Genomic DNA, 72,089 nt, shown 5'->3' on the forward strand with positions numbered 1-72,089 from the left:
CAGTTCGGTTATTGATTTTTCATTTTTTTGCACAACCCTGGCTGTCATAAATAGACGAACTTTGGCCCAAAGCCTCAAATGGTTAAATACGTGAAATTTTAAACCCATATAGATCATTTGAAAGGGATTATTCTTGTAAATTCGAGCCCGCAAAAATTATCAGGTTCATTATTCTTTTTATATATTCTATTTTTTTTGTCTTAATTTAAGGGATTTGGTAATTTGTGACATTATATTTTTTTTACAGAATTTCAACGAATTTATATTTAGTGATATATTTTTATTGTAAATCTTTCGACGAATAAAGTATTTGTATCGGTTTAAAATATCCCGGAATTTAGGACGAATATTTCGACGATATGTTGACATAGTATTTAATTGAAAAATTTCGGTAGTAATATTGAAAGTTCGGGATAATTCTGTAGGAATATTCTTCGGAAAAGTTCGTGATAATTCCGTAGGACTATCCGTCAAGAGTAATATATTATTTAAAATTTTATTTTTCTAATTATTTCTCATATTAAATTGCATATTTTTCTTAATTATCCACTATAAAAACAAACATTTTAATAATAAAAATTTTAAAAAATAACTGACTGTATTTTAAAAGTATTAAAAAAAATCATTCACACTTAGAAACTAGTAATAAACACATATAGCAAAAACAGGTTCTTTTGCTAACTTCATTTTTGTTAGCACCTTCTTCTTCAAGCTTAGGATCTTAGAAGAAAAAATATTGTCATCCAAATGCAGAACTTGTTTGGTTATTGTAACGAAAAAAATCAACTATTCTTGATAAAAGTTTTCGTTACTCGATAGTCGCGCTATATAACTCACATTTTTTTGAGTGAGACGATAAATTAAAATATAGGCTTAATTAGAGTGCATTTAAAAAAACATCGATTTAGACTAGTTTTGATTTTTTTAGAGTCGTCACCTAATTACTACTCAAAAAATTAGAACAAGAAATATTTCGTGTGTTTAAACGCATTTTAGAATTTTCTGGTTTTTATTTGGTGCTTAGTTACACGTGAGAAAAAACTCCCTTGTTATGTCTAATGTGACAATCCCTATTTTAAAATTTTAACCATTAAAAAAAATATTATTCTACACATTATTTATTTATCTAATTATATGACATGCATCTAAAAGTAAATCTAAAACTAAACATGTGTCTAATTTTGTATCATTATGTTCTTAAAAATTGCGTCTAGATTATTATAGTGTGAAAAATTAATTAATAATTAAAATCTAAAGAATACATTTAGAATATGATAGAATTTTAATAATACCTAAATATGATAAAATTTCGAAAATTCTTGTAAATCCAAGCATACATATATAAAAAATGTATTCAAATAATTAACCATATAGGCCTTGTTTGTATTTGGGTTTTCAAAATAACCCAACCAAATCAATTGTCACTTCACTCCCCCTCTCATCTTTCAAATCAATCAAGTCATTAACCAAAATACTAAAATATTATCTATTTTAAATTATAATTATTTATTTTATTTATATATATAAATACCCTTTAAGTCTTTTTACCAAAAAATATCATCATTTTCTCAAAATTATCACCAATCATTACCAATAATCATTTTTCTCTCTTTCTAAATTATTTAAATAACCTGAACCGAACAAGCCCATAGATAAGATAAACGTTACCTCATCCACATTTATTATTATATGATTACTCTATAGATTATTATATTAAAAAATCATCGTTACTCTGTATTTTCATCATTACTATCATCATTTTTTCTTTTCAATTGTCGTGATCACTTCTCATGCTACTTTTTACTTTGTTAAGATTACTTTCCCTCTCTGTATTATTATCATAGTGAAATTACTATACGAATTCTCTGTGACAGAACAAGTAGGAGAAGAGAGGAGAGAGGAAAAATTCCCCTCTCTGTATTATTATCATAGTAAAAGTTACTATACGAATTCTATGTGACAAATTCTATGTGACAGATAAGTAGGAGAAGAGAGGAGAGAGGAAAAAAATATAAGAGGATAAAACTTAGAGACCTCAAACCCTAAACTCGAAAATATAAGAGGGAAAAATTATCTTTTCCGACCAACTTTTCTTAATGGTATTTTCAGATCCAGTTATTTAAACAAAACAATATTATTCAGTTAGTTTTTGCATAAATGGTATTTTGTTGAGTTTGTTTTATCTTTCAGAAACCCAACAACTTGAACAATGCAGTAGATGAAGCATTAAAAATGAACAAATCGTCCCATAAAAGGTACCCATTGTTTTTGCAAAAGTTTATTCTAGAAAATGTACATTTTAGATGAGTTTTTGTTAAAATTTCGGGAAAACTTCTCAAAACATCCCGAAATATTCATTTCAGGGACAAATGAGTACCCAAAATGTCTGTTTTACTTGGATGTGGTTTATTGTCAAGTGAAGATTCACATTCTTTCACTTGGTTGGAATGTATAGATAATCGACCTCCAAATGCCACAATTAATGACCAATGTCGATCCATGACGATTACAATTGAGAAGATATTTCCTAATACTCATCATCGTTTTGTTTATGACATATAATAAAGAAACTTCCTACAAAACTTGGAAGCCATACTGAATACCATCTCATAAAGAAGAGGCTAAAAAACCTAGTATACAACTCCATAAATATTCAACAATGCGAAGATGATTTGATTAGACTAATAGAAAATTATCAGCTGAAAGATAATGTCGGGTTGAATTCTTTATTTTTGGAAAGATCTAAATGGATACCTGTTTATGTGAAATGACAGTTTTGGGCAGGGTTGTTCACATCTCAACGGAGTGAAAGTATGAATGCCTTATTTGATGACTATGTGCAATCCAAAACATCCCTTAAACAATTTGTCGAGCAATATGATAGAGCGATGTTGAGAAATATCGAGAGAGAAAAGAAATTGGATTTTCAATCGTTTAATTCTTTGATACCAACTGTCAGTATATTTGCCTTTGAAAGGCATTACCAAACATTCTACACTCCATATATATTTAGGTTATTTTAAGAACAAGTTAAAGAGTTGATGTTGTGCAACATCTCAGTAATTGAAGAGGAAGGGATAACTTGTATATTTATAGTTGAGGAAATCATTTTGGGGTTAATGGAGAACATGTAACAGATGTTTCTTACAAGGTGCATTATACCGAAATTGACTGCAATGTTAAATGTCAATGTCGATTATTTGAGTTCAGAGGTTCTTTGTGTAGGCATATCATGGCTATCTTGAAAAAAATGAGAGTGAATTGGGTACCAATGTGTTATATAATGGATCGGTGGTGTAAAGATATTAAGCGTGGGTATAAAACTATCACCAACATTTATGATTCAGATATGTCCATGGAAGAAAAAAACGTCATAATAGTCTAACTCGATTGATGCATGAGGTTCAACAAGCTGGAGTAAAATTTGAAGACAATTGTTCTTTTTGGATGAACAACATAAAATGCTTGATGGAACAGTTTATGTCACTTAATCATGAAATCACATAAGCATCTCAAGACAAAAGCACAAAAACATCTCCATCTCCATCCATTTTGATACACTCTCCTAACAAAGTTAGAAGTCGAGGACGACCACCAACAAAGAGGAAACAATCTTTAATTGAGAAAATCCCTAAGAAGTCATCTTCGAGATCAAGAAAGAAGGTATGTCCTAATTATTTGATAGTTGTCCTAATAATGTGAAAACAGGGTTATTTAAAATTGTATTGTTTTCAATGTTAGGGAAATATGGACACAATAGCAATAATGAATGATTCAACACAACAACAACAAGAGAATGATCTACTGTCTACTGAATTTTCCTTCACATCACTTTTGTCCTCTCTAATATATCCCGAAGATAATGCTTGTGGGGATAATATTGATCGAAGATAGTAATTATATGATCAATTTGATATTTACACAAAGTATTGTTGAATATTTAGTAAACCAAGTTCAATATATGTCTTTCTGTATTGTTTATGTCATCTTTAATATTTCGGGACTCCCAATATTCCCAAAACTAACATTTTGGGAGCCCCAATATCCCCGAAACTAATATTTTGGGAGCCACAATGTCCCCAAAACTGGCTTTTCGGGACTTTCAATGTCCCGAAATTAGCATTTAGGGATCCCTTAACCTGAACATATCGAGTTTGTTTAATCATAATCATTACCATTTTACAAAGTTATATTTTCTCATTACCATTACCTGAACATATTGGGTTTGTTTAATCCTATTCATTACAATTACCATTTTTCAACATTATATTTTATCATTATTATTACTTGAACATATCGATTTTATAAAGTATTTAGATAAACTTACCATTACCATTTGACATAGTTAATAAACTAAATAATGGTGGCATTAATCTAAAGAAACTATTGAACAATACATATCATACATTTCAGGATTTTCGTCTTTTATAACTTCTAAATATTTCTCATAAATATAGTCCAACTTCCTGTTCAAATTCAACCTAATCATCTGCGTACAATATTTTACTTTGAAAGCCTCGAGCAATCCTTTTGTCTAAAATAAAACAAGTTTGAGCATTAAACAAACATTCTAAATTTGGAGAAACTTACATTTTCTTTGGTAAAACCACAATTCCACTTTGAATTGCCCCTATAAGTTTAAATATGTCTCATACAGTATATGACGTAATATGTCGTGTTAGTATTGTCTTGCCAAGCTAATTTCAAAGCTTTGAACTTGAATTTAGCTATTTGAGAAGCGATTTTTAAGTCTAGACTTCTGTAGAACTCCAAGAAGGAAGCTATTTGTTTTAACAATGAAATTAATTTAACATAGATTTCAAAAAACACTTTAACATAGATAAAATTGAACTTCAACTTACCACACTACAACAAAACATACTTTCAGCGACCCTTATTTGCCAACCCATATTAAGCGTGGGTAAAAATTAAAAGAAAAAACTTTTGCCAACCTTTATATCTATACCACCACCTTTATTTTTTTTATATACCAACTTTGTAACTTTGTTAAAACCTTATAATTTAAATATTCTAAATTTTAATAATTTTTATGTTTTATTTTTAAACTTTATAAATATTTTATTTTAATTTTTTAATTTTTTTAAAATTAAATTTGACTTAAAATTTTGTTAACATTTAATTTAATTAATATTTTTTATATAACATAATTTTTAAACTTTTTATAGTATTATTAATATATGTCTTTTATTTAATTATTATTTAAATTTAATTAAAAGTAAAATATGAGAGAGTTCATTAGTTTCTGAAGTGTTAATATGACATTTATCCCACATCGGAGAAAAAGAAGAAGTTTTTGGTATATAAAATATGAGAGATTTCATTAGTTTCTGAAGTGTTTTTAAGGTTATAATATGCTGGAATATGGGTTCACCCTAAGGATTATGTTCATCAGGTACTTGAGAGATGAAGGGCAAATGTGATAATAGTAGAGATAAAAAAATAACATCTAAAATGAAAATAGAAAAAAACAAATTTAAAAAAAAATAGTTTAAAAATAAAATAGACTTTTAGCGACGTTTTTTAATTTTGCCAACGCTTAAATAAGCGTCGTTAAAACTTTCGCCTTTCGGCAACGCTTGTACCGACGCTTAAATAAGCGTGGTAAAAACTTGCGCCCACCCTGCTTCTGGCGACGCAAGAATAAGTGTCGGTAATGTTTTTGGCGACGCTTTTAAAGGTTGGCAGAAGTCTTTTTAAGCGTCGCCGAAAGTCATTTTTGTTGTAGTGCCAGTTTCCGAGTTGTGACATATTTATCATCCCACTTCAATTTTTTTTGCAATGGGAGGTTGTCGATTATTTTGATTAAACTATGTTTCATATTGATGTAAACTGTATAATAGTGACTTTGGTATATAATTGGGAAGAAGATCTGCAAAGTCATATTAAAATATGATATATATGAACCGTCTTTATTTAAGTATTCAGATGATATTAAAATATTGGACTTACAAGTTCAACATTTATCATTTCTTTCGGTGTTATATTAAATATTCTCATTTCTTCATTAACTTGTTCAATAAAAATTCTGGATTTCCATACATGACCTGCAAATCAAATTAACATCACAATAAGACATCATTTTACTATAATACAATAAGACATCATTTTAACAAATGAAACAAACATAAAAAATCTTATAGAAACCACTGTCGAAAATACAACTATGTTGAAACACTTCTTTTTGCTAATAGAATTCATGAAATGTGCTCATTCATCAATAATACCACTTTCAACATGGCATCTATTTTTCATTGTGAGAAATGCTCTACGTTGATTATGGTATGCTCTGTATTGTATATAACGATCTGCCTAATAAGAAATTAAGAAAACACATTGGTCCAAGAAACTAACATTTCCGGACTCCTAATATCCCAGAAGCTAACATTTTGGGAGCCCTAATGTCCCCAAAACTAACATTTCGGGAGCCACATTGTCTTTGAAATGAATATTTTGGGAACTGATTTGTCCCCAAAACAAACATTTCGGGGACTAATCAGGCCCCGAAACAAACCTAAAATGTTCCAAACACAAATTGCAGCTAAACACAATCATAATTGATATACAAAACATAATATATAAGAACCTTAATCCAATACTAACATGTTTTTGTTTACTTTAATACAATGACTAAAGACCATCAAATTGAAACAAATCCACACCTACTTAGGTAACAATCCAAAAGCAAAATCAACACATCTCAAATCAGTGCACTTATTCACATTGCACTTAATTATGCATTCTTATTTTCTAATTTTTATTTTGTACTCCTAATTACATTCATGTTCTACATTTTCAATTTATGAAATCAACTAACATAAAAATTATACTAAGAAATCAAGAACAATTACCCTTTCTCTGCGTCATCTCCATCGTCAAGAACAATCCCCATAAGGATATCATCACGGATATCTACTTTGACAAGGTCAAAGAATGATTGATTTTTTCCCTTGTTTTTAACCATATACGAAGATTGAAGGCATGCGGGAACTTTCAAAGTCCTCCGGGGATTCTTCTTAATTTCCCGATTTTCCACTTCGGCACTAATCACCATTTGTAAACGATCTTCAAATACCACCACTTAAGGTGCCTCAGGTGCCTTAGATTCTACTTCAGGTCTTTTTACAACACTAACAACCATTTGTAAACGATCTTCGGGTACCAACAATTCGAGTGCCTCGGTTACCATTTGTGAATGACATCTGTAAGACGTTTATCATTGTCCATAACATTGTATAAGATGTGTATTGAGTTGTCATACAATGGAGATGTGCCAACACTTAAATTTTCCTATACTTCTGTGCCTTTGGAAATGGTCTGTATTGATGTTGCAATCTGCATCAATGCATCATTAAAAATGTGCATCTATGTTATCTTATGAGGCACAACCTTTTTAGGTGCTACCTTCCGAGGTGTTGCCTTTTGAGGCACTATCTTCTCAACCAACCCCCATCTATCGCTGCCTTCTCAGTCACCCCCCATTCTCACTGTTCTCCTCATTGTCCTCGTTTTTCTCATCCTCCACCACATTTGTCATATGTGGAAGTGGAAGACGTCCAACATCGCTTCCACATCTGAATCCTCTATTTGCCAACTCCGTTTCAAACCTAACCTTAAACTTCATGTCATTCCAACATGATAATATAGGAAATCAGCGCTCATCAGTGACTTCTTCAGGGTTTCTGACCCTATACAAGTAGCACAACTGAAAACAAGTAGCATATATATGTTAAAAACATTTACATTTGCAACCACCAAAATAAAGGAGTGATGACAAAGATTACTTACAATAAGGAATGTTTGTGGTCCTTGAAAATGTCAATTTTTGTTTATCTTTCATTTTCCGCATGATTCAAATAATCCGTCAAGTACGAATTCCGCATGACATACCTGGATAGTTGACCCTGGTGATCACACTAGAGAAAGTTGCTGACAACATATAGTATGAAGTCGATCATGAAATTATCGTCAACTGCAATATTTTCTAAGATTTTTTCTGACATATTGGTCACTATAGGACCTCCACCTGCGGGTTTACCCCATCGAGTCCTAAAGGCCGTCAACTTCTTATCGGTCTCGTTTCCATCGTATTCAACAATCTCCAATTCCCCTCTAGGGATGCCTAATACGATTTGGACATCCACTTTTTCGATTTTTACTTCCTCGCCGCTCTCTAGGATGAATGCGCATTTAGTACAGTCAAACTTTCTAACGAGATAACGCGAGATATGGCCAGGACATTTAGAAATGGATAGTGACAGAATAAATCCAAAGCCGATGGCCTTAACAACAGTTTTTTGTTGCTTAGATAGTAGTTGAATAAGATTGAAAAGACCAAAATACGAGGTCCTAATTACAAAAATGTTATGGAGGGCTGATTTGCTTTTTTGTTATGAGCATTCATGTAAATTCTCTTCTTGGTCTTCCTTCTTTTTTCTTTTATTTTCTCTACAAAAACAAAACACAAGAAGCAAGTGAACAAAAAAAATAAATCACCAAAAAGAAATGTTCGTTTCGGGACCTGATTAGTCCCCAAAATGTTCGTTTCAGTACCTGACTAGTCTCCGAAATGTTCGTTTCAATGGCAATGGTCTATTCAATAGTATTGAATTAGTTCATCCAATTGACTAGTGCCAGAAAATGGATAGGATTCTTTTAAGATGCATAGAAGGTTGTTAACAGCTAAAATTGATATGGAAGAACTTATAACCAGGCTAAATCAAGAAATAATGGTGAATGATTATCTTGTGACTAAGGTAACTAAACCTTCGGTTTTACATAGATCTCATTTATAAATTATACCAAGATCCATTTATATCACCTTTTCATTGATTTCCTAAAAAAGCTTGTGTTCTTGATACTTTGTTGATACTGATTGATTGATCTATACAGGTTAATGATTTGGCCTCTTAGATAGCGCAATATTCTTGTTATTCCCCCGTCTCTTGCGGGCAGAAATTCTTTAAAATTATCAAATTCATAATTAGATATGTGAATCAATTCAAACAATAACTAATTGTAAACAAGTTACCTGTCGATGATGGGTTGGGAGTGGAACCGTGGTCCTCCTCGTCATTCTCCTCTTAAGGCTCCTCGTGACCCTCGTCGTCAGCCTCATCGTCATCCCCCATATCAGCAAATGTACTCTCAATAAACTTTTCAGCCTCATCAACATCAATATCCTCGTCTGCTGGGGGAGCAGTAGTCATCGGGATCACAACAATAGGTGGTTGATCTCTAGAAAACGATTCTCGGAGCCTTAAGTTTTTTGATTATGCAAGTAGGTTTTAGTATGGCTTAGACAGTTTGCTGGGTGTTTTCCTCATACTCTTCCAAGTTTCTTTACGACCTTCAGACATTCTTAATGCATAACATTAATAAATGAGGGAATAATTGAAATAAAGTAGTAATAAGAATGAATATAAAGTAAAAAACATAAATCTACCTAATTAATTAATCTGAACTATATGTTTGTAAACCGCAGTTTTATTTTTGTCACAATCTTCCAACCGGGTCGGGCTGACATATCAGGGGCATAGAATACTTGTTTTACTTGACTCGCCAATATATATGGGTCTTGAATTTGAGTTTTCAAAATTCGGTTTACATGTATACTTACGAAGCCATATTTATCCACTTTCACTCCTAGTTCCCCCGAGTGTGTATCAAACCACTTACACTTGAATAAAACAACTCGTTTGTGAGAAAAGTATTGTACTTCGATTATATCCGTTAAAACTCCGTAGTATGACATAGTTTCAAACCCGTTGTACCCTTCAACAACCACCCCACTATTTTGAGTGGTCAAACCTTCGTCTTGTTTTTCTGTACAAAATTTGTATCTGTTTACTTTACACAAAACATACATAGACGAGTACATACTTGGACCTTCTCCTAAGATTTGGAGGTCTCTTGATATATCGTTAAATTCTGCTAATTGAGCGACCTATATATACCCGAAATGTAGTCGTTAAAATAAATATAAAGAGTTAGGAGATATGGTTTATAATTTACTCACTCTATGCTTGAAATAGGCGGAAAACATTTCTCCACGGGACTCGTTGTTATTGCATTACTGCATATAATCTCTGCAAATAGATCGAATATTAAATATAATACTCTTTAATGCTAATTAATAACAACAACATAGAATCTTACATGTAAAAAGGTTCTACTTCGGGATAATTTTTCAAAATGTATGAATGAGCTGTCACTTGATCGATATAATCCAAGTTGTATATTTTTCCGTTAGATAGGTCTTCCAACGATGAAAATATTGAAATGCCCGAGATTTCAGTTTGTGCATTTTCTTGCTCTTCTTCCTCCATATACCTGACACATAAACTAATACTCTCATTTACAAGATAGCTCTCGCTTATAGAGGCTTCGAGGTGGTTATTATTCCGCAAATATCTTTTCATTGTACCAATGTAATGTTCAAACAGATACATCCATCGATACTGAACAGGTCCCCCAAGCAAAGCCTCAAATGACAAGTGAACCGGGAGATGCATCATGATGTAGAAGATTGACGGCGGAAAAATCATTTCAAATTTGCAAAGTGTCAATGTAAAATCCATGTACAATTGTTCGAGGTCCGCTTGAATCAACTCTTTGAAACATAACAACCGAAAGAACAGAGACAAATTTACTAACGCATCATACACATTATCTAGAAGTAATCCACGGGTTGCTAAAGGAATAAGATATTTCAACAAAATGTGACAATCATGACTCTTTAATCCCGAAATCTTTTTCTCTTCCAAATTTACACAACCACCGATATTTGATCAAAAACCATCAAGAAACTTGAGATCTTTCAAGAATTTACAAAGATGTTTTTTATTATCGGATGTCAAAGTGAAAGGGGCTTCTGGATAATGAACCACTCATTCATCATTTATAGGATGTAACCATGATTTTATGCATAAGAGTTGTAAGTCTTTATGGGCTTTAGGATCAACCTTAGTCTTCTCTTTCACATTCATTATTGTTCCCAACACGCTATCACAATTATTTTTCTCAATATGCATCACATCCAAATTATGTCTCAATAATAGTGATTTCCAATAAGGCAAACAGAATAAAATGCTAAGTTTGTTCCAATTGTCTCCCCGCGTTTCATGATATATCTTGGTTTTCTTGCTCAGATCCGTACTAAGAATTATGTCTTCTAGGTCTCGTGCTTGCTCGTAACTTTCTTGCCCCTTTAACAATTTAGAGGGCTCTCTATAATCTGTTCGACCATCAAACGACTCTTTATCCCTTCTGTATTTGTGCTTTGGTGGAAGGAAGCGTCTATGACCCATGTAACATTGTTTGGAACCATGAACCAATCGAAGAGATATTGTGTCGTTGTTACAACATGGATAAGCGAAATTCTCTTTCGTACTCCAGCCTGATAAATTCGCGTAGGCGGGAAAGTTGTTAATGGTCCACAACAACTCCGCTCGCATGTTAAAGTATTGCGATGTGTGTGCATCAAACGTTCTCACACAAGTTTGCCACAGTTCAGTCAACTCGTCGATCAATGGCTGGAGAAATATGTCAATTGCATCTCTCGGACTCTTTAGACCCGGAATTAACATAGATAAAATAAAATTGCTAGAATCCATGCAAGTAGTGGGTGACACATTATAAGTAACGAGAATAACCGGCCAAACACTGTATGACTTTTTCCCATTTGCAAATGGTTGAAACCCATCGCTTGATAAACTCAGTCTTACGTTTCGATATTCCGACGCAAAATCTTTATAATTTTCATCAAACGTTTTCCAAGTTAAGGAATCAGCGGAATGTCTCAACGTATCATTATCAACTCTTCCTTCCTTATGCCATCTCATCATTGAAGCCGTTTTTTAGGACATGTATAGTCTTTGCAGTCTTGGTATTAGAGGGAAATATCTCAACACCTTTTTTGTAATGAATTTCTCATTCTACTTCTCTCTAATTGCCCCACTTGTTTGGTCGACTTTCCATCTTGAAAGACCGCAAACTCTGCAAGAATCTTCATTTTGTCGTCCTTTCAAAATAGCATACAGTTGTTCTTACATGCGTCTATCTTGTCATATTTAAGCTCGATATCAGTAATGAATTTTTTACTTTCGTAGTAGGAGTTTGACAATTGAGCGTCAATCGGTAATATGTAGTCTTTAAGAAGACGCAACATATCGAACGAAGAATTTGTCCATTAACAGACATTCTTTATGTGAAGTAATTTAAGTAGTGCTGATGATTTCGTTATTCGAGCACCTTCATACAATGGTCGTTTGGAATCATCAAGCAATTTATAAATTCTATGCGCATCTTCAACTGGTTCATGGTTGTTTGGGACATCATTAACGTTGGAGAACATATCGTTTATAAAATCGTGCATATAACGTTCTTCATTGACCTTTTCATTAACTGTATTATTCATCTCCGTACTCGGATCGTTGAATTCCAGCACGACATCCTCCGACTGATCATCATCATCATCCAAATAATCGGCATCGTCGTCGACATTATCATTAACCACTTGAGTAGTACGTCTCTTTTCTCCATGACAATACCAGTACTCATAATGAACATTTATTTCATAAATGATGAGGTGAGTCTTCACATCTTCTATTTCCATAAACGGCGTGTTCAAGCATTTCACGCAAGGACATTTCACTGTTTGTCGGAATGTACTCCTAACAGCAAACTCGATGAATTTGTCAATACCTTCCTTGTAATCTGGATGATCTCGACGTAAGGTCATCTAGTTTTTATCGAGTACTTCCATATTTCTAATAAAATGAAAAACAACCCGCATTATTATTTATATAAATTAGGCTTCCATTTATCTTACATAATTCTAACCTAAATACATACATCTAACCAAAATATAACTTAAATCAACATCAATCAAAACAAATATTCATAAATCTAACCAAATATCCATTAATCTAACCAAAATATAACCTAAATCAAACTCAATATCAACCAATTTTTTACACTAATCAAACCTAATCAAACATCAATCAAACCATAAATCTAACCTAAAATCATACCTAATCAAACATAAATCTAACATAAATCTACATAAATCGGTATTTGCGAAAGTTTTCAATAAAACTCTTGGTCCTGACCTTAAACAGAATGTTTTTGGGAAGGGTCAAAACCGAAAGTTTTATTGAAAACTTTCACAAATACCCCTTCACAACACTTCAAATTTTTTCAGTTTTTTTTAAACAAGGGTCAAAACCGAAAGTTTATTTGAAAACTTTCGGTTTTGACCATTCCCAACACTTAGAATTTTTCAGCTTTTTTTAAAGAGGGGTCAAAACCGAAAGTTTATTTGAAAACTTTCAGTTTTGACCCTTCCCAACACTTAGATTTTTTTCAGTTTTTTTTAAACAAGGGTCAAAACTGAAAGTTTATTTGAAAACTTTCGGTTTTGACCCTTCCTAACACTTAGATTTTTTTCAGCTTTTTTTAAACAAGGGTCAAAACCGAAAGTTTATTTGAAAACTTTCGGTTTTGACCCTTCCCAAGACTTAGATTTTTTTCAGCATTTTTTAAATAAGGGTCAAAACTGAAAGTTTATTTGAAAACTTTCGGTTTTGACCCTTCCCAACACTTAGATTTTTTTCAGCTTTTTTTAAACAAGGGTCAAAACCGAAAGTTTATTTGAAAACTTTTGGTTTTGACCCTTCCCAACACTTAGAATTTTTTCCAATTTTTTCAGGGAGGGGTCAAAAGCGAAGGTTTTCCAATAAACCTTCGCAATTATCAATGGTCAAAAGCGAGAGTTGTTCAATAACCTTTCGCAATTACCCTATTTTTTTTTTGACAAAAGTAAAAATATACCATGTTCTATAATTTTCTCAAATAAAGGCAATCTAATAAATAAAGGAAAAGAATTCATAAACAGCATTAATAAACCAAAACCAAAGGATAATAGTAATTCTTAATTATGAAAGCAAAACACACCAAAATGTCATCATTTGTACGTAAAAGATAACACATAATTAATCAAACAATATAATCTACAAATTAGTAGATGTGGGGGGAGGAGGGGGTGGTTGATTCTTCCACTTCAACAATTCAATTTGCTGTTCGAGATTCTCCAATTTTTGCGTCATTTCAGCCTTGTCCGCTTTAATTTCAGTAAGCAATTGACCTTTTTTCGCATTCCTCAATCGGATTTGCTCCAATTCCAGCGTAATTTTTCTCACCTCTTCCTCACGTGCCGCAGTTTCTCTGGTGTACACCGAATAATTTGCCATGACTCACCCATCCTAAATGCATTTCATATATAAATATATATATATATATATATATTAATCAAACAAAATAACCGTACTAAATCTAATCTAAACAATAACAAATCTAAATCAAACTACCAAACAAATAATCTAAACTAGCCTAAATCTAGATAATATAAACTAAATGATAACCAATCTAAATCTAATAATTAACAAAAAAAACCAAATAAATCTAACTTGGAACGCGAGAAGACGAAGAAGACGAAGAAGAGAAGCGACGGAGGCGGCTGCAGCGCGGAAGAGAGAGAAAGGAGATAGACGAATGAAAAAGAGAAGGGTTAGGGTTTGTATTTATAAAGGTATTTACTGAAGTTTTCATATTACTTTCGGTTTTGACCCTCCTTAAAACCGAAGGTTTTCCAATAAACCTTCGGAAATAAGAATCACGGGATTTAATTTTTTTTTGTCTTTTTTGGGATGAGTCAAAACCGAAGGTTTATAGGATAAACATTCGCAATTAACAATTTTAGGAAAAGGTAAAACCGAAAATTCTTTAAATAACCTTCGCAATTAATCATTCTCCAACTTAGAATATTTTTTCATTTTCTTGGGATGAGTCAAAACCGAGGGTTTATTGGAAAACTTTCGTATTTAAAAATTTTAGGAAAGGTAAAACCAAAGTTTTTGGAATAACATTCGCAATTAACCAACTCCCAACACTTAGATTTTTTTTTTTGATTTTTTGGGAATGTCAAAACCGAAAGTTCATTGTAGAACTTTCGGTACTAATTAGTAAACCCGAAAGTTTTTCACCCCTCTCGGAATCTATTTTTAATAACGAAAGATTTGTTTCTCTTGGGATCAATTAGGAGAGTTTTATAAAACTTTCGGTAATATCTGTTGATAAAGGTCATTTTTTACCAGTGTTGGTTACATAGATAATCTATATAATATAGACATTATATTAGAATTATAAGGAAACTAATATAATAATATTGATATTATCATAATAGTATGATAATATTGTGATAATATCTTAGATATATATATTATTATATATTAGAACACTTATAATTTACTATATCTCAGATAAACTTCCACGAGTATTGAGAGTAATTTAGATCTCCAATTACGCATATCCTACTTAGAAGGAACAAAATGAAAATAACTTGCACCTGCTTTAGTCCCATTAACTAGTGACCAATATACCAGAATTATAGAAAACATACTTATTTAGTTAATTATAAATTGTAGTTATAAAAGAAGACCATAAACAATAACTTATAATAAAATATCTTACAAAATAGATAATGCATCTAAACTACATCAAAAATTTATTGAAATAAATTAAATAAAAGAAATTCTTGTTATATTGGTCTCTTTATTTTAACAATTTATTTTGATTATTAAACCTATTTTTTTATCCTCTAAAATTTGTCCTTAGTTGATAAATGTTCATATCATTTAGTTTAATTGTAGTTAAGTCTCAAAGATCTTTTATTATAAGTTATTATTTATGGTCATTTTTAGATAGTTATATGTAGGGGTGTAAACGAGTCGAGTCGAGCTCGAACTAGCCTTGACTCGACTTGTTTTTTATTGGCTCGACTCGAGCTCGAACTCGGCTCGAGCTCGAACTCGGCTCGAGCTCGAACTCGGCTCGAGCTCGAACTCGGCTCGAGCTCGATCATATAATCATAGGCTCGAGTTCGGCTAGAGTTCAGCTCGAAAGGCTCGAAAGAATCGAATTTAAATATATTTAAATATTAATTTCTTATATTAAAAAAATAACCGAACTAAATTTAGGGTTTTACCGAAGCGAGATTTAGGACTTCGAAACGAGATATAAGTTTGTTGAAGAAGTATCAATGGGAAGTCTCCTGAGTCTTCTTGCAAAATGGTTGTGAAAGTCGTGTATTGTAATTAAGATAAACTTGAAAACCTATTAGACTCCATTAGATTTATTTTGAAAAATAAAATACTTTAATTGAAATAAAAATAATTTTATATCTTATAATACATAATATATTGAGATTGCATATATTAAATAATATTACAATATAATTATATTTTTTTATTTAATTTTCAAAAATTATGTTTTCTGCAATTAAATTAATATTAAATCTATTTATTTCCTTATAAATATTATATAATATATATTTTAATTTATAAATATTATTCTAATATATCTTGATATACCAAAATATTGAAAATTTCATACCTTTTACGTACCAATAATTTTAGTATCGATATCATATATAATAAGTCCATAAATAGTCTTATGGGTGTTTCAAATTTTAATTAAAAAGTAAAATATAATAAAAATAAATTATATTATTAGGCTTGAAAAAGCTCGACGAGCCATCAAGCGAGTCTTACCTAAGCTCGAATTTGGCTCGAATCTTAAACGAGCTGGCTCGAACTCGACTCGAATTCGATTTTGACTGAACTCGAATCGAACTTTGACCGAACGGCTCACGAGCGTCTCGGCTCATACACCCCTAGCTACATGCATAACTTAATTCATATATTTGGGATGGGTTGGTATGGAGTATAAAAAGGTATAACACTATTGGTATACCAATAGTATTTTATTATAATATTTTGTTAGGATTTTACTATTAGTCTAAATTATACCTCTATATAATTTATACCTCATATTTGGTATAAAATTTACTACACTTTTCTTATATCACTTAATTTTTAATTTTTTATTATAATTTTTATTAATATTATATATAACTTATTATTATATAATATATTAAATATATTTTATTTAGTTTTAATATTATTATTATTATATTTAATTATTTTTAATATATATTTTTAAATAGTTCAATATTTTAATTAAAAATATTTATTTATTTTTATAATGATAATTTTATTAATTATTAATTAAATATTTACTTATAGTATAAATAATAATTTTATTTTATTACAATTATTAATAATATTTAAATTAAATAAACATAATTTATCGTTTATATTATAATTAATTTTTTATATGTTAATTAAATTTACATTAATTATTAAATAATAGTAAAATAATTTATAATAATAAACAATATTATTTATAATATAAATAAATATAAAATAATAATAATAATTAAAATTTTAAATTAATATTTATACAACTTATACTACATTTATACTATATACCAAACACGAAATTATAAATCATATACAACTTATATCATTTCTTATAATTCATACCAAACATCAATAACTTATCCAATTTATACTATCCTATATTATTTATACTTCGTTATAATTTATATACATCTATACAACTTATACCTTATATAATTTGTACCACGTAACAAACGCTATCTTGGTATACTATTTTGTATTGGTTATTTGATACCACAATTTCATATAATTATACAAAGGTATGCATTGAAATTTTGGATTTAATTAGCAACGATAAACTACATACATTTGGTTTGTAAAATTTATATCTAGAAGATAATAAATACTAAAAAAAAAAAGAACTATTAAGTATTGATTTCGTATTATTTAATAAAATTGTTTAGTTTCACTTGAGCATAGATTGACAATTTATTTCAAATCATAACTTATTGAATAGGAGAATCTATATATATATATTTACAAAAAAAAAAAAATCAAGTTTTTAAATAGAATGTCCAATACAAAACTATCAAAAACCTTATAAGGATTTGACGACACATTTAAGTTTGTGGGTTGTCACTTTCTATTAAGAGGTGGTGTTTTGATTAGCCCCTCATCCTTTTTTTAACCTGATATTTTGTTCTTTTATGATACAGTTTGCAATCCAAAACATCTAACAAAATTGATTTTGTATTAATAAGTAATATTAAAAAGATTAACGTGGTGGTTTATTATTGATGTCACTAATTTAATTATGACACATTTGATCTAGTTTATCTTTAATTAAAAAAAATAACAATATTGTTGATTTAAATTAAATTGATATAATTTTTAAAATATATATTTTTATAATTGAATTAACATCTAATTTTGAAAACAAATTAAGTGTAGAGAGACATAATAGATATATTGACAGTTGAACTTTAAATTTGTTTGGAAATTTTTTTTTTTTTTTACTAAAATTGGTTAATTCCTTTTATCTTGTTAGAAATTTCATAATAATTATGTAAATCTAATTTATGAAATTAAAATTAATTTTTAATTATTTTTAATTTTATTAGTCATTATTTATTTTCTTATCTTATAAGTATTATATATAAACGTATATTTAATTTATAAATATTATTTCGGTATTTTGGTATTAAAGATCAATATACCGAATTTGTAAAATCTCATACTTTAATCGTACAAATAATTAATAATTTCGGATCACTGGATGCTACCAAATGGAGCGGTTCCATATCTTACCTTATTTTTTTTTAAATCGATATTTTTGATATTTTTCGATACGGTATTTTCGATATACAAATAATATCGATAATTTTTTTAACCCTAATTATAACCTTTAAAAAATTATCATAAAAATTTGAATATAATAACATTATATTAATAACCTTTTTTTTACCAATTAAACCTAACATTTATATAAAATATCCAAAAACTTGTTTAAAGTTTGCAATTAAAATATTGGCCGAATTAGATTTTGTATTAATAAGTGTAATATTACTAAGCTCAACCCAAAGAAATAAAATGAGAAGGAAGTATAAATATCTAAAATACCTTTTTTATATATCAAAGTATAAAACCATTTACAAAAAAATAATTCCACGCATATGGTCTGCAAATCTGTTAGTCAATTAATCAGTTTTTTAACATATAATTCAGTTAGAATGAAACTTTTAGCTGAATATCTCATATAAGATAGATGAATAATTTATTATATTATCAAACTTATTAAATTCAATTAATATATATACAAAAATTTAATTTTTTTAATATTAATTAATTGAATAATGGGAATAATAAGGTTTTGATGCAGTAAAATTAGCTGTGAAAATTTAAATTAATGCCAATCGACCAATCATCGTACCAATTCAATTAAACTAAAAAAACTTTTATCTGTTAATATAATAAAAATCATTATAGTATAATAGGACATAATGTCTATTCAAATATTCAAATAACTATCAATTCAATCCGCGCTTATAAAAAGAATTATTTGAAATTCTAATTTATGTTTGTGTTTTGACCATTTTTTTATTAATTATTTTAAAATTAATTTACACATATACACAGTTTAATATTAAAAAAATATATATATCAAATAATTTGATACATCTAATCCCTAGGGTTTCCATAAAATCTAAGATGGGATATTAGTATTATGATGGAATTTAAATTTATCTAATAAATTTCTTACCTTCAAAGAAAGATATATTAGTTATGGAATGAATGAAATACTTTTAAAAGTATAAATCAAATTGGGGAGTGGAAAATTAAAACTTTAGACTTTTTCTTAAAATTTTACAATTTGTGATAAAATTAATAAAAATGAATTAATAATTTTAAACGTAATTAACTTATTATTTACGTGTATATTATAAATAAATAAATAAATAAAATATTAATATCACTAATTTAACTATCGATAATAAATTTGGAGTGTTTATTACTCATTCTTTAAAATTTGGTAATCAAAACTCTTTATTCACTAAAATTCCATAATGAGTGATATAAATATTATATTTATTTTTGAGTAGCAATAGTAGAGGGAATTTGAGAGAGAATTATATGTCACTACATCACTAGTTGAAAAATGATAAAAAAAATATTGTTATTTTTTTTGACTAATCAAATTGCGCCACATCGTTCTTTCTCAAATTTTCTCTCCCAATCATTTCTCTTTATTTTTTAATAATACATAAATAATGATTTAACATCGTTTGAAACAAAATATTGTTGATATAATTAAAAAAAAAAGACCTCTGAATTAAATATAAACATTTAAAACATTACACATAATGATATTTATTAATGAAATATGACTATTAAGTTTAAATGATAAAATAAAGATGATCTTGCCAAATGGATGGTTTCGATTTCCGACAATGGGCATCTTCTTTATTTAAACGCAAAGAATTCATACACTTTTCTCATCTCTCTTTGTCCACCTTTTATTCTCTGTTATTTTCTTGCTGCACTATTAATGGCGGTATTCGTTAAAGAATCGGTTTCTTCACGCGTCTCCCCCTATTATTCTAATCTCATTTCTCGAATGCCGTAAAGTTTTTCAACTTTTTCTCTTCCTGAATCTTCAAGAAACACCTTCTTCTTTCTCCATTTTCCCACTTTCATTCCTTTCATGGTTTGATCTTGTATGCACAAACTTAGAAAAAATCACTAAAACTAAGCTCCGATCAACTTCACTATCACTCACCTGAAGAAATTTGAAGACTTTATCAAATGGGTCAGACTGATCGGAAGGAGGACTCCATTAATGGCCAAGATGAAGTGAACAGACATAGGAACAGAGCATGGACAGATTCAAGCTTCGACTTTTCTAATGATGCAGCAAGGGTGTTGAAAGAGTTCGAAATGGGTATTTCCTCAGCTTCTCCGCCGTCGAGCAGTGGTGGGTTGTCTAAAATCGCGGAGAGTCCATCCTACGGTCAGCTTACTCCGAGGGAAGTTAGGGTTTCGTTTAATGAGACGATGGTAGATGAGACAATACGTCGCCGGTCTAATGCGAGTGGACAAGTGAATGAAGATGTGGTTATCTGCAGTGGGAACTCGTCGTTTCAACGGAAGTCGGGTATTTTGAAGACGAAAAACAAGTCGAGATTGCTTGATCCGCCGTCAGAACAGGATATGAGATCGCAGAAAACGATGAAATCGGGAATGTTGAGTAGAGGAAGTGAGATTGATGAAGATGATCCATTCTTGGATGATGATTTACCAGATGAGTATAAGAGGATGAGATTCAGTGTGCTGACTGTTCTTGAGTTGGTGAGTTTAATCTTAATCATAGCAGCTTTAACTTGCACTTTAGCTATTAAAACAATTAGAAAAAGAAGACTGTTTGAACTTCCTCTATGGAAATGGGAGGCTATGGTTTTGGTTTTGATAAGTGGTAGACTGGTTTCTGGATGGGGAATTCGATTAGCTGTCTTCTTCATTGAGCGAAACTTTATATGGAGAAAACGAGTTTTGTATTTCGTTTACGGAATTAGAAATGCTGTTCAGAACTGTATCTGGTTAGGGTTAGTTTTGATTGCTTGGCAATGCATTTTCGACAAAAGACTTGAGAGAATGACAGATGGGAAATCTCTCCATCATGTTACCAGAATTTTGATCTGTCTTTTGGTGGGCACTTTAATCTGGCTTCTAAAAGCTCTCCTTGTTAAGGTTCTAGCTTCAACTTTCCACGTCAACACCTTCTTCGATCGTATTCAGGAGTCTTTGTTCAACCAATATGTAATCGAGACCCTTTCCGGGCATCCATTGATAGAAATAGAGCAAGAACATGAAGAGGAAGAGAAGATCTTGTCCGAGGTTCAGAAACTTCAGGATGCTGGTGCTAGTATTCCTGCTGAGTTAAAGGCAAATATTTTTAGGAAAAGTGGGAGAGTGATTGGGAGTGGAAGGCATCAAAAGAGTCCTAGGTTTTCAAATGACATGTCGAAGAAGAATGAAGATGGTATTACAATAGACCATCTTCATAGGCTGAATCAGAAGAATGTATCGGCTTGGAATATGAAGAGGCTGATGAATATTGTTCGGAATGGTGTTGTGTCTACTCTTGATGAACAAATACAAGATTCGTCGGGTCTGGATGAATCTGCAGTGCAGATAACGAGTGAATGTCAAGCGAAAGCTGCTGCAAGGAAAATCTTTTACAATGTCGCTAAACCTAGTTCCAAGTAAGTATTATCTTTTGCAGCTGTTTATTCGTGGATTCCATCTTATGAAGTATTTAGGATTAACATTTGCAATTTAAATTGTTAAAGGCATAATATTCCTAGACAACATTAGGAACAAGATAAATATCACCTGTATATTAAAGAAACAAAATATTTTGTTGTTCCTCTTTTCTACACATTCATTTTCAAATAATGTCAACAAAGTTAGAGTGGAAAACAACTTTTGAGTGCATCTTCTCGTTAGTGCTTATTTGATGAAAAAGTAAATTATTTGTTGTTTCTCTTTTGTACACTTCGCCAACAAAATTTGAATGAAAAACAACTTTTGAGTGCATGGTCGAGTTTGGGCTTATTTGATGTTGGTTATTTGGTGATTTATTTGAAAAAAATTGTTTGATGAAAAAGTAAATTATTTGGGTCTATAATTTGTTAAATTATTATAATTACATTTTATATTTAAAATTTAATTATTATAAAAATAAAGTAAAAGTATTTTAGTTACCAAAATGTATTATTTTAATTCAATTTATGATTTGAGTATTTTAGACATGTGTTTGAACACAAGGGAATCTCTCCATATGTTTAAACATGTTTCTGATGTGTGTATCAAGATAGGTTTGGATCATTTAATATTTGAGCTGCCTTTATGATTTGGTCATCCTATTATCTAGTTTGTTGGTTTTTGACTTATACTGAGCTTTAGACATGTGCTTGATTATCAGACACATTTATTTGGAGGATCTTATGCGTTTCTTGGGGAAAGAAGAGGCCATGAAGACCTTGCGGCTCATCGAAGGATCGAATGAAAACAAGGGAATTGGCAAACGAGCTCTTAAGAATTGGGTGGTAATGTATTTTCCTTTTCTTTTGTTTCTAGATGTTGCTTTTGAGTGCCTTCCATTTCTATTCTCATATTTGAAGAAAATCTAATACAATAAAAGAAAAATCAATCATACTCAACAAGTCTAGTACACCGAGCATAATGAAGCTGATTTAGAAACACTTTTACGATTGCACAAATCCATTGCAAAATTCGTCTCAAATATGCAATGGATTAAGCAAAAGTTTCAGGTTGCAGCAAACTTCCATTGCAAATTGCCTTGAATCTTGCAACTCATATTTTGCAAAATTCTGTCACAATTTGCAAGTTTAGTTTTATTTGTTGTGGGGTTATTTGAAAATAATCTTGTTAGATGGAAGAGTGGATTATTTGGATCAAATTATCGAAATATCCTTACAATTTGATAAGTGTATTTTAATTTCTACATCAAGCAAGCCTTCAACATCTGTGAATATTTTATGTGCAAATATGATTTTTTCAGTAGAAATAGATTAGAATAACAGATGTAAAACATAACTGAAACTTCTTTTTGGTAGGTTAATGTGTTCAGAGAGCGTAGGGCACTTGCATTGTCCCTTAACGATACAAAAACAGCTGTTAACAAACTCCATCAGATGCTCAACATAGTAGTAGGACTCATTGTCCTGGTTATATGGCTTCTCATTCTCAGACTTGCTACGACACGTTTCTTCATCTTTTTAAGTTCCCAGTTACTTTTAGTTGCCTTTATGTTTGGAAACACCTGCAAAATGACTTTCGAAGCCATTATATTCTTGTTCGTTATGCACCCATTTGATGTCGGTGATCGTTGTGAGGTTGATGATGTACAGGTAAATAATATCTTGTCAATTTTATCTACTCAATTATAGCTCGAGTGGTAAATTCATTTATTTTGTTTCATTTCAGATGGTAGTCGAAGAAATGAATATATTAACTACGGTTTTCTTGAGGTATGATAACCAAAAGATCATATACCCGAATAGTGTTTTGGCGACAAAACCTATCAGCAACTTTTATCGTAGTCCTGACATGGGGGACGCAATTGATTTCTGCATCCATGTCTCAACTCCTTTCGAGAAGATAACGCAAATGAAAGAGAAAATCACGAGGTAACAACAAATGCTTTACTTGTTTCTAACTCGAGTAAATGTTTTTTTTTACTTCAAACTGTGTTTATTCACTGATTTTCAAAAATAATAATTAGTTTAGTTTCCAAATATAATCTCATTGAGATGAATGTATCTAATGTTTTAAAATGGGGAGATTTGCGAAAATGTGCTAATTTAAACAATGTTTGTTTCAAAGGTACATTGATAACAAGAGCGAGCATTGGTACCCGGCTCCTATGATAGTATTGAGGGATGTCGAAGACATGAACAAGTTGAAAGTATCGGTTTGGCTTTCACATCGAATGAACTTTCAAGATATGGGCGAGAGATGGGCTAGAAGAGCGCTTTTAGTGGAGGAGATGATCAAAGTGTTTCGTGAGCTTGATATTGACTATCGCATGATCCCGTTCGACGTTAATGTTCGAAATTTGCCATCGTCCAATAGACTTCCATCGAATTGGATGACCTTTTCCTCTTAAATTTGTCTTCTCATAAATTCTATGTATATTAGAAGCACACATTTAGGTAAAATGATTCTCAAATCCAAATTAGTAGTAGTAATGTATTTATTTAGATTATATTATACTAAACCTTTTTGGATGCTTAACATTCCCAAAGCTAGCAGATTGATTTGGAAACAAGTTTTTTCAATTATTTGAATTGAATGATGAAATTTTTTTAAAGAATTATTTAAAATATTTTCAAATTAAAAAATAATAATCTATATATATCTAATAATGCTTAAGAAATAAACTGTAGGGTGATATTCACGCTTTCACCACATATTACATAGGTTTATTATATTTTATAACTGTTTCTCTCTCTTGTCATAATTACCTATTCATAATTACTAATTTATCTCTCATACCATAATTATTAATTTATCTTTTTTAATTATTTTTTATTTTATTTTACTAATTTTTCTTTCCTAATTATACATATTATTTTTCTTCATTAATTTTATATAAACTTATATTTAATATTATATATATATATATTTATAATATACATAATAATACTATATATAATATATAATAACGTTTAAATAATTTATTAAACTTAAAATAAAATTACAAATTTTACTTTTATATTCATTTCTCTCTCATATTCGTAATATACCTTCCTAATTAATTTCCGTTTTGTAACACTAATAATTAATTTATTTTTTATTTTTTTTCCCTTATTTATACCTTCATATTATCCTTCTATGCATATTTATTATTTATATACTTAATAAATTAATTTTCTTTTATTCATTATATATTTTATCTATTATTAATTAACAAGGATTAAATATTTATACATACATAAAATTTTAAATTCAATTTAAAAAATACAAATAGTAATGGTTAGAGTGTTCACATATTTATTATTTATATAATTAATTAATTAATTTTATTTTATTAATTATATATTTTATCTATTATTAATTAACAAGGATTAAATATTTATACATACATAAAATTTTAAATTAAATTCAAAAAATACAAGTGGTCTAATGGTTAAAGTATTCACATTTCATATTAGAGACCAGAGTTCGAGTCTCAATTTACACGAATTTATAAATGATTGTGCATGTGGGAATGAGTGGGTGAATTTGTGGTCGATGTGGATGGCATGTGTGAGTCCCTACGTAAATGCGTATGTGAATTTGTCATCAATGGGGAAGGCCAAAAATAAGGGTAAGATGGCATGTGTGAGTCCCTACGTAAATGCGTATGTGAATTTGTGATTGATGAGGAAGACTAAAAGTAAGGGTAAGATGGCATGTTTGAGTCCCTACATAAACGAAGATAATATATATAACAATGTTTAAAACAAAAAAATTTAGGGTGATATTTACCAAAATTTTACACATTTTATATGAATTTCTCATCAAATTCTCGCAGTACAATTATCTCTCTTTTCTCCTTAGGAGGTGGGTGTCGACAACGGAAGAAAGACCAGAGAAAAATATTCGATCTTGATTTGAAGAAAAAACGGGAAACAAATGAATACGAGGATTCGAAATTAAAAGGGGTGAATTTGTGGTCGATGTGGATGGCATGTGTGAGTTCCTACGTAAATGCGTATGTGAATTTGTGATTAATGGAGAAGGCCAAAAGTAAGGGTAAGATGGCATGTGTGAGTCTCTACGTAAATGCGTATGTGAATTTGTGATTGATGGGGAAGACCAAAAGTAAGGGTAAGATGACATGTTAGAGTCCCTACGTAAAAGAAGATAATATATATAATAATGTTTAAAACAAAAAATTTATGGTGATATTTACCAAAAATTTACACATTTTATATGAATTTCTCATCAAATTTTCGCAGTACAATTATCTCTCTTTTCTCCTTAGGAGGTGGGTGTCGACAACGGAATAAAGACTAGAGAAAAATATTCGATCTTGATTTGAAGAAAAAACGGGAAGCGAATGAATACGAGGATTCGAAATTAAAAGGAAATCGAGAATTTCTCTACCTCCGTGGATTCTGAATTTTTTTTAAAAAAAAAATTAAAATTAATTAATTTTTTATTTTTACACATTTTATATGATTTTCTAATAAAATTCTCACGGTTTATCAAATTTTCGCGTTAGATTTGTCTTTCCTTTCTCCTTAGGTTTAGGTCTTTCTTAAATTGACACTCATTTCTCTTTAGGTATATGTAGCATGAGAAGAGGAGGAGGGCGACGCCGACGTGATGGAGAAGAGCAACGATGATGCAACGGAGGAGGGCGACGATGACGCAAGAGAAACATAGAAGAAAATATTCGATCTTGATTTGAAAAAAATGAGAAGCGAATGAAGACGAAGATTCGAAATCAAAAGGAAGACGAGTATTCTCTGTCTCCGTAGATTTAGAAAAAAAATTATTATTTTTTTTTTTACACATTTTAAATGAATTTCTCATCAAATTCGTCTCTCATTTCTTCTTAGGTCTAGGTATTTCTTAAATTGACTCTCATTCTCCTTAGGTATAAGTAGCACGAGAAGTGGAGGTAGGCAACGACGACGCGACGCAGAAGGGCGACGACGACGTAAGAGAGACCTAGAAGAAAAAAATCGATCTTGATTTGAAAAAAAATAGGAAACAAAAGAAGACGATGATTTGAAATTAAGAGGATCCAATAATTATCTTTCTCCAAAGATTTAGTTTTTTTTATTATTAATTTTTTTTATTATTAATTTTTTTTATAACAAAACCTAATAAGATATTTTATAGGAAAACTATAAATAAAATTATATTTTAATGAATAATATTAATATTTTAATTATTTATATCTATATAATACAAAAATATAATAAATATATTATATATATATAAATAATACAAAATATATTTAACTCTATATTATGATATGTTTTAAATAATTGATAAATATTTATTAATTTAATTTATAATATAATTATAAATATATATAAATGTTTATACAAAATATTATAAAATTGAATTATTTTTTTTTTAATAAAAATAATAATTAATGATATTGTTTAACCAAAATAAAATTATATATATATATATATTTTTTGAAACAAGAGTTTTATGGGGTTGACATAAAAAAGATGGTTCAATATTATTTTTTAATAGACATTTCACATATATTTATTTAATATTTTGACTTTTAATGTATATAATGAAGCTGAAATAATTATGTATAAAAGAGAAAAAAAAATATAAACATATTTTCCTCAAATATTATTTTCGCCAATTTAAGATAGTGTGATATTTCATGTTAAATTTTTTTTAATTAAATTAATAAAACAAAAAACTAAATTTTTGAATAAATGACCATATTTGTATTATTTTATTTTAGTTATATTTTAAAAAAAAATCTATAAAGAAAAATTATAACAAAATTTGAGATTAGATAACTTTACAAAATATTAATAAAAATGGAAATGTGAAAAAATATATACACAATATGAAAACCGTTAATATAGTATATAGTGTGATTAAATTATTTTAATATAGAAATTTTGATTTTTTTTATAAATTTGTCCGTTTGAATCGCACGGAAATCATGTTAGTTTTAATAAAAATGTTAATGATTAGATAAATAAATCACATAGTTATCTAGGTATAAAAGTGAGAAATGCAATAATATTTAGAGTTATTAATTTGTGTTCAAATTTTAGAAATAATTAATATAAATGATTACTAAGGCCCTGTTTGAAATTTAGTACTAAAGGAGCTGAAAAGAGGAAAACATCACTAGGTTTATTTATGATCACATTTTAAGTTTAATTTTTACAATTTTAGATGTATTGGGCTTGGAAGAGTTCAAATTGAAATTTATTACATAATTTTTATATCGAATAAATAAAATATTAAATTATTTAAATCATGATTTCATTTGTTTTTTCAAATAATCCATTCCTATGTTTTCGTTTCCGGTCTGGTTTCCGATTAAACCATCATGACGTCGCTGTTGAGATTCTACACAAAATCGGTCGGTTAGTGAGTTCTTACGACATTTTCAAAGAGAAAGAAACCATATAGAATCGGTTGGACTAGGGATCGCAACGGTCAGTGAAGTACCCATCTTTGAACCCAATTTTCATTTCATTTCATTACACGACCCTGAACTCGACGGGTAGCATCCCCGATTCGTTGGGTACCCAATCCCCGACGGGTAGTGAAGTACCCATCTCCGAACCCAATTTTCATTTCACTACCCGACCCCGAACCCAACGGGTATCTCTACTTCTATCATCATTCCTGATTCGTCGGGTACCCGATTTCTGATGGGTAACTCATTACCCGATTAAATTTTTTTTTAATAAAGATTGAAGAAAAAAACACAACTTTAATAAATAATTTTAAAATTAGTAATATCGAAATGTTAAATATACAAATAAAAATATTACTTACCTACATACAGTAGAAACTCGATAAATTAATACTCGATTGTTTAATAAACTCTCTAAGATAATATTTTTGGCCGGTCTCGACTCGGGAATAGGGTGCTAAATTAATAATTCGCTAAAACTATAAGATAATACATTTTTGATAATTTCTTTAGACCCCATATAAAATATAAATTAATAATTTCTTATATATAACATATTACATGAATGATTTATGAAGGTTTCTTGAAAAATGACTCAATTGTCTTTTGTTTTTTTGTTAAAATCAATTTTCCCTTGAATGTCGTCTCTAACTTTTCTTAGCATGGTAAGAAATTCTGGTATTGTTTTCTCATAGTACAACAAGAAATTGTTCAATGTGATTGCCGTTTTAATAGCTTCGTTTCGCAAATGAGGCTCCATTGTAGAACTTTTATCACCTTCTTCATCGATATCATCTTTATTAATTCCAATAACGTTTTTAATAATTTCTTCATTAGTCAACAATTGTGCAACTACATTTTCTTCTGGGTAAGTTAGAATATCTTCGACATCCATTGCATTGCGATAACCCAACTCTTTGATCAAATTCTGGAGTTCTTGAGTGCTTTCACCACCTTCATCTGAGTTCTCAAAAGTCACGTTATCTGTTGATCGAAGTTTACAATGATGAAAGCAGTTCGCAATTGTATTTGTACGAACATCCATAGTCCATACTGAAATTGCAAGATTCATTGCATCTAACACATTTATTTTTGCTGGATTTGGAACCCCTAATTCATAACCCTCCAAAAGACTTCTATAAAATCGATGACGATAATGCATCTTAAAAGCTCGTATGATCCCCGCGTCACAAGGTTGAATTTTTGAAGTTGTGTTTGGTGGCAAAAAAAATAATTCAACATTTCGTAATCCTTCAATAATTTTTGGATGAGCAGGGCAATTATCCACAATCAAGAGAATTTTTCTTCCAACCATTTTTTTATCAAGTGGGCGACATATTCTTCAAATAACACACCAGTCATCAAAGCTCGTTTGTTAGCACAGTACTCACAGTTCAGACTGTTCAAGTTTACATTCTTCAAGCACCTTGGTTTAACATATTTCCTAATAATCCATAAAGGAAGTTTTTCCGAACCGTCCTCATTACAGCAAATAACAACAGTTAGTCTTTCTTGTCTTATTTTTCCCTTCAAGTTGCATTGTTGCAAAGGAATGATCCGGTTGAAGTCTAAAAAACAACCTATTTAAGATCAAAATATGTAAATAATTACATCACTAAAGTACAAAATATAAAATAAAATACAGGCTGATTTCGTTAATAAAAAAACAAACATGTTTCATCCATATTAAAGATGTCTTTCATTTCAAACTGATCAACTTTGTCTCTTATGGATTTTAATTTGTCCTCCCTGCCATCCATTTCAACAGATCCACTCTCTCCGAAACGCCGAAAATTTTTAATTCCATATCTTGTTTTGAACTTTCTAAGCCAACCAATAGAAAAAGTAAAGTCTGGAGCATCCACTGGATACATATCTTTTATGAACTTTATCGAGAAGCTTTTTCGCCTTCTCGATAATTAGTTCACCTGTCATATTCACATGTTCTTGATATTGAAGAATTCATTCATAAAGAGATTTTTCTAGGTCAAGAAATTTTGCCGGTTTGTGTCGCTTAACATCGCCTCTTTCGGGAGCAAGTGAGAGATACTCTAAAGACCGTTTAACTGTATTCGATATTGTCACCTGACTCACCTGCAATCCATAGTTACTATGAACCCATTCTTGCAATTGCTTTTGAGTGAGATTTGAATTTTCCTTGTTGTGCTTGCATAATGCTCTTCGAATCTCGTATGTCATTGTTGTTTTTTTCACACCTTTAAGATGGAAAGTCATGTTGTGTGTATGATTTGTTTGTATTAACCTATAGTATTTTGATCTTGTTTATATAGAAAATATTTTTAATGTCCCATAAAGTGATACATTGAACACAAGAAGCATAATAAGGTGGGAGATTGAAAGTTTCTTTCAAATTGTGTCATTCATTTGATATACAGTACATGCATTGTATACAATAATTAATTGGAAGCTTAAAAATGTTTGTAAACTAAGTATTTTACTATAAATTAATAAAATATTAATTAATATATAAATTAATAATTATTAATTTATCGATTAATTAATAACTCTTTTAATTAATAAATTTTGGTCACCCCAAGTGTATTATTTTATAGAGTTTTTACTGTACTTATTTTTGTAGATCTTGAAGATGATAAACTAGAGTTAAGAAAAAATATAATGAAAATTGAAAAAAAAAATAGATATTGAATATGGAAATTGATAAGAGAAATATTTTGTTATAAAATAAAAGTTGAAGTTAGAAGAGTTAGGTAGAGAATATTTTTTGGGGAATATAAAATATTTAAAATTAGAGTGTAGTGTATTTACGACGATATTTGAAGTGAAATGTGGATAAGACAGAAGGGACGGTCCCATTCCATATTGATATATTTATAATGATAAAGTATTTGAAAAATCACACATTAAATTTTAATAATAAAAAAATAATTAATATTACTATAATCCGGTATTGGATTTGAGTTTCGCACACTCTCCATCTCCGATCTCGTACCCAACCTAGTACCTTCTCCCATTCCCTGTGTTCGATCCTAAATCCGATTTAAAATACCTGAACTCGAGAATTGAGTACCTACGGGTATTGGGCATACCGTTGTCATCCCTAGCTTGGACTGCAATGCTATCAGGGTATGATCAATGGGGGCTCGTTAAGGAAGGCGAAAAATATTTTGATGTTAAGTTTAATTCTTATAAGATTGAACCTAGGTTGGATCATTATCCGTGCATGATCAATCTTTTAGGTCGAGTCGATCGCTTGATCGATGAAATGCCAATGGAACCAACTTCGGGCGTTTGGGCTTCTCTTCTTAACGTGTGTCGTGTCCATGGTAATATGGAGCTCGGGGAAGACGTAGGGATGCATCTTCTTTTGATAGACCCTTTGGATTCTCGTAACTATCTAATGCTATCGAATATCTACTCCGATTTTGTCTGATGGAAGGAGGCGGCGAATGTGAGGAGTTTGGTGAAAGGAATTGAATGTGAAGATGAGATTCATCGGTTCATTGAACTTATCGGTAAAGTTTGAGAAATTGGGTATGTTTCGAAGACGAAATTGGTTTTGCACGTGGAAGAGAATGTGAAGCGCGATATGATTGAGAAGCATAGTGAGAAATTGGCGGTTGTGTTCGGGTTGTTGGCGGGTAGGCCTATGATTATTACTAAGAATATTAGAATCTATGGGATTGTCATGGGTTTGCGAAACTTGTGTCGGTTGTTGAGAAGCTTACTATTATTATTTGGGATCCGAAGAGATTCCACCATTTTAGCGATGGGTCGTGCTCTAGTGGAGATTTTTGGTGATTAATATTAGACATAAAAACACTTTGTTGATAATTGTGTTAAAACATGTATAGTTAATCTTGGTGTGCCTCTTATCTCGGGCACTTGTTATTGTCTCCTTCACGTTGTCGGCCTATCATCGGCCTATCGTGGTGAAAGTCAAAGAATGGGATCTTAGGATCGAGATTACTAAGAGCATAAAATTTGTGGGTATTCAAGATTTATGGTGCCATCACTTTATGCTTTGGGTGCAATCTATTTTTTGGAAGAAATAATGCTTCTTAACATAGTGAAGATATTGCATGGTTACCCAAGAAAATTGTTAAGATGAGGAGGATTATTGAAAAATTGCTTGAGTTTAAAATTGACAATGGGAAATGAACTTAGTTTTGGTATCACTTTCGTTTTAAAAACTATCATTTTGAAGATAGAGTTCCATACCTTGAGATTGCAATACAAAGTGCAAGGAGAAAGAGAATGAGGTCCTTTGGAGCATAAGAGAATGGAGAATAATACTTGAAAAATGATGGTTTTGCTTTTTAAAATAATGAAAATAATTGATGCATTTATAAAGATGAGAAAGAATGCTACTTGAGTATAAAGGAATGAAGAATGATACTTTTGAGATAGATGACAAATACAAGCTAATAAATAAATTTATGTATGTTGATGTCAAATATCTTTTTTGCATTATTGATATTAAAACTATAGATCCTATCTTGTGTGATTGTCCATCCTTTTACTCAATTTGACAAAGGATGGGCAATTGGTGGATGATATTTCAAAGAAGTGGTATAAGATTAAGAAATATATTATTATTATTATTATTATTTCCATTGTTGTTATGAAATCTTGAAAGTATATATCAAATTGCATAAAAGAACAAGTATTGTAAAAATCTTTTATTATAATTTATTATCCCCAATCTCTCTCAGAGAGATGGTTCTATCTGGTTGAGACCAACAATTCCAGAAAGCACAGCCTTACCTCTCTCTTTTACTTTCACCTGGTATATCACCACCCTACAACAATAACAGCCAATTGTATCTTGATTTAGGATTTAGGATTTAGGGTTTAGGATTATATCATCATATCATAAAATGTAAGTCAAAGATTACCCGGAATTTTGAAGCCACATCTCAGTAATCAACGTCTCCCCTGGATATACATGTAGAAGAAATCGACCAGATATACTTCTCACCATGTTTGGATCTCCCTTGCACACACATTTTATGATACTTCTTACTGCAAAACCAAGACTGCACAATCCATGCAATATTGGCCTACTAAATCTGTCACACCACCGATTCAATATTATAAAGTGGTATTAATTACAATTCTTTCTCTGTTTGGTGCTGTGTACGTACACTTTGATTTGACAATTTTGCGTTTGTGTAACTCATCAAGAAAATCATAATAATAAACAAAATGGCGATTTATCAATAATTGTTCTTATCACACTCACCCTGCCACTTCTGCTATCGTAGGATCGGAGTGCAATGGATTATAGTCACCAGATAGCCTGTACAGCAATGCCTGCATGGCACCACAGCAAACCAAACATTCAATATTTTCCTTGAATCTAGCAAACATGTAATTTGTTCTAATCCAATCCAATCCAATCCATATATTGCTATTTTTCCTAGTTTAGGATAGTAATATAAAAGTTGAACTTTTTATATAGAATATTAAGAAAATGTACTATACCTGAGCTGGATGAGTGCACTCCTCATGAACTGCAAAAGGCTGAGTTTGGGGAATTTTAGGAGTTATGTTCTGGTTAGGTGGATTTTTGGAATAGGAATAGGGAGTAGATGATTTTGAAAAACCACCCGTTCCTCTCAGATAAACAGACATTCTGGATTAAAGTAAGCATTTTCATGTCAATAATTACTTGTATTCAGCTCTAGAGTGAACCGAATGAAACATAGTTAACCTGTTCATGCAGAGTGGTTCATTTGTCATTTTGTCATAGCTTACGATCTCTATCTCAACAATAGTTGCTTTACCTGTTACAGTAAATGGATTAAATCTGAGTACTTACATAGGGAATTAAATAAACACTTTTAACTGTAAAATAATATCGTATTTCATTTGTATGATTCCATTGATTATTAACAAACAAACCTTTGTCGTGCAGTCCAGATACACATGCTTTGCTTAGTATCTGCATTAACAAGACAGGAAAAATAATTATCATCGTGAGAATTATGAATATACCATGAGAAAGAAAGTAGGATGATCAAATTTTCTTAGAAGAGATGTTGCTAGAAGATTGGACTACAACCCTCTTTTCTAATGCACTTTTACCAATCATAAAATCTTTGCTTCCAAAAGACTGGGATTATGGAAATGAAACTTCCAAAGCTTGATGGTAGTGGATAATAGATGCATAGAAGAACAATAATAATGTATACTCTAAATTCTTTGTGCAAAGGCATATGGAAAGAAAAAATAAACTGAATCGAGAAGATTAAGGCCTTATTTGACTTATCACTTTTGAATTAAGTTTATTTGATAACTGTTATTTATGTCAAATTCAAATTAAACTAACATATTTAAGCTAAAACATTTGGCTTAATACAGTAAGATATAAGAGCATCTGAAAGGCAACTTAAACCCTTTGAAAATAAAGTACTTTAAATTTATTATATATTTTCATTTGGTTTATTGATTGTTTATTTTCCGACACTTAACTCATTCGGCCCATAAAACTCAGTATTCAACCTCCCAACACTTAGCTTTATGTTTTATCACACGCACATAACTAGTACACTGGTTCATTACTACTCTACAACAACACAAAGAAGGAGTGCATTTCTCCAAATGAAGGCCACCCTAGACCAATCCAGCTTGAAGTATATCTTATTGCCTATGAAAATCTTGAATTAGAAGATTTTCATTTCATTTGATGAACTTCGGATCATGATGTTCTTTTTTCATTTGTCACTTCTTTAGTTTCACGACTTGTAATAAAGGGCTATCCTAATGTCCCCGTTTTTTTTTTCCTTTATCCCTTTCGTTTTGTTATCACTGTAACATCTGAGAACTGTGAGCTTTATTTGATTGTATTCATTTATCTGGTTGATACGATCTTTGTGTTTACTATGGTTCATTATGCTAATAAAGAGAAAGAATAAATGTAACAACGAAAGCAAATGGACAAGTGTGAAGGCTCACAGTGCCAGCTGATGGAAGCGGCTTGTAAATTTCTATATATTGTTGTCCATGCAAAAGAAGACGAGGATCAAATCTGCATCAAATGAGAATGATAAGCACTAAAATCAGCATGCACAATTGGTTTAAAATTAGAACAGAAACGTAGGCATGTAAATTGTTCCATTTTTCATATACACAAACACTTACTGAAATCCTCGGATGCGAGTAAGTTCAGAAGTAAGATCTAGAGAAAATAAAGCTGCGAAAGTTGGAAGCACCTGCAATTTGGAAAAGTTGGCATGAGCTAATTGAATGGTGAAAAAATACAACTCTAGGGTTTAAACAGTTCAAGAAAGAGAATATAAAAATCTTTCCATAGTTGTATTGAATAATTAAAATGATAACATAAACCCTAATCTGTCAAATGTAAATCACAAATATCATTGACCTGAATATACTTCTGTCCGTTTTGATGATAAACATATTTAAGTTCATTCTCATCCAAAGCATCTTTAGCACAAGCTCCAACTCCAAGAGCATATAGAGCTGAATCTCTTCATTGAAAACAGAGAATTATTAAACATTGATCAAACAATAACAATTCTGATGTATATCATGAGCTCTACCTCTCAGTATATGTCACTGTCGTCTGCGCAAGGAAGGATTAAACAAACAGTATGAAATAAATGAATTAGAGGAACAAAATTGAACTCTGAATAGTTAAATACAGACGTAGATGCAATCTATGAGAAGAATTGAAAATTAGAAGCTCTAACCTCGGGAAATTTGTGAGAAATGATGAGGTTGGGGTCGAATTGTGACGGTGAATCCATGAGAGAAATCTAGAAACGGGATAAGTGATGAACAAATGGAAGGAAGTTTGAGTGTTAACACGATACCTGAAGATAGTTGGAATGGATCTTGGAGAATCGAGAAAGAGGCGTTATGAATTTTGGCTCTTCATAGAGGTTGAAAATGACGTCGAGAAATTGAAGTATGGCACATGATTGATATTATATATTATCTGTGGGGACGCCACCATTATTTCATTATTTCAGCTAATAGCCACGTTTAATTTTCTTCAAATAAATATTATTTAAAAGAAAAAAAACTACCTAACATAATAATAATTTTATGTCTAGAAATTTCTAGAAATTTCTTATATTTACATTCTTTGGAGGGGAGAGTAATCTCGGTATAAAAATAATGTTTAATTTTTAAAGTATTTGGATTGTCGGGTCGAAAGTTGTGATTAATTTGAATATATATGTGTGAGTAAATTTATATTTGAGTTGGATTGTGGGTTGATCTGTCCATAAACTTAAAACGGTTAAAAATAAGTACAGTCTTTTAACCAACTAGGCTAATAAACTTTATATTTTAAATTCAACACCAAATTTAATGAACGCGAGACGTTTTAATAATATAACTTTTTAACTAACATATATGTGTGAGTAATGGATATTTAGGTCGGATTGTGGGTTTATCCGCTCATAAACTTAAAACGGTTAAAAATAAAATAAAAAATGTTATAGGTATATTTTGAACTTACAAAGTAATATAACAAGTACAACCATTTAACCAACTAAGTTAATAAGATTTTATATTTTAAATTTAACACCAAATTTGATGAACGCGAAACGTTTTAACAATATAAGCCGGATTGCTAGTTCGAGAGTTGTGATTAATTTGAATAAATATGTGAGAGTAAATTAAAAATACTTTTACGTTTAACCGTAATTTTTTTTTCTCGAAGGCAGTTATATGAAAAGATTATCTAAAAATATATGAGGACAAATTATGATAATAATTTCCCAAAAATTATGAATAAAGTATAAAATATCACATCAAATAACCTACTTTCAACGCTCCAATCTCAAAACCATAATGTGATCCCGAGAGTCAGGTCATCTCTTTTGTTTGTCTGATTTGTGGTTGAGGAATCAATTTCTGTTTTACCTATATTTCAAACTATTTTTTCTAATATATTTATCTTTATATTTTTATTCTCAAAATACTTACATTTCTCTCTTTAAATTAATAATTAACCTACTAATTATATCTTTATTTTTAAACTCATTAATATTTTATTTTACAAGTATAAATATATATAATAAAATTAATAATACATAAATTAAATAAAATATATTATATAAATATTAAAATAATACATATATTTTTATTTTTACTTATTTTATAAATATAATATATATAATTTAAATTGAACATTATAAATTAAATAATTCAAATAAATCTTATACACTAAAATACAATATATTACATAAATCTTTAATATTATATATTAAAATATATTATATCATGTAAATATTAAAATAACACATATATTGCATAAACATTAAAATAATACATAAATTACATAAAAGATTAAAATATTATAAATATTTTAAAATTTATATAATTTATTTTATTTAAAGGTTTGTTTAATTAATAGTTTTTTATAAATATTTTAAGATTTATGTAATTTATTTTAAGGTTTATTTTATTTAAAATTTATGTTATGTATTTTATTTTAATTTAAAATATTTATTGAAATAATTTAATTTAGTACGTTTAGTTTTAATTATATATATTATATTTATAAAATTAAGTAAAAATAAAATATATGTGTTATTTTAATGTTTATGTAATATATTGTGTTATTTTAATATTTTTGTAATATATGTATTATTAATTTTAATTATATATATTTATATTTGTAAAATAAAATATGAGTTTCTAGAAAGAAAGTTAGATATTTTGGGAATTAGAATGAAAATATAAAATAGTTTAAAACATGGGTAAGGCTGATTCGTGGTTGAGCATAATTAAGGTTTATAATGACAAGTTTGATTGATGTCCTTTTGGGGACAAAAATTATAGTTAAACATATTTTGAGTTTAGACACAATTTTGTTTTTGTTTTTTTATGGGGATTGTATTATTTTAATTATTGATTTAAATAATTCTATGGATAATAGAATGTTGGATTAATATGGCTTAACTGTTGTAATATAGTATAAAAGTTTTACAATGACAAGTTTGATTGATGTCTAGTTTTTGGGGACAAAAATTATAGTTAAACATATTTTGAGTTTAGACACAATTTTTTTTACTGTATTATTTTAATTATTGATTTAAATAATTTCAATAAAAATATGGATAATAGAATGTTTGATTAATATGGCTTAACTGTTGTAATATAGTATACAAGTTTTACAATTTATAGTTCAGTCACTATTTATATCAAATACATACAAAATAAAAGTAATTATAAAATAATTTCTTTTATAACATTTTATTAAAAAATCCAGTTTCTACACACACTAAAAAAGAATAAATGAAGTTAATGAGAGAATAATGCCCATATCACTTGTTGTTCAATCAACTCCTAGTTATTAGTTGTATTAATATCCTAAACTGAAAAATTGTCTTAGATACATATACATACGGATAAAAATTTAATAAAAATATGTATTTAATGTTTAAAATTATTAATAAATCATAAATAATATATTAAAATTATCAATTAAATATTTGATTTATATTTTTAACATTAGTATTGTGACCTCAAATTGATTCATTTTGATTCATACTTTTTTTAATCATTTTCAATTGATACCGACATATTATTTCTCGACAAACTAAATCTCAATCACACTTGGTTAAAAAGTTGTATTTGTTTTCTTACGTTAAAAATTCAAAACATACCTATAACATTTTTTAATTTTATTTTTAACTATTTTAAGTTTATGGACAAATCAAATCATAATTCGACTTAAGTATTCATTTTCTCTCCCATTATATCCAAATTAACAATAACTTTCAACCCTACAATCCGAATACTTTGAAATTAAGTATATTATATATATATATATATAATATAATCAAATCATAATTCGACTTAAGTATTCATTTTCTCTCACATTATATCCAAATTATAAATAACTTTCAACCCTACAATCCGAATACTCCGAATACTTTGAAATTAAGTATATTATATATATATATATATATATATATATATATAATATAATCAAATCATAATTCGACTTAAGTATTCATTTTCTCTCCCATTATATCCAAATTAACAATAACTTTCAACCCTACAATTCGAATACTTTGAAATTAAGTATATTATATATATATATATATTAGTTGATAATAAATTTAAAATATAAAGTGTTATTAGTATAGTTAGTTAAAAAGTTATACTTATTTATTTTTGTTAGATTGCAAATTTAAAACATATATATAATATTTTTAATTTTATTTTTAACTGTTTTAAGTTTATGGATGAATCAACTCTCCATTTATTCTCACATATATATCCAAATTAACCATACATATCCAAATTAACCACCGGTTTTGACCCAGCAATCCTAACACTTTAAAATTAAACATTATTATATATATTTTGTAACCAACTATGTTAATACAAATATTAAAAAAAAACAAAATTGTTCACTATTATTATTCATTATGTTAATACAAATTTAATATATATATATATATATATATATATATATATATATATATATATATATATATATATATATATATATATATATATGGGCTTTTTTTTTTTTTATCAAAAAATCATATTATTAGATGATAAAGTAAATTATTTGAATTTTTAATTGATTAAATTACTATAATATCATTTTATATTTTAAATTTTTAAAAATAAGGTAAGAATATTTTTATATTTTACTTGATAAATTGAATAATTTGATAGTTTGAAAATATGATTGGATGGATGGTTGTATTTTTGGTAAAAAAAAAAAAAAATACCCACATCAAACAAGGTCTTAGAGTTAAAAAAAATATATCAACTTGTTATAAAAATTACTTACCATTTTCTCTTGGAATAATTTGATTGATGAGATAAAGGGTTATTTGAAATTAATAATCCTTCATCAAACAAAATCAAAGTCCAAACAATGGAATTGGATCAAAATTCCAATTTCACCATGACAAATTTCCTATTTTACCCTAACTAACAAGAGATGATCATCAATATTCTAAGAATTAGCAGATATGTAATGGAAGATTTTGAAATGAGGCATGCAAAACACAACACTTACCTTCATTGTGGCGTTTCTTCTGCAAAGAAAATCATCCTTTGTTTGATATAAGATTGTCATCAACCTCAAAAACTAGATTCAAAACTTCTATCATAGATCTACATTATTGCTTATGGTCTGCATCTCAAGTTCTTATGACATAAGAAACCAAAGAGAGACCATGAAAATGAAACTCACATTTCTATGATCTTAGTATGCATGGTTAATTAGATCCTCAATGTAGTCATAAAATCTGATGAACACAAAAAAAAACTTGCCAAATCTTATGGGTATCCTCACAACATTCTACAGCTTAAATGATTTGACAAATATGTGTATAGATTAAACACTTATACTTGGAACTAGGGTTCTAAACAAAACCAAATGAACAGTTAGTGTTGGGGACATATTTTCTCTGCAGTTCTTTCATCAGCCATGTCTACTCGAATAAACAAGAAATAGAATAATTTACCTACAAAGATGCATGAATTTGTCCCTTCTTCCATATGTATAAATATACGTGATTAGGTTAGAACAGAGGATCATGGTTAACTAGATCCTCAATGGAGTAAATTAAAAGGTTTAAGAAATCATAACATCTGATGAACACAAACAAAAAAAACTTACCAAATCTTGTGGGTTAAATGATTTAACAAATAAGGTGTATAGATTAAACACTTATACTTGGAACTAGGGTTCTTTCATCAGCCACCAGCCACCATGTCTACTCGAATAAACAAGAAGAAATAGAATAACTTCCCTACAAAGATGCATGAATTTGTCCATTCTTCCATATGTATAATTAGGTTAGAACAAAGGATCATGGTTAACTAGATCCTCAATGGAGTAAATTACAATTTTTAAGAAATCACAATATCTGATGAACACAAACAAAAAAACTTACCAAATCTTGTGGGTAAACCCTCAAAACATTCTGCAGCTTAAATGATTTAACAAATAAAGTGTATAGATTGAACACTTATACTTGGAAGTAGGGTTCTTTCAGTATAATAAACAAGAAGAAATGGAATAATTTCCCTACAAAAATGCATGAATTTGTCCCTTCTTCCATATGTATAATTAGGTTAGAACAGAGGATCATGCATATAGAGTTAATCTTGTAAATCTCTCAAGTAAATCTAAGTTTCAAACCCTAAAGCAAGAATTAAAACAGTAGTGTTATGATATCATCTGCACTGTATTATTACAATCCTGAAACAGAATTGCTTAATAAATCCGAAGAACACTCACTCATAGAAATTGAATCCAAAGCAGCGATGAATCAATGAATCAAACAATCATTCATTGTCTCCGAAAAGAAGGCGAAGTCTGGAAGATAAAGCGCCAGTCGGATCGCGGGCGGCTTCTTCCAGAAGGCTGTTTTTAATACTCTTCATCCGATTGATGAGGCCTTCTTGTTCTTGTTTTAGGGAATAAGTATCCTCTTCAAGCTCGTAGATTTTGTACTTCTGTCCTAATGATCGGAAGCTCATTAGCATTATACTTGACATTACGAAGAACTGTATGAAGCTGTGCTTCCTCTTTATCGCGTTTGCCATAAGACCTAATGGTTTGTTAGAAGTTCGGCCGGCGGTGGAGGAGTTTGACGGCGCCGGAGATGCCATTGCGGGGAATTCTTAGAAAGCGGCGAGGATGGTTTCTCAATTGAGGGAGAGGGAAAATAAATTAGGGCTTATTTATTCATTTTTATTTAATAATAAAGATAAACAAATTTTAAAATAAGTTAAAACAAATCAAATTTAATTAAAAAAACACTATTTTATATTAAGTTATTTTTCAAGAACTTGATAGGCTTTATTTTTTAATTTGTTTTTGGTATGATTTAAGCATAAGGAAATTAACCAATTCAACCCTGAAAAGGTATATAATTATCCTTCTAAATAGAATATAATGTTTGGATTTTGTTTCGATGAATCACTTGAGTCTGATATATTTTCGATGTCATATGAGTTAATTATTTTATTTGAGCTAAAAAACATTTTGTCGTTCAGGACAAATCTATCTTCTTTCAGAGACAGATAAAAGAATTTGAGTTTGGTGCCTTAAAAAAAAACTGTATACTTAAAATAAAAAAACAAAATTATAGATAAAATGAAAGTGGATAAATGTAAATTTTTTTTTTTTTTAAATTAAAAAAAATATATTATATTAAATTAAAAAATTAAAAAAAAGTAGGGAATACTATTATGAATTCGTAAAGTTTAAAACTTTAAGATAATAAACTTAATTAAGATTCTAACTAATTTAAGAGTTTATTATATAAAATTAAAATTAAAATTGCTAAACTTCTTTATAATTTTAATTGGTTTTAAGTATTAATATACAATTTCTCTATATCAAACCTTTTCAGACATATTTGTCCTCTCTTTTTTTTTTACAAATTTATAATTTAGTAATATCAAACATTGCATATTATCTTTGCATAACAATATTCATATACACTAGTAACAAAATATATTACTAAAATCATTATTAATGTTATAATTTATATTATCAAAATATATAATAACAAATAACACTACTTAATATTGTTTTTTTTTACCCACTTCAATTTAAAATCGAAATTCTTAAATACTAACTCTTATCCTTAACTATCATAATCCCTAATAAATCAAATAACACTACTTAACATCGGATTTGCTAAATATTTATTTTAATCTCACAATAAAACATAAGAATTGATAATAGAATCTTACCAAAAAAAAAAAAAAAAATCCATATCCAAATCAACTAAACCAGGTATGCAAAATCAATATCCATATCCAATCTTATTTATAATGCTATGGAACCTATTCATGAACATTTTGCCCCACCCACCCTTTCATAAAAAAAAAAGTAAAAATAATTGTCTTAAAATTTAACCAATAGATAGCTAATCAACCCTAAACTAATTTTTAACTTTCAAATATTATATATCTCTAATTTTTCTTTTTTCAAAAATGCAAGAAAAAAAAATGCATAGCCTACAAACAAGTATGTGGACAAAAACAAAATTAAACCATTAGTCAAGCCCTGATATATAGAAAATATTCAAAACAAAAACAAAAACAAAATACAATTTGAGTAATGATCCCAAAGCTTTGGCCCATATTAATATTCATGAATAAAGAGTCATAATCCCAAAAATAAAAACCAAGGATGTTTCGATATGAACAAAAATAATAATAATCATGGTACATAATTCACATAAATATGGTAGGGAACATCATGAAATGGTATAATACATAATCCAAAAACAAATATGCTAAGATTTCTTATTCTCACCCTCCAGACGGCGAGAAATGTCGTGGCGCAACAACTCAATAAATTCCTGAAAATATTTATAAAGCAGCGTGAGAAAAATATGGAGTGTTTCGATAAAGAGTAAAACCAATTTCCGAACATGCAATTTTTTTTTACCTTTGCAAGGCCTTCATCATTGCAGAGCTCTTCTATGAGTTGATCACTGCAAGTATCATCCAATTGAGCAGCAGCTTCAACCATGGAACAGAAGATTTCTCTAGGTGTATCTTTCTTTTCTATCCTCTCCACCACATCCTGGAAATCAACCTGCAAATTCAAACACAATTTTGTTTTTATCAATAGATTCACCAAACTGTCAACCAATATATATATTTGAATGGATGGGTAAGAAGACTAATGAGAAGAGCCTTTACTCGAGAAAGTCTACAGATGCACTTTTGGGGGCAACGATCTACGAGATATGGCGCGAAGACAAGATTAGAAGGTGTGATGTGAAGTATGTAAAGAAATCTACTCAAATGGGTTGATTCAGAGTGAATGTGGAAACAAAGTCCGAACAATTTCAAGAACTAGACATTGTCCAAATAATGGGAATTAGATCCAAGATCAAATGTTATCCAAGAAATGTAGTTGTTTAGGCTTGATTGACGCTTTGTATTCAATATGTTTTGCTTTTGAAAATGAGAACTCAGCATGTTCATCGTCTTATTTTAATTCTATAAATCTTTTTCAAGGTATTTTCCTTTTCGCAAACAAAAAATGTGTTCTAGTGGGAATCAAACTTGAGACTTATGTGTTTAGTTCAATACTCTTACCACTTGAAACTACCTTGAATGAGTAAATTTTTTTTATCGCAACTAACTTTATACCTGAAGATTTTGATGAAGAACATCATCTTCGCCTAGCCTTCTCTGAGTGTTGTGTGATTGGGACGATGAAGCAGGAGCTGAGGTCCCACCACCACCGAGAACTTGTGAAACCAAAGGCATCATCTGTTCAAACATTCTCGAGAAATCCATACCACCTCCAGGGGGTCCGCCCACTCTTCCTGAACTACCACCGCCGAACATGCCCCCAAGATCTTGTTGGCCTTGAAGCTGTTGTGCCATTTGACCAATAGAATTCCTCACAGCTGGATTCTGTGTCATTTGCATCATCATGTTTCTCAACATATCAGGAGATTCAGCCCCTGTTTGTTGAGAAACCCCTGAAAGTAGACCATTAAACGCAGGACTATTGAGAACTTGAGACATTGCATTTGCAATGTCAAACTGGCCGTTCGAGCTTTGTTCTCCTCCTCCCCTTTGCAATGACAGTTGTCTGGCGGTTGGAGTTTCTGAGCTCCTATCAGTAAATGATTTAAGTGTTTGAAGGACCTCGTGAGCATGTCCTCTCATTTGTTCTTCCACATTCGAATCATCAGATCCCCCACTCTCACTGCTGCTCCTCCTATCTTGAAACCTTTCTGGCTTAACCCGACTCTGACAAAACAAAACAAAAGCATAAGATTGCAGAAAAATGGGGGATAATGATTATGATATGTTTTTAGATGATTTTCTGATGCTAAAACACTTGGGTCTTGTTTGATGTGGATTATTTGTGTTCTTAACCCAATCATCAATTTAAATACCAAAACATCCTTATTTGTATTCTTTATAACATTTTAAAAATATCAAATAGTCAGGGTATTGTAGTCATTTAACTCAAATAATCCACTAACTCGTCAAACAAAATTTTCAAATAATCTGACTTACCTAAATAACCCTATAACAAACAATACAAGGCTTGCATGATTTGAAAGTCCAAATTTATCCGTTAATGTACCAAAAAGCCAATGAGAGACAAGTCAAGTTAGTCTATCATTTCCCAGAATGAAAGAGACAAGTCAAGTTAGTCTATCATTTCCCAGAATGACAGCGGCTTACATGTACAAACATGTCAACTACAACCACCGAGTAATACTTGGACTAAGATCCTAGGAAACGTATAATGATGGAAAACATGAATTTCACAGATTTTAGGAATCAAATATAAATATATGAAAGTTTCGGCTGACTGAATCGATGCGATAAAGTAAAATATCATTAGGACTTTCAAATACTTATAAACATGCTACCAAGGAGGATGTTGTATCTCAGATACTCTAGGCTTGTTGTCGTTGAAGTCAATGATGCAAGAATCAACATCCATTTTAGGTCGTGTACTAATACTATAATATAATACCCCCATAATATCATCTCAAAATCTATCATAGAAGTCCAACATAAAAAATAAAGAATTATGTAACAGCTCTCCTAAAACATCAACTGACTTATGTCATTTTTCAGAAGAGAAAAAAAGTGACATCCAAGTTTCTATATAAGCATTTTTAAAGTCTGGCATACCTTTGGCTTCAAACCTCCCAGCCCTAGCCCAAGAGGAACGGACATAGTATTCTCAGATGCTCTACCTAAACTACTTGAAGGTGTAGCTTTTGAGTTTGAAGGGCCTCCTTTATCTTCCTGGGAATTCACAATCAAAATATTCCAGTTTCAGGCACATAATTGATACTGGGGAAAGAGTCATTCATATTACATACCTTCTGATCCTTCCCCTCAGGCAAACCACCTGATGTCGCACTTCTAGCCTGAGATTCAGCAGAAGGGTTGATTGACTGAGTGCCCCTTTGAGCATTAGAGACACCTCCGCTTTGGACAGAGGTAATCTCTGATTGGCCTATGGTGATCATAAACCAAATTTTCTTTATTCATTCTCCATGATAAGAACCAACTTTAAAATACAACCATTTCCATCAACAATCTCAACTAAATTTATTTGCAACTCTGAAACAAGTATTTTGTCACAATAATGATCTCAATAGAAAATCGCCAAAAGTTAAAATTGGAAGTGTTGGTATAAAGATTTCTTTATGGATCAAGATCAGAGTATACTTTGCATCATGATCCAATTATAGTTTAATTTCTGTTGCTTCATTTGGTATACAAAATATTTCTTGATTATGATCCAAAATTTTTGCTCCATTTGGTATTGAGATTTTTTCTAGTCAAAATCAGATTATTTTTAGATGTGGAGTTTTCGGCTACATAAAAAAATCATATCATGATCAACATGAAAATATTTGGTAACAAAAAAGTAACTCCCACTATACTTGCAATGATGCTAGCAAAGTCCTTAACAAATTGCAACATGGAAGTGAGTATTTATCAGAATCTACCTGATAGAACTGGGTTCCCTGTTTGTATGTTATCAGGAAAATTTCTAAGCTGCGAATTTAGCCCTGCTACAACGGTTGATGGCTGAACAGATTCAGGAGATTGCTGCAAAGAAGAACAAATGAGCCCTAACAATAAATAGAAAACCATAACAGGAGGTCCAGAGAAGACATTTTCCATTACCTGAGTTTGACCAGAACCAGCAGTGCGATTTTGTAACCCTTCTGCGACAGCTGATCCAGGAGCAACAGCTGATCCAGGAGCAACAGCTGATCCAGGCGCAACAGCTGATCCAGGCGCAACAGCTGAAACAAGTCAAAACCAGGACCTAAAGTAAAATAAAACCGTAGTGATGAAAACAAATCTAATTATTAACAGAGTAGTATTTCCTTACCAGTATGTATGTGAATGTTTACGTTTCTTGGAACAGTGCCAATGCCAATGGGGCCCAAGCCACCCTGATTTGATGAGTTGGGAGGAGAAGCTCCAAACATTGTGGTGGCTTGAAGTGGAAAAGGCTGCAAAAACATTTAAATGTTGTTCAACTGTTAAAACAATCATATAGCAAAGCAGTAAAAGTGGCCTTACACATGGAATATAACATAGTGGAAAATCAAATTCAACAGACAACCTAGAAATTAATTAATAATAGAAGAGGCAACAATTTGGAATTGAAAGGAGTATAGAAAGTACTGGAGACAAACTGTGTCATCTTGCCAAAACATTTACCACCATTTATCAAATTAGACCTTGCTCAAGCACACCATGGTCTAATTTTCATAAACTTACCAAAGAAACATTTGCCATATTTACAAGTAGCTTCTACTTCTGATTTTACTCTCATGTATATCAAAATCATTATTTAAACTAAACTGATTTTCAGTAAAAAAATAAAATAGTTATTCTAAAAACCTCTGGCAAATGCCAACATCAAAACTGAAGAAAATAGCTTCTGAAGCATAAAGATCCATCGCTCCATAAAACAAACACTCATTATAGATACTTTCAATAATTTCCTCATCCTTTGTTTGGTTGTCAGAATGGTGAAAATCAAGTAACCAAGAGAAACATTACACAATTAGAAAGCCTTATGGTTCATACTTGTCTATAATAATAAAACATTTTGCAGATGTGAACATTAATCAAGAAAAGATCTAGAGACCAGCTATTAGCAAACCTGAACCATGATTGGGTTTGGCCCAAATGATGATATATATACTGCTGGTCCAGAGTTGACAAATGATTGAGCCTGTAATATAACAAAAAAAATATTGCGTTTTAAGAAAAGTTGAATCAATAATTCCAGCATGAAAACAGCCAAGAGCTTACAGGAGACTGCCCCATTCGCAAAGTCAAAATTGTCCTTCCTAATTCTAGCAAAAGAGAACCTAAATGTTGTATTGCCATCCCCACTTGTATTGATTCGGTTTGAATTTGGCCCCTGACTGTTGGATCCGTAGAACCCCCATCTCTTTCCAAACGCCCTGCAATGTGCTACAGAATGTAGCAAATTGATGAACAAGAGATAATCAAAATACAGTTGCAAATTAAGAACTAGTTAAATCATAGGATTTCCTATGCAAGAACACCATAAAGGACAATAACCCATGCTTCAATGACAAAGTCAGCCTCACACTAACACAAGAAACTTGCAAACTGGAAATGGTTTAAAATAATGAGACAACCTTATTTAAAGAGTAAAAACAAACAAAGCTGACCTCATGAGAATCATCAACCGCAAATATAATCAGCAGTAATGTTTTCTTCCAGGTAATTTAACTATATAATCTTCTGTTGCCAATGATTATCTTCTGACCAACTTACCTATGTATGACAAAGTTGGTTTCTAATGTTTTTCTCTACTAGCTTAGCAACAACGAAACAACCACCAAGCAAGGCCAAGTTAAGAAATAGCACCATTCCCTATAAACTAGCTAACCAGTTAATATCACCATTCTTCATTGCAGATAAGAGTCATCTTTGCTAAGCCTTTCATGGGATGGAAAACTACAATTACTAAGACCTGATGATCAACTAAGAACTCAACCACAATGTTTGGATTAAGAGAAATTCATTCAAGGTGATAAAAAAATAAATTATCCAACTGGTGAAATAAACACAAACACAACAAGCTGAAACAAACAGTAAATAACAACTTATTGAAAGCATGCTAAATGTGCAATCAATGTTACATACAGAGAGTGCTGCAGTTGCATTACTACTAAGGAGCCTTTCCGCTTGTCGTATGACACTGCTCAGTGATTCATGTGTTGATAATCCATGTGCATTAGAAGTTAGTTCAACAGGTGGTGAATCTCCAGCATTGGTAGGGGGGTGATTTGGCCCATAACCTGCCGATAATGGTTTTGTTAAAGAAATAAGTAGGAAGAAAAATTAACAATAATAATAATATTCAAGAATATCACCATTTTGTGACAATACAAGTTCCATCCGGCTCATGAAGTCGGTGAGTGTGCGCAAAGAATCTGGAATAGGCTGAAAGGAGTAGATGATACATTGTTATGGATGACCAAAAGCAGACAAAAAACAAGGAACTACAAATATTATGTATACCGTATTAAGCGTAGGAATAGGTATTGCTGCCCCAATAGGTATTCGCAGAACCTGGGGTAATGACTGATTGGGTAATCCTTGACCTTGTTGTGTTTGACCTGCTGCTTGAGTGTGAATGCCACTGCCAATTTGACTTCCTTCTGTAACATTTCCTGGCTGGGGCTGACCGGGAGCATTAATCTGTTTCGAGGAAGATTAGAAGAATGTTCAACAAAGGAAATACTCTATAGTCAACAGTGATTATCATTAAGTGCAGAAAGGATTAATTAACTCCAGGAAAGATTTTTATGATCTAACAACTAGTTGACATAATTAGGTCACAGAGTGCATGTTACAACCATCTCAAATATTTAAGTATGCATTCATAAGATATTACAGAATATAAATACAAACGAAGATAAAAGGAGGCAAAAGACAAACTTGTACAGTAGGCACCCCACCAGGGATAGCTTGGCCCCCAATTCCAATAGAATTTAAAACAGCTCCAATAACCTGAAAGCCAAGTGAAATCCATTCTGAGAAATTGTTTATCATACAGAGCCACTGAACACTAAGAAAGAAAATGAACAAAGAAGCAATGTAACAGAAGAAACGCACTCTACTTAAATCTGGCACTCCACCCTCTCCTTGATCACCAAGGTTGAGTGTCCCAAGTACCACACTGTGTGATATGTGCCCAACACGACTGCGAGAACCAGTACCACCAGCATCTTGTCCTGAAAGAATTAATCAAGATTATCCACTAGCAACGTTAATCTAGTCAAATGAAACATGTATCCTTACAAATGATTACCTCCATTGTTGTTGGTAGTTGTTTCAGAGGTTGAACTGGAAGAATGGGATTCAGAAGATTGTCTTTCAACTAGATGTAGTGTGTGTCCATTGTCCACATCTACACTAAGTTAAGGATTATCTTATAACAGTAGGAAAAGCACCACTAGGTGGATGAACCCCACAAAACTACCACAACTCTTTAAAAAATGTATGCAGTAAGAAGAAAAGAAGTAAACAGTGGCCCTAGAAATCAGTATAACCACCTAAGGATGAGGCATTGTGTTTTCGTTATTATAGAAAAGCAATAACCTTGGACACACTAGCATGTTTCAGATAAATTTACATCCTCCCATTCAATGATGAATGACTTGCGAAAGATATTATTAGCTTATATAAATCATGTGAGATATGCCATAGATGAATGTCTGCTAATACATTGCGTAAAATGAAATAAGAGGCAAGAACCTTCTGAGTGGAACATATATAGATATGCTAAAATGATATGAATCCTTCTCATGAGTTATCTGAAGAAAAAAAATATTCAGATATTCATATCCTTGCATGCATAGGCTAGAAGTCCCAGTCCATTTATCCAATCTAATGGGTAAGAGTGCATTTGATCAAACTGAAAATTAAATGTTGAATACTGTATTTTAAGTGCCGGATGAATTAAGTCTCCAAAAAAATGAATGAATAAACTAAAATGAAATTGTCTAAAATGTAGTAGTAAATTGGTTTGATAAAATGTGGAACTAATGTCGGAAAAATACTTACAAACTATTTTACCCTTATAAAGACATAATTTGACTAATTTCAGATATTACAGATGTCTTTTGAATGCTCTCATTATATTACCACGTTAAGTCATTCATAGCTTACTGAACTAATCTAGATTTTTTAGCTTAATTGGAGTTTAAATCTAAATAATTAAGTGATTTAAAATAATAGTTATCAAATGAACTTATCAAATAAACACTTAAACATTTAGATTATGTGATCGGTTGTATTAGCAAACACCGCCTAAGTACTCATGATTTTGTTTTAGATATGAGATCTAGACTCCTTTGTTTGTTAGAAACTTATGTCTTATCATTGCAATATCACAAGCTACCTATCCCTTCATGTTAAATTCCACTTGATAAGGATACGATACTCCGAAAGGAGCTGATCATCCTTCAGCACTTTCCCCCTGAAAATCAACCGTTGCTGAATGACTGGAAGACCAGTCTCATTAGCTATCTTTTCCTTGAAGAGTGAAACGGGCATCTAAAATCATTTTAGAATCACAAAAAGATCATCACACATACATACACAAGAAACCCATAAAATAAAAGTAACAAGCAATAACAATCTCGAGGAAAAAGAAGTGTTGAGAAATTTTACATTTTTATCAACATGAAATTTGTATATTCGTGAATCTAGAGTCTTCACATTAAGCTCCACAACTGAATCTGAACTTTCATTACCAGCATCACTTGCACTAGAACTCTCAGCTGAATCCTTAGCCTCCATAAAATTTGAACAAGTCTAAACTGACCTGGATTGAACATAAATCAATGATAATCTACAGTTCATACAAATTAGAGACACAAACTTTCAACAAAAGAGTAACTGTTAAACAAAATCAATTGAGTTTCATCAAAACAAAAGGAAGTGATGAAAATTAAGATTTTCATAAACCTAAAAGTGTCATCTCGATGGATGACTGCGAAAGAAGGAAAACCCATATGAATAACGATTATGTGTGTGATATCTTGTATGGGTACCTGAATGCAGTTTCGTCGTTTGAAGAAAAGCTTGTCCGATCGAAGAAAAGAAAGCAGGCGTCCGGTCGTTTGAAGAAAAGCTTTGAACCCTGATTCCGCTTTATTTGGTTTGATTTGGCTGCAGTCTCTACTTTATTTGAGTCGATGAGAGATAAAACAGTCGTCTTTGCTTCGTATTAGTAGTTGATTGAAATCAACGATAGATTGTTTGGGTTAATGTAATCACTTCCCAAACCAAACAAGACCTTAGGTCTTATGTTTTTTTTTTTGGTTTTTTTTCAATGTTTAATATTGATTTTTTTTTTTAAATATCAAATAACCTCTCTTATGTGTATAAAGAAATATCTTGCTTTTAAGATTTTAAAGATAGCTAGTATATAATCCCCTTAAATATCAAATAATATTATATATTACATGGTTTTGTCTACATTTAACTTTTAAATTAATTAAAAAAAATGTATCCCATAATTTAAAGTGATAATAATATTTATATAATAAATATAATTCAAAATTTCATCTTATTTTTTAATTGTTTAATATTTTATAAGCATATCAACTCGTAAATTAATAATATGATCGGTTTATTATAACAAAACGAGTTGTGCTTGCGAGGACTATGGGTATAAATGAGCCGAGCCGCTCGTGAGCGGCTCGGTCAAAGTTCAATTCGAGTTCGGTCAAAATCGAATCCGAGTCGAACTCTAGCTAACCCGTTTAAGATTCAAGCCGAATTCGAGCTTAGATAAGACTCGCTTGATGGCTCGTCGAGCTTTTTTCGAGCCTAATCATATAAATTTATATATATATATATATATATATTATTTTTTAATTAAATTTTGAAACATACCCAAAGACTAACTATTTATTGACTTAATGCTTATGGGTGTCCCAACAATATACTTATAAATTAAAAAATATATGTTATATAATCTTTGTAAGAAAATAAATAGATTTGATATTAATTTAATTATAGAAACATAATTTTTGAAAAAAAATCAAAATACAATTATACTATAATATTATTTGATATATACAATCTTAATGTATTATATTTTATAAGATATAAAACTATTTTTATTTCACTATAAACTCATTTTTTAACGCGTTTAAAGATAAAAAAAAAATGTTGCTGTAAGGGTCCCCTACAAGTGTCCTATACCAAAATATTATTTATAAATTAAATAATAAATATTTAATAATACTTATAAGTTATAAGAAAACAAATAAATTTGTTATTAGTTTAATTACATAAATATAATTTTTGAAAATCAAATCAAAATATAATTATAATGCAATATTATTTAATATATCCAATCTCAATGTATTATATTTTATAAGATATAAAATTATTTTTATTTCACTATAGAGTGTTTTATTTTTCAAAATAAATATAATAAAATTTAATATATTTTCAAGTTCATCTCAAATACAATACACGACTTGAAAATATTCTTCTCAAATTTGCTTGAACATGAATAACTCATTTAGATATTCTACGTGTATTTTTACGCGAACCAATACGTCAATTCTTATGTGAAACAAGTCTTGAATGAGGAAGAGTTACGGGGCGTAAAAAAATACGCAAAGAGTTGTACGGTCCGATGAATGGACTATTGACTTCCATTATGTTTTTTTAATATAAAAAATTAATATATAAATATATTTAAATTCAAATCTTTTGAGCCGAACTCGAGCCTATGATTATATGATCGAGCCGAGTTCGAGTTTAATATTGAAAGCTTGACCGAGTTCGAGCTCGAGCCAAGCCAATAAAAATTGAGTCGATCCGAACTCGAGTCAGGGCTAGTTCGAGATCGACTCGGCTCATTTACACCCTAGCGAGGATTAGTGATTTGAAAAAAAAAAGTATTTATATTTATAATTATATATATTATGAAAAATTAATAAAAAAAATAAAATTATATAAATACAATATCACGTATATCAAATTTTATGTTAATTTTAAAATATAAATATTTATTAGCTTAGTTGTTTAAAATGTTATATATTTCTATTGTCAAGTTCTTAAATTTAAGATTTATAAAGTGTTTGGTTCAACAAAAAAAAATATGAATAAAATTGATGAATGTGAAAATGAGAATGTTTATAATTAATAAAGTGTACTATTTAAACCATTAACCATTACGATAATCAACTAACATATAACCCGTGAATTTTTTATTACTGTAAATTCATTTACTCTCACATATATATTCAAGTTAACCACAGCTCTCGACCCGACAATCTGGACGCTTTGAAAATTAAGCATCATTATATATATATATATATATATATATATATATTAGTTAGTTAAAATGCTGAACATATATTATTAAAATATCCCGCGTTCATCAATTTTGGTGTTAAATTAAAAATATAAAATTTTATTAGCCTAGTTGGTTAAATGGCTGAACTTGTTTTTGTCAGGTTGCAAGTTCGAAACATACCTATAACATTTTTAATTTTATTTTTAATCATTTTAAGTTTACGGCGGGTCAATCCACAATCTGACCTAAGTATCCATTTACTCTCACATATATATCGAAATTAACCACAACTCTCGACCCGACAATCCGGACACTATATATACTAGCATGAATCCCGTATATTTGTACGAATAAGAATATATATGAAATATAATTTATCTATAAATATTTTAGATAAAACTAATATTATTGAAATCTGATTAATTTCAAATTAGTTTTAGTTTGTAAAAATTAAGTTTAAACTTAATATTAACATATATTTTATCCCATTGGCACCCACTTAACCCCTCAATTGACCATCATCTTTTGACTCACACTTTTTCATATGTATTTTTATCCCTCAGAAAACCACCCACCAATCTTAGTTGACCTCAATTGGTGATACACCTCTTATATCTCGTCAAACTCAACCACTAACCCTTCAATTGACCCTCATCTTGTGACTCACACTTTTTCATGTCTCTTTATCCTCTCGGCAAATCACTCACTGACCATAATCTTGTGACTCACACTTTTTCATATGCCTCTATTACTCGACAAACCACTCACCAATCTTAGTCAACCTCTCTTTTACTCTCACTTCAACAAATCAACAACCAATCCCAATTGATTACAGACCTCTTATCCAACGTCAAACCAACCACTAACCACCACCCGACATCCATCTCGTGACCTCACACTTTCAAATTTTCATCAAACCAACCACTAATTCCGACCTCACACTCGCCAAAGTACCCACCACCCGACCTTCATCTCGTGACCTCACACTTTCAAATGCTCGCCAAACTAACCACTAATTCTGACCTCACACTCGATAAACTACCCACCACTTGACCTCCATCTCGTGACCTCATACTCGCCAAACCAATCACTAATTCTGACAAACCACTCACCAATCTTAGTCAACCTCTTTTTTACTCTCACTTTAACAAATCAACAACCAATCCCAATTGATCACAAAAATATTTGTTTGGGAGACATCCCTAAAATATTTGGAAATCATTTTCTGACCTTTTAGAATTATTTGAAAATGGATTGGGATTCCAAAATTACCAAAATAATTTTGAATTTTAAAAAGTGGAACTAAACATGCCTTAGGATCAGGGTCCTATGGCTTGAGTCCATTTATACCGATCTAGGCTCCGTTGGGCTCGGTCTAGACTAGGTGGTCTAACTAGGGCTTGGGACCCTTGGTCAAAAGACTGAAGGGTTCGGCTCGAGGCTTGGGAGGCTCGGTCCCGGACTCGGGCTGCTTGGTCTTTGGTCATGGGTAATGACTCAATCCTAGGTTAGAAAAATCGGTCTTAGGCTAAGAGGAGGACTCAGTCATAGGCTATAAAACTCGGTCGGATTCCTCGGTCATAGGCTTAAAAAATCGGTCCTAGGCTAAAGGGAGGACTCGATCCTAAGCTAAGATCTTTGATCCTTAGCCTTCGGACTCGAGCTAAGTTTTCTCGGTCCTAGCTCTCGATCCTTACTCAAGAACACCGGTCCTAGACTAAAAAACATCGGTCTTTAGTCTCGGACCTGGGCTAAGTTTTCTCGATCGGGATCCTCGGTCCCAGACTAAGATCCTCAGTCCTTTCTTTCGATCTTAGGCTAAGAACCTCGATCCTTTGCTTTGGTCCAAGAGGACCAAGTGTTCTTGATTTGATCAAGAATTGCAAAAGCTATAACTTTTGATACAGATTAGGGAATCATGATCGGTAAGTTGCAGTCAGTTCATATGATCATGAATAACAAAAACCCTAACTCTAATCACGATCAATTGATTTTTACAAATGTCAATTTCAAAAAACCGTTTTTAGGTAAAAAATTGGGATATTTTAAATTAGGCCATCTCATGGCCTAATTCTTGTTCCATTAGCTTTGAAATAATGAACATAGTTGAACACAACCAAAACAAGAACATCATTTTAACAATTTTTTAAGATGAAATTCAAACTCATTTTTTCCAATTCAGTTTGATCAAACATGATCAAAATGATGTTACAATGATTTAGAAATCATCCTAACATGTTTAGTAGATATTTGAATAAAAAAATCAAGTTTAAAACTCAAGAACATGAATTTTCAAAAATCCAGAATTTCAATTCAAATTTTCATGTTTTTAGTTTAAGTTTGATTTGGTCAAATCTTTTTCAACAGAAAGTTCATACAACATCTATGGATTGATTATAAACAAAGAAATCATACAATTGAACCATAGAAAATATAAAACCGACCAAACTTGTAAAAATTCAACTTTCAATTACAAATTGAAATTCAACATATTTGGAAACATACCAACAACTAGAGAACACTCCTATGAGTTATTGGAAGCTTTTCCACAGTCTAGATCAAGACTGTGATAACCGGAGAAGTTTTTCAAAAAAACTTTCTTGGCCGTATTCTTGAATCTTTGATTTAAGTCATAAGAAAGTGTTGATTGTTTGATGATTTGGTAGAGGGTCAACTAAGGAGTATTTATGGTAGCTTTAGGTCGGTTGAGGAAGAGGAATTCAACTTCAACTTAAATTATATCCTATTCGTGACAACCTAGTTTTAGGCTAAGGTGGCCATCCTATGTATAGGTTTATTGAAGGCGAGGATAAGGCGAGCAAATGGGACGAAAAACGAAGGGATAAAGTGGAGAAATGACGAAGTTATCCCTTCTGGAAGAAATGCGAAGATCGTCGCGGCCTGCAGGACTACGCGAAGACGACGATCAAAATGACGTCATTTTGATCTGTCCAAAATGCGTCATTGGGCGTTCTGCGGCGTTCCGTTTACGTCTGGGCGGCTGGGCTAATGGGCGTTAACATCCCGTTAGTTGATTCCATGCGGCTCGGGCGCGCTTTGGCTTCGTTACATCCGGCTACGTGGATGATTCCTAAGCGCTGGATGAAAATTCAGCGCTGATCCGATGACTCTGAATCTTGTTGCATCAATTAAATATAATTTCGGCTACACATGATTATCACTTTTATTTATAATAAAATGGTTATTTGAAATTAGATTTTAATCCATTTCTTACGTTTTTCTTCACAAAAAAAATCCAAAAAAAATATTTCTGAAAATATAATAAAAATTATGTTCATTATTTTTATTTTTGAGTATTTTTGGATATTTATTTAATTGTTTTAAGACACAAATTACACACAATTTATGTTTAAATCCTAAATAAATAAATTTAACCCATTCTTGGGTTTATTTAGGTAAAATAAATATAATATTTTAACCTCAAATTATTTTTGAATTTTTATTAATTTTTCTAATTAATATTTAATTATTACAATAATTAACCATAATTTGATTCTTACTCTCTTTTTGTATTATTTTGAATATAAAAATTCTAAATATTATTTTAAAATTATAAATTGAGGTTATGTGAAATTTTGATGGTTATAGAGATAAAGTTTTAAAACATTATATACTAATAGTTGAATAAATATACTACACATGAATAAACTTTATACCTTAAATATAAAATTCTACTTAATAGACATATTATAATAGGATATAATTTTCTTATAATAGTTTCTCTTAAAATATTTTATATTTAACTTCTACAATATTTTAAAAAAATTTTTTTATATAAAATTATTATTAAACTTCTTTTATTTTTAAGTTTTTATTTTAATTAATTTTATTATTAATATATAATATTAAAATTAATTATACAAATGAATTATATTATTATTATTAATTATTGTAATTATTTTTAAAATTTTGTTTTATTAAAAACATATTTTATTTAAATATTTTTTAATAATATTTTATTTTAAATAATCATTTAATATTAATTGAAATAATTTTTTAATAAATAAATTTAAATTATTATTATTATTTTAATTATAAAAAATAAATAATATAATTATAAGAATATGTATATCATATAATGACAATTAACGTAGAAAAATAAAAGTAGACATCACACCTAGAAATTAAACACCCCTAATTAATTTACTTCTCATCAATATAAGTAGAAATAGGGGTGGGTCGGTAATGTATATCTTAATATTTTATCCATATCTTATACCTTACCTAAAATTTCGGTATGCAAAAAATGCATATCTTTACCTTACCTTTATTTCGGTATACCTTGATTTCGATATTATACCTTTGATACCTAAAAAACATATTAACTTAAAAAAAATTAATCTCATCGGTAAGGTAGAGAGGCATATATAGAATAATATTTCAGTATAATTATATTTTGATATAATTCAAAAAATTATATTTCTATAATTAAATTAATATCAAATTTATTTAATTATTTCCTTATAAGTATTATATATATTTTAACTTATAAATACTATTTCGGTATATCTGATATACCAAAGTTTTAAAAATATCATACCTTTACCGTACCAATAATTTCGGTATCGGTATCGTGCCTTACCTTTTTTTCGGTATACCTTAAAAATTGATATTTTCGATATATTACGGTACAATATTTTCGATATACCTTTAATATCGGTATTTTTTTTCAACCCTAGATTAAAAACCTTCTAACCATCCTTAAATGTGACGTTTTTAATCTTATTTTTTAAAATTTAATTGTTTCAAATGGTACGACGAATCAAACCAGTAAATTAATAATCTGACTCATTATTTAAAATAAAATCATGAAAAAACTGTGTTTATATATATATATTACAAGACATGGTAGAGTATTTACAAAATAAAATAAAATGATAGTCAAGATACAGGAATGTTTATGAGAATAGGAAAAACATTTTGAAAAAAGAATCATAAGAATAGTAAAAGCCTTTGAAAATAGAACCCTAAATTGCTATTTTGATATTTTAACAATCTTGATTTGCTATTAATCATACGCTATACCTGATGCCTTTATTTATTATTATTTTTATTTATGTTTGGCCATTTATTCCAAACAATCCAATGCACATTATTAAGGTCAATATGATTATTAAAAGTTAATCACTTTTGAACATAATTTTTGAAAAATATATTTAAAATGATTGAAAGAATTCATAATATACAAGAAAAGATTGTTTGAATTACAATACTCTTCATAAAGACCTCCACGGGTGAAAAAATGGTCAAAACTGAGAGTAAAAACTCTCGGTAATAACTCTATATCTTTCGGTATTGACCTAATAGCGAAAGTTTGAGTGACTCTCGCCATTCCTCAGTATTGACTCTTTCGGTAAAAATAATTGTGCATTTATCGAGAGATATCGTATAGTTTTCGGCTTAGACATCCGAGAGAAAAACCGAGAGTTAATTGGAAAACTTTCAGTTTTTCTCCTGAGGGAAAACCCGAAAGTTTTCCAATAAACTTTCGGTTTTTCTCATTAGAGAAAAACGAAAGTTTTCCAATTAACTTTCGATTTTCCCCTACAAAATGTACAAAATAGGCTGATTGTTTTGTACGCAACCAAAACCTGTTCAGCCAAACCGATATACAAATAACATTCATAAACCAAATAACCATTATCATTCCAAAATTCCAAACCAATCACCCAAACAACTTGTTACCATTCAAATTAAAACGTAGAAACAACCAATGAGAAACGTACTAGAATTAGTTAGTGGGGGGAGGGGGAGGTGGTCGATATTGCCTCATAAACATTTCAAATTCCTCCATTCTTGACCTCATTTCTAGCTTCTCCGCTTGAGGTTCTTGAATCGTTCTAGTAGTTTCTTCATCCTTCTTTACCAATTCCTCCACTTTCATCGACAATCTTTGATTCTCCTCAAACAACCAATCAGTCGATCGTTGTGAATTGTTGTCACTTCGACGATCCTCTCGAAAGTGTGTGGGTCAGACGCCGGATCCCATACCGATCACTCCCCCATGTTTTTGGCGTCCGAACACCCTCTCCGTCAACTCAAAGTCAGATATTTCTGGTTCGTTACTTCTTACTTCCTCCATCTCAACCTGCACATTTGAAATAAAATTTCATTTATATAATAAATAAACTAGCTATAAGTAATTTATTAAAATTCAATTCACTTACAATTTTCTATTGTGCTAGTTCGTCCGGGATGGGGGTTGATTTTCTTTGGTAGGTTTTGGGTACGGGTCCTCTTGAATACTTCAACGACAGAGAGTGTCCGTCCCATTTCAAACGCCTATTGAAATAAATGATTTATATAATTAATAACAATCTTTATATTAAGTTATTAGAAATAATGTACTTACCAACTCTTCTTCCACTTGAGAAAATGGTCTACTTCTCGTATGATATGAGAATTTTAGCTTATTTCTGTTAGCAACATTTGTACGACTATTTTTCTGAATTTTAAATGAAAAATGAAGTTAAAATAATTAATATCAAATTTTATTTGAATTATGAAACCGTACCTTAAATTTTTCCGTAAAGTAATGGTTTCGACACACAAACTCCCAATCATCTCGGTTGTAGTCTCGTGGAGGATTGGCAAGTACCGCCGCCTCGTCTCATTGATGAATTCGAATATAATCTCTATTCAAATTCGAGTGCCATCTATCCCATATCTGTTTGGCGTGTGCCAATCCGGACCTTCGATAATCATCAATAGAACCATCAGTACACTCGAACGGATCTTGAAAAATAAATCATTCAAATGTTATAAATAAGTATTGAATTATTAATGTATAATTAAGTAATGATTACCGTCATCGCAATCCAAATCGAATCCAATTGATCAACACTTAATGCCTTCCACTTCAGGAGGCTATGTGAGACGGCTGAGGGGTCCCGCACAACCGACCCAAAATGTCTAGACCACATTGTTCTTTCCTCGCTAACACTACCGGACCTCCCATCTATCGCTCTAAAAGTCAGAGCAATCTTTTTCCCCGGTGACCTCCTCAATAGCGCGATATTCTTGTTCTTCCCCCGTCTCTTGCGGGCGGAAGATTCTTCAAAATTATCAAATTCATAATTATATGTAAATCAATACAAATAATCACTAAGTGTAAACATGTTAACTATCGATGATGGGTTAGGAGTGGAACCGTGCTCCTCCTCGTCATCCTCCTCGTGAGTCTCGTCGTCAGCCTCATCTTCATCCCCCATATCAGCAAACGTACTCTCAACAAACTCTTGAACCTCAGCATCAATATCCTCGTCTGCTGGGGGAGTAGTAGCTATCGGGTTCACAGTAATAGGTGTTTGATCTCTATAAGACTCTTCTTAGAGCCTTAAGTTTTTTGATTATGCAAGTAGGTTTTGATAGTGCTTATACAGTTTGCTGAGTGTTTTCCTCATACTCTTCCAAGTTTCTTTACGACCTTCAGACATTCTTAATGCACCATTAATAAATGAGTGAATAATTGAAATAAAGTAGTAATAAGAATGAATATAAAGTAAAAAACATAAATCTACCTAATTAATTAATCTAAACTATATATTTGTAAACCGCGGTTTTATTTTTGTCACAATCTTCCAACCGGGTCGGGCTGACATATCAGGGGCATTGAATACTTGTTTTGCTTGACTCGCTAATATATACGGGTCGGGACTTTGGGTTTTTAAGATTCGTTTTACATTTATACTTACGAAGCCATATTTATCCACTTTCACTCCTAGTTCCCCCGAGTGTGTATCAAACCACTTACACTTGAATAAGATAACTCGTTTATGAGAAAAGTATTGTACTTCTATTATATCCATTAAAACTCCATAGTATGACACATTATCTGACTCGTTGTACCCTTCAACAATCACCCCACTATTTTGAGTTGTCAAACCTTCGTCGTGTTTTTCTGTATAAAATTTGTATCTGTTTACTTTACACCAAACATACGTAGACGAGTACATACTTGGACCTTCTCCTAAGATCTTGAGGTCTCTTGATATGTCGTTATGTTCTACTAATTGAGCGACCTATATATATATATATACATTCCCAAAATTTAGTCGTTAAAATGAATTTAAAGTTATTAGATATGATTTTGAATTTACTCACTTTATGCTTGAAATAGGTGGCATACGTTTCTCCACGGGACTCATTATTATTGCAATACTGCATATAATCACTGTAAATAGATCGAATATTAAATAGCATACTCTTTAATGCTAATTAATAAGACGTACCATAACTACAAAATATTGAATCTTACATGTAAAAATGTTCTGCTTTAGGGCAATTTTTCAAAATATATGAATGCGCTGTCACTCGATTGATATAATCCAAGTTGTATATTTTTCCATTGGATAGGTCTTCAACGATGAAAATATTAAAATGCCCGAGATTTCAGTTTGTGCATTTTCTTGGTCTTCTTCCTCCATATACCTGGCACATAAACTAATACTCTCATTTACAAGATAGCTCTCGCTTATTGAGGTTTCTGAGTGTTTTTATTCCGCAAATATCTTTTCATTGTACCAATGTAATGTTCAAACGGATACATCCATCGATACTGGACAGGTCCCCCAAGCAAAACCTCAAATGACAAGTAAACCGAGAGATACATCATGATGTCGAAGATTGATAGTGGACAAATCATTTCAAATTTGCAAAGTGTCAATATAATATCCATGTAAAATTGTTCGAGGTCCGCTGCAATCAATTCTTTGTAGCACAAAAACTGAAAGAACCGAGACAAATTTACTAACGCATCACACACATGATCTGGAGGTAATCCACGGGTTGTTAAAGGAATAAGATATTCCAATAAAATGTGATAATCATGACTCTTTAATCCCGTAATCTTTTTCTCTTCCAAATTCACACAACTGCCGATATTTGAGCAAAAAGCATCAGGCAACTTCAAATCTTTCAAGAATTTACAGAGACGTTTTTTATGACCGGATGTCAAAGTGAAAGGCGCTTCTAGATAATGAACCACTCCTTCATCATTTATAGGATGTAACCATTGTTTTATGTCTAAGAGTTGTAAGTCTTTACGGCTTTAGAACCATCCTTAGTCTTCTCTTTCACATTCATTATTGTCCCCAACACTCTATCACAAATATTTTTCTCAATATGCATCACATCCAAATTATGTCTCAATAATAGTGATTTCCAATAAAGCAAACAGAAGAAAATGCTAAGTTTGTTCCAATTGTCTCCCCGCGTTTCATGATATATCTTAGTTTTCTTGCTTAGATCATTAGTAAGAATTGTGTCTTCTAGGTCTCGTGCTTGCTCGTAACATTCTTGATCCATTAACAATGTAGAGGGCTCTTTGTAATTTGTTCGACCATAAAACGACTCTTTATCCCTTCTGTATTTGTGCTTTGGTGGGAGGAAGCGTCTGTGACCCATGTAACATTGTTTGGAACCATGAACTAATCGAAGAGATACCGTGTCGTTGTTACAACAGGGACAAACGAATTTCCCTTTCGTACTCCAGCCTAACAAATTCACGTACGCGGGAAAGTCGTTAATGGTCCATAGCAACGCCGCTCGCATGTTAAAGTATTGCGAGGTGTGTGCATCAAACGTTCTCACACCCGTTTGCCACAGTTCAGTCAACTTGTCGATAAATGGCTGAAGAAATATGTCAATTGAATCTCTCGGACTCTTAAGACCTGGAATTAACATAGATAGAATGAAATTGCTAGAATTCATGCAAGTAGTGGGTGACACATTATAAGGAACGAGAATAACCGGCCATACACTATATGCCTTTTTTCCATTAGCAAATGGTTGAAACCTATCGCTTGATACACCTAGTCTCACGTTTCGTGAATCCGACGCAAAATCCTTATAATTTTCATCAAGAGTTTTCCAAGTTAATGAATCAGTCGGATGTCTCAACGTATAACTATCAACTCTTTCTTCCTTATGCCATCTCATCATTGGAGTAGTTTTTGAGGACATATATAGTCTTTGTAGTCTTGGTATTAGAGGGAAATATCTTAACACCTTAGTTGACATTAATTTCCCATTTTTCTTCTTTCGAACTGCCCCACTTGCTTGTTCGACTTTCCATCTAGATAGTCCGCAAACTCTGCAAGACTCTACATTTTTTTCGTCTTTCCAAAATAGCATACAATTGTTCTTATATGCGTCTATCTTCTCATACTTAAGCCCTATCAGTAATGAATTTTTTACTTTCGTAGTAGGAGTTTGACAATTGAACGTCCATCGGTAATATGTAATCTTTAAGAAGACGTAACAACATATCGAACGAAGCATTTGTCCATTGACAAACATTCTTTATGTGAAGTAGTTTCAGTAGTGCTAATGATTTCGTTATTTGAGCACCTTCATACAATGGCCGTTTGGAATCATCAAGCAATTTATAAAATCTCTGCGTATCTTCGACTGGTTCATGGTTGTTCGGGATATCATTAACGTTAGAGAACATATTGTTTATAAAATTGTGCATATAACGTTCTTCATTGACCTCTTCATTATTCATCTTCGTTCTAGGATCGTTAAATTCCGGCACGGCATCATCAGATTGACCATCACCATCATCATCCAAGTCATCGGCATCATCATCGACATTCTCATTAACCACGTGAGTAGTACGTCTCTTTTCTCCATGACAATACCCGTACTCATAATGAACATTTATTCCATAAATGATGTGGTGAGTCTTCACATCGTCTGTTTCCATAAACGTCGTGTTTAGACATTTCACGCATGGGCATTTCACTATTTGTCGGGATGTACTCCTAACAACAAACTCGAGGAATTTGTCAACACCTTCCTCGTAATCTGGATGATCTCGACGTAAGGTCATCCAACTTTTATCGAGTACTTCCATCTTTCTAATAAGATGGAAAACAATTCGCATTATTATTTTACTTAATTTCATCTAAATTAATTAGACTAACATTTCTCTTACATAATTCTAACCAAATATAACTAAAATCAAACTTAATTCTAACCTAATTTAACCAAAATCAAACATAATCTAACCTAAATCTATCTAAATAATAATCATATATCCAAATATAATATCAATCAAAATCATACATATATCAAACTTAATTCCAACCTAATCTAACCTAAATCAATCCAAATAACCATCATATTAAACTCTAAACCCTAAACCCCAAATCATACATATATCAAATTAAAATATAACTTAATCAAAACCTAAACTAAGCAAAATCAAACATAGTTCCAACCTAATCTAACCTAAATCAATCCAAATCATACATATATCAAATTAAAATATAACCTAATCAAAACCTAAACTAACCAAAATCAAACATAATTTCAACCTAATCTAACCTAAATCAATCCAAATAACCAAATTAAACCCTAAATCTAATCAACAAGAACCTAAACTAACCAAAATCAAACATAGTTCCAATATAATCTAACCTAAATCAATCTAAATCATACAATATCAAAATAAAATATAACCTAATCAAAACCTAAACTAACCAAAATCAAACATAATTCCAACCTAATCTAACCTAAATCAATCCAAATAACCAAATTAAACCCTAAATCTAATCAACAAATATAAGTTAAAATAACCTAAAATCAAACAATCAATTAATATAACCAAAAATAACATAAAATCAAACAAAAAATTAACCTTGAAATGCAGGTTGCGGCGACTGTAGCTTGAATCGGACGGAGGCAGCGACTTACTCAATCGGCGGCTGGATGTAGAGGCGTCCTCAAAGGAGCGACGTCTTCAGGCGGATGCGGCTTCGAAGGGGCAGCGCCGTCGTCGTCTTCTACGGGCGGCGTTGTCTTCTTCGACGAGGAAGCTAGCGACTGTGGGCGGAAGTAGTCGGGGAGAGAGAAAGAAAGGAAAGAAATAGGGAAGAAAGAAGAGAAAAAAGATAGGTTTTTTTTATATTTTAAATAGGTCAATTCCGAAAGTTTTATATAAAACTTTCGGTTTTGAAGGGATAATTCCAAAAGTTTTATATAAAACTTTCGGTTTTGTTATTTAATAATACCGAAAGTTAATGATATAACTTTCGGTTTTGATTATTAATTCCGAAAGTTATATCATTAACTTTCGGTTTTACCACTTCATAAATTGTTAAATTAATTTGTTTTTCAACTTCTAATAACCTTGAATAACATTAATTTAACAAATTTGATATCCTTAAAACATTACATAATCCATATGATCAAAATTTTCACACATTCATATGATCATCAAACATAAACATACATATACACTTCTTTATATAATCAAACACAATCATATACAATTTAACATTAAACACAATTTGAATTCTTAAAAAATAACACACACTTGATTAGCTTAGTTAGGAGTCTAAAATAGAAAGTGAAATGCAAATTAAATTAACAAATCATGTAGTGTCAAAACCAAAAGTTATACCATTAACTTTCGGTTTTGATTATTATTTCCGAAAGTTATACCATGAACTTTCGGAATTACCATTTCTTAAATTAATAAATTAATTAGTTTTTCACCTTTTAATGACCTTGAACAACATTAATTTAACACATTTCATATCTTTAAAACATTACACAATCCCAATACATCATTAAAATTAAATTTTACACACAACCTTAATATCATCAAACACAAACATACATATATATATATATACTTCTTTATATTACCAAACAGATTCATATACATTTATAACATTACCCTCAATCTTGATTATTACTTAATAACACAAATGACGTGATTAAATCGTTTTGACCCAAAAATTACAAAAAATCAAATAAAATATGGAATGAATACCGAAAGTTTATTATAAAACTTTCGGAAATAATTATCAAAACCAAGAAAATTTCAAAAATCTCTCGGTCTTGACCTTAAATAGAGGTTTTTAAGGAAGGGTCAAAACCGAAAGTTAAACTTTCGGTTTTGACCCTTCCCAACACTTAGAATTTTTTAAGTTTTTTTAAGGAAGGGGTCAAAACTGAAAGTTTATTAGAAAACTTTCGGTTTTGACCCTTCCCAACACTTAGAATTTTTTCAGCTTTTTTTAAGGAAGGGTCAAAACCGAAAGTTTATTACAAAACTTTCGGTTTTGACCCTTCCCAATATTTTGAATTTTTCAGCTTTTTTTAAAGAATGGTCAAAAGAGAAAGTTTTGTAATAAACTTTCGGTTTTGACCCTTCCCAGCTTTTTTTAAGGAAAGGTGAAAACTTTCGGTTTTGATCATTCCCAACACTTAGAAAATTTTCAGCTTTTTTAAAGAAGGGTCAAAAGCGAAAGTTTATTATAAAACTTTCGCAAATACCAATTCTAGATAGTTAAAACCGATGGTTCTTTTAATAACCTTATCAATTACTCTATTTCCCCATTTTTGACAACAGTGTAATCGAAAATGTTGAATAAATTTCTCAAATAAAGGCAAACCAATACATATAAAAAAAACATTCCTAAACCAATTAATAAACTAAAAGATAATTATAATTCATAAGTCAATCTAAATAAAAGTCAAACGTACCAAATTATACAAAACATGTTATCAGTCAACGAAAACGATTACAAATAATTATTCAAATACTGTAATCTAGTTAGTAGGTGGGGAGGAGGTGGTGGTTGATTTTGCCTCATGAAGAATTCAAATTGTTGTTTAAGATTCTCCAATTTTTGAGTCATTTCATCCATGTCCGCTTTAATTTCAGTAAGCAATTGATCTCTTTCCGCATCCCTCAATTGAATTTGCTCCAATGCCGACGCTAGGTGTCTCGCATCCTCCTCACATTTAACATTCGCAGTAGTCGACAGACCCTCGGTCAGAACTTGATTGTGCTAGCAAGTTCTGGAATGGTCGGGACAGTTTCTCTAGTGTTTTTTGAATACGCTTCCAACTACTCATCCTGAATATAAATCTAACATATAATTACCAAACAAATAATTTAACACAACCAAATTATAACTTAATCCAAATATATATCAAACAAAATTATACTTACATTTAACCTAATATATAACATATATCAAACAAAAAACAATCTAAACTAGCCTAAATCTAGCTAACCTAAAACTAACAAATAAAAAATCTAAATCTAATTTACATAACCACATAATTTAAATCTAACCTGAAAATGACGGCGACGGCAAAGACGAGAATGGGCGGCGGCGAAGGCGAGAAAGGAGAAGAGAAATGAGAAGAGAGGAAGAAAAAGAGTAGGCGGCGGCGCGGGAGGAAGAGAGAGAGGGGAAAAAGAGAGAGGCGAAAATAAGAAGAGAAAGGGTAGGGTTTTGTTCTTATAAAGGTCATTACTGAAAGTTCTTTGTATAACTTTTGGTTTTGATCCCTCCTTAAAACCGAAGGTTTTCCAATAAACCTTCGGAAATAAACATCACGAAAATTAATTTTTTTTCATTTTTTGGGATGAGTCAAAACCGAAGGTTTATTGGAAAACCTTTGCAATTAACAATTTTAGGAAAGGTGAAAACCGAAGGTTCTTTGAATAACCTTCGCAATTAATCATTCTCAAACTTAGAATATTTTTCATTTTTTTTGGGATGAGTCAAAACCGAAGGTTTATTAGAAAACCTTCGCAATTAAAAATTTCAGGAAAGGTAAAACCAAAAGTTTTTTGAATAACCTTCGCAATTACCCCACTTCCAACACTTAGAATTATTTTGGTTTTTTTGAGAAGGTAAAAACCGAACGTTCTTTGAAGAATTTTCGGTACTAATTACTCGAAATCTATTTTTATTAACGAAAGTTTTCTTCCTCTCGGGACCATTACCGAGAGTTCTATAAAACCCTCGGTAAAATCTTTCGGTAAAGATCCCTTTTTACCAATGCTCCTTACATGTTTGATTTAAAATTTTAGTTTTCCAACAAAATTATTTTATCTAATTGATTGAAAATCTCTTTTATTTTGTTAAGATAGTTGTCCTTGATACCCTCAGTTAAGAATATAAGACTACGGTCAATCTAATTTGAAGTTTCATGGGTATTGTAAAAAAAACTTAATCACTAACTTGTTGAAATTAACTTACTCACTTCAGTCCTATGTCTTAAAAATAGACTCTCATAAATAAATTGTCATTCATCAAATACAAATATTATTTATAAATGGGGACAATACCTATTCAGAAGAACGTCTAAAAACTTCCCTCAATATGTCTAACAGATATAATGCGAGAGACAAGACTTCAAAATTAAAATAATAAGTAGGATTAAGTGGATTTTCTTGTCTAATTAATACCTTTGAGAATTATAAATTACCGTGAAATCCATTTAAAAAAAACAAATAAAAACAAAATTTCAAGAAATAGTTTAAAGTTTATTCACTAAATTAAGCTGTAGAATATATAGTTGTTCACTAAAGCTGTAGAATAGTTGTTCACTCGCATTTTTTCTATTATTTATTTTTATGACTTTTAAAAGTTGATCAAAAATTAGAAAAACTATATAAAAAAAAAAATCTAGATCAAATTGAGTTCTTAGTCACAACAAAAACAAAGATCCCTGATCACCCCCTAAATCTATTTTTTAATCTAATTTTCTTTGATGAAAAACACATAACAAGTTACAGATGATTTAGTTTGATAGATATGTAACTTTAATTCTCTATAAATCAATATATCTTATATCAGAACATATGATTAATAATAGATCATTCAATTAATAATAACTTTTTAGTTAGTGACTTTTAATTTGCTTGAACTTTGATTATGTGAATATATATTTCAAAACAGATATTGTTAAATCATTTATATGACATGTTTTGAAATTTTAATATTTATTATTATTTTCTTATACATGTTTTAAATATTTTTGTTATATGATTCATAAAAATGAGTATATCTTATAATTGAAATATAATAATTGTTCTTCAAAATTCAGTTAATGAATTTGACATTTTAAAATAAACTTGGAAAAAGATTTGACACAAGTATTTATATGAAAAGTAGTAGTTAATTTGATTAAATTAATTAGTTTTTATTATACAAAACTAATTTTAATTTAAAATGAGTTGAAAATTAGTTTTAATAAAAATATAAGACCTTGAAATTTAAAATTTAAAATTTATAAAATTTATTATTATGTTGTTTTAAAATTTTTAATATAATATTTTTCGAAATATTATACTATAAATATTAATATAGAGAAAATTAAGTTCAATTAAAATTTAAAAAATAATTTTTTAAAAAACTATTATAATATTTTACATATTATAAGGATTTACTTAAATATTTTATAAAACTTTCATTTTTAATTAATGAAATTTTGATATATTAGATATTATGTAAACTTGTTTTTATAATTTAAATATATTAATTATTTAGTAAATGTATTTATTTATTTTAATTAAAATTTTCTCTAAAAATATTTTCAAATAAATAAAATTAACTCAAAAAATTAATTTTAAAAAATAAAATTACGATTAATTAATTTATTGTAATTATAAAAACAAAATTAATTTTATGTTAAAAATTATTTTATTATTTTATTATTATTTCAGTTAATTGATTATATAAATTATTTATAATAATATATAATTAATTTAAATAATTTTAAAAATATTTATTAATATATTGATTATTAATAACTAATAAAAAAATAATAAATATATTTATATAATTAAAACATTGATTATTTCTTAATTTAATATATATATATATATACTTGTAAATTTATTATTTTTGTATATATATTTAAAATAAATGATTGTTTTATAGTTTTTATTATTAAATATATCTTTTTATTTTTTATGTTAATTTATAAATATTATTTTATAAAACTGGAATAATTTATAATTTTTATTTAAATAATAATATAATATTTATTTTTTTTATTACTTTTAACCTATTAAATATTAACTTTTTTTTCTTCTTTAATTGTTTTTAAGTTTTGTTGTATATTTTAGTTTTATTGAAATTTAAAATATAATAATAATTTATTATAAAAACTTTTATATAAAATTATGACTAAAATTATTAAAAGTTTAATTGCAGATAATTAATTATCAAAATGTACTAAAAATTAAATCATAAATTGTATATTTATATAAATATTTCAAATACAAGATACTTATTTATGTATTCATTGGTTAATTATATATTCTTATTTTTATTGAAAAACTCACTCTATATTATAAATAAACATGAAAATTATTATTTATAATAATATTTTTATAATCAATAATAAAAAATAATGTTTTATAAATTAAATTTTAAATATTAAAATTTTAAAAATTATTATAAAATAAAATTTAAATATTACTTAAATTAGTAAATTAAAAAATGTTAAGATAAATTATTAAATTTGAAATATTAATTTTTATAATAAAAACAATAATTTCAAAATTAAAAAAATAAATAAAATGATTTATATCATTAAATTAATAAATATTTAGTTAATTAAAATTTATAAATATTGTTTAGAATATATAATATATATAAACTATATTTTTAATAAAAAAAAGTATTAATAATAATAATTTATATATTTAATAAAATGAATTATAATAAGTAATATATAAATTTATTTAGATTATATTTTATTTAAATGTTATAAATTTTATTAATAATACAAATATAATTATAATAAAATATATAAATTTTAAATTAATTTGAATAAAAATGTAATTAAATTAAGATAACAGTATATTTTTGATATTAGATTATAATTAATAAATTTAACATTTAAAAAAAAAAATTATATTAAGTATTTACTTTTAAAAATA

At 30.0% G+C, this 72,089-nt stretch overlaps 4 protein-coding genes and 1 pseudogene across 6 annotated transcripts; 1 reads left to right on the forward strand and 4 right to left on the reverse strand.

The window, feature by feature from the left end:
• Positions 1 to 20,351: 20,351 nt before the first annotated feature.
• On the forward strand, positions 20,352 to 24,642 carry LOC124926528 (mechanosensitive ion channel protein 6-like). The gene is made up of 5 exons (XM_047466771.1): positions 20,352 to 22,078; positions 22,801 to 22,924; positions 23,456 to 23,749; positions 23,826 to 24,028; positions 24,225 to 24,642. The coding sequence occupies exons 1-5, from the start codon at positions 20,622 to 20,624 to the stop codon at positions 24,505 to 24,507; spliced, it is 2,361 nt and encodes a 786-aa protein (XP_047322727.1). The 5' UTR covers positions 20,352 to 20,621; the 3' UTR covers positions 24,508 to 24,642.
• Positions 24,643 to 29,115: 4,473 nt separating this feature from the next.
• Positions 29,116 to 30,759, reverse strand: LOC124928205 (annotated as a pseudogene).
• Positions 30,760 to 33,132: 2,373 nt separating this feature from the next.
• Positions 33,133 to 36,416, reverse strand: LOC124925958 (enoyl-CoA hydratase 2, peroxisomal). Its single transcript, XM_047466107.1, has 11 exons — positions 36,219 to 36,416; positions 36,069 to 36,091; positions 35,891 to 35,996; positions 35,650 to 35,720; positions 35,464 to 35,536; positions 34,411 to 34,450; positions 34,220 to 34,292; positions 33,991 to 34,141; positions 33,749 to 33,819; positions 33,402 to 33,575; positions 33,133 to 33,305 (listed from the first exon to the last, which is right to left on the reverse strand). Exons 1-11 carry the CDS (start codon positions 36,273 to 36,275, stop codon positions 33,215 to 33,217), a joined length of 930 nt encoding a protein of 309 aa, XP_047322063.1. The 5' UTR covers positions 36,276 to 36,416; the 3' UTR covers positions 33,133 to 33,214.
• Positions 36,417 to 41,517: 5,101 nt separating this feature from the next.
• LOC124927409 lies at positions 41,518 to 42,185 on the reverse strand. Its single transcript, XM_047467814.1, has one exon. The coding sequence runs from the start codon at positions 42,127 to 42,129 to the stop codon at positions 41,803 to 41,805; it is 327 nt and encodes a 108-aa protein (XP_047323770.1). The 5' UTR covers positions 42,130 to 42,185; the 3' UTR covers positions 41,518 to 41,802.
• A 1,462-nt stretch (positions 42,186 to 43,647) lies between these two features.
• On the reverse strand, positions 43,648 to 52,253 carry LOC124925479 (ubiquitin-like domain-containing protein CIP73). Of its 3 annotated transcripts, none has more exons than XM_047465489.1 (19): positions 52,095 to 52,253; positions 51,712 to 51,865; positions 51,477 to 51,594; positions 50,348 to 50,446; positions 50,152 to 50,270; positions 49,975 to 50,046; positions 49,555 to 49,734; positions 49,407 to 49,476; positions 49,177 to 49,331; positions 48,310 to 48,474; positions 48,158 to 48,229; positions 47,375 to 47,498; positions 47,164 to 47,249; positions 46,983 to 47,085; positions 46,347 to 46,483; positions 46,153 to 46,269; positions 44,638 to 45,249; positions 43,925 to 44,074; positions 43,648 to 43,835 (listed from the first exon to the last, which is right to left on the reverse strand). In XM_047465489.1, exons 2-19 carry the CDS (start codon positions 51,838 to 51,840, stop codon positions 43,770 to 43,772), a joined length of 2,574 nt encoding a protein of 857 aa, XP_047321445.1. In that variant the 5' UTR covers positions 51,841 to 51,865; positions 52,095 to 52,253; the 3' UTR covers positions 43,648 to 43,769. The 3 variants fall into 3 exon arrangements, with proteins under 3 accessions (XP_047321445.1, XP_047321444.1, XP_047321443.1); XM_047465488.1 differs by having other exon boundaries at positions 47,164 to 47,267; XM_047465487.1 differs by having other exon boundaries at positions 47,164 to 47,285.
• Between the last annotated feature and the right edge of the window lie 19,836 nt (positions 52,254 to 72,089).

Source organism: Impatiens glandulifera, chromosome 2, assembly GCF_907164915.1.
Source record: "Impatiens glandulifera chromosome 2, dImpGla2.1, whole genome shotgun sequence".
In the NCBI taxonomy this organism is placed as follows: domain Eukaryota; kingdom Viridiplantae; phylum Streptophyta; class Magnoliopsida; order Ericales; family Balsaminaceae; genus Impatiens; species Impatiens glandulifera.

Bases quoted from the DNA above. Each gene is read 5' to 3' on its own strand.
- LOC124925479 (XM_047465487.1), bottom strand. From the start codon at position 51,840: ATGGAGGCTAAGGATTCAGCTGAGAGTTCTAGTGCAAGTGATGCTGGT. The intron at 50,271-50,347 runs GTAATCATTTGT...TAATTCTTTCAG, and splicing joins AACTACCAACAACAATGGAG to GACAAGATGCTGGTGGTACT. The intron at 48,475-49,176 runs GTATGTAACATT...TACATTCTGTAG, and splicing joins ATGCAACTGCAGCACTCTCT to CACATTGCAGGGCGTTTGGA.
- LOC124927409 (XM_047467814.1), bottom strand. From the start codon at position 42,129: ATGGCATCTCCGGCGCCGTCAAACTCCTCCACCGCCGGCCGAACTTCT.
- LOC124925958 (XM_047466107.1), bottom strand. From the start codon at position 36,275: ATGGATTCACCGTCACAATTCGACCCCAACCTCATCATTTCTCACAAA. The intron at 34,451-35,463 runs GTGAGCCTTCAC...TTGTTAATGCAG, and splicing joins CGCTTCCATCAGCTGGCACT to ATACTAAGCAAAGCATGTGT. The intron at 34,142-34,219 runs GTTAACTATGTT...ACTTTAATCCAG, and splicing joins GAACCACTCTGCATGAACAG to AATGTCTGTTTATCTGAGAG.
- LOC124926528 (XM_047466771.1), top strand. From the start codon at position 20,622: ATGGGTCAGACTGATCGGAAGGAGGACTCCATTAATGGCCAAGATGAA. The intron at 23,750-23,825 runs GTAAATAATATC...GTTTCATTTCAG, and splicing joins GTGAGGTTGATGATGTACAG to ATGGTAGTCGAAGAAATGAA. The intron at 24,029-24,224 runs GTAACAACAAAT...TTTGTTTCAAAG, and splicing joins ATGAAAGAGAAAATCACGAG to GTACATTGATAACAAGAGCG.